Here is a 72,089-nt window from a genome sequence, read left to right on the forward strand (position 1 = left end):
GGCCCTTAGTTGATTTGGGGTCGTGACAAGATTGGACAGGTTCACCAAGCTCTTCAGTACCACTTTCAGCGGTGCATCTTCTGAGGATCCCCAGGATTATTTAGACAGTTGTCATGAGGTTCTCAGGAACATCGGGATAGTGGAGACCAATGGGGTCGACTTCGCTGCTTTTCGACTGTCTGGATCCGCCAAGACTTGGTGGAGAGATTTTTGCTTGGCTAGGCCAACTGGGTCGCCAGCTCTAACTTGGGATCAGTTTTCACAGCTATTCTTGGAGAAGTTTCTCCCTATCACTCAGAGAGAGATCTATCGGAGGCAGTTTGAGCGTCTCCAGTAGGGTTCTATGACTGTCATCCAGTACGAGACCAGGTTTATTGATTTGGCTCGACATGCTCTTCTTATACTTCCCACTGAGAGAGAGAGTGAGGAGGTTCATTGAGGGACTCATTCAGCCTATTCGACTTCAGATGGCCAAGGAGACGGGGGAGTGAGATTTCTTTCCAGGAGGCGGCCAATGTGGCCAGGAGAGTTGAGATGGTTCTTTCACAGGGGGGTAGTCAAGGGTCTGACAAGAGGCCTCGTCATTCAGGCAGATTCAGTGGTGCCTCATGTGGAGGCAGAGATTCTTTTGGTAGAGGTCATCCTCCTAGGCCTTTTCAGTCAGCACTTCAGGTTTCTCACGGTGCTTCAGGTGGCCGTGGTTCTCATATGCAGTATTCTGATCAGCAGTCCTATAGTACATCGCCAGCTCCTATCCGTGCACCTCCGCTTCAGAGTTTTCAGGGTCGCCAGCCCCAGCAGCCGAGGGCTTGTTTTACTTGTGGCGACACGAGGCATATTGCTAAATTTTTCCCCCGAGCATCGAGCAGTTCTCAGCATCAGGGTTCTCGTGCCATGGTTCAGGCACCGAGTGTTCCACAGCCCGCTCAGCCAGCTAGAGGTGGGGGTAGAGGTGCAAGAGGTGGAGGTAGAGGTACTAGAGGTAGAGGCCAGCCAGCAGGAGGTCGTCCCAGAGATGCGATTCAGAGTGGTGGGGCTCAGCCCCGATGTTATGCTCTTCCAGCCAGGCCTGAGGCTGAGGCTTCCGATGCAGTTATCACAAGTACTGTCCTGGTTTGTAGTAGGGATGCTTCGGTGCTATTTGATCCAGGGTCTACATACTCTTATGTGTCATCTTATTTTGCACCGTATCTGGTCATGCCTAGTGATTCTTTGAGTGCTCTTGTTTATCTGTCTACACCGGTGGGTGATTCTATTGTGGTAGATCGTGTTCATCGTCCTTGTATAGTTGTGATTGGGGGTCTTGAGACTCGTGTAGATTTGTTACTTTTGGATATGGTTGATTTTGATATCATATTGGGGATGGATTGGTTATCACCTTACCACACTATCTTGGACTGTCATGCCAAGACCATGACCTTAGCCTTGCTGGGTCTACCTCGTCTTGAGTGGAGAGGGACTCCTGGTCATTCTACCCGTAGTGTTATCTCATATATGAAGGCTCGGCGTATGGTCAAGAAGGGGTGTTTGGCTTATTTGGCATATGTTTGTGATTCTAGTGCCGAGGTTCCTTCTATTGATTCTGTGCATGTTGTTCGTGAGTTTCCTGAGGTATTCCCTTCAGACCTGCCGGGTATGCCACCCGATAGGGATATTGACTTCTGCATTGATTTGGCTCCGGGTACTCAGCTCATTTCTATTCCGTCGTATCGTATGGCCCCGCCTGAGTTGAAAGAGTTGAAGGAGCAGTTGCAAGACTTGCTTAATAAGGGCTTTATTAGGCCTAGTGTCTCGCCTTGGGGTGCTCCGGTATTGTTTGTTAAGAAGAAGGACGGATCAATGAGAATGTGTATAGATTACCGGCAATTGAACAAGGTCACTATCAAGAATAAGTACCCATTATCGCGGATTGATGATTTGTTTGACCACATTCAGGGTGCCCAATTGTTTTCTAAGATCGACTTGAGATCTGGCTACCATCAATTGAGGATTAGGGCATCCGATGTCCCTAAGACAGTTTTCCGCACTCGGTACGGGCATTATGAGTTCTTGGTGATGTCATTCAGACTGACAAATGCCCCAGCAGCTTTCATGGACTTGATGAACCGAGTGTTCAGACCTTACTTGGATTCGTTCGTGATAGTCTTCATTGATGATATTTTGATTTATTCCCGCAGCCGGGAGGAGCACGAGCAGCATCTGAGAGTGGTTCTTTAGACTCTGAGAGATAGTCAGTTGTATGCTAAGTTTTCGAAGTGTGAGTTCTGGTTGAGTTCAGTTGCATTGTTAGGTCACGTTGTTTCAGCAGAGGGTATTCAGGTGGATCCAAAGAAGATAGAGGTAGTCAAGAACTGGCCTCGACCCACATCAGCTACAGAGATTCGGAGTTTCTTGGGTTTGGCAGGCTATTACCGTCGGTTTGTGGAGGGGTTTTCATCTATTGCAGCCCCGATGACCAGGTTGACCCAGAAGGGTGCCCTGTTCAGGTGGTCAGACGAGTGTGAGGCGAGCTTTCAGAAGCTCAAGACAGCTTTGACTACGGCGCCGGTGTTGGTTTTGCCCACAGGTTCAGGGCCATATACAGTTTATTGTGATGCATCTCATATTGGACTTGGTGCGGTGTTGATGCAAGATGGCAAGGTCATTGCTTATGCTTCGCGTCAGTTAAAGATTCATGAGAAGATCTACCCAATTCATGATTTGGAGTTAGCAGCCATTGTTCACGCGATGAAGATTTGGAGACACTATTTATATGGCGTGTCATGTGAGGTGTTCACGGATCACAAGAGCTTGCAGTATTTGTTCAAGCAGAAGGAGCTAAAGTTGAGGCAGAGAAGGTGGTTGGAGCTATTGAAAGGCTACGATGTCACCATCTTATATCACCCGGGGAAGGCCAATATGGTGGCCGATGCTTTGAGTAGAAAGTCAGCCAGTATAGGTAGTCTTGCATATATTTCAGTAGGTGAGAGGCCGCTTGCCTTGGATGTTCAGGCTTTGGCCAATCAGTTCGTGAGGTTGGATGTCTCCGAGCCCAGCCGTGTGTTAGCTTGCACAGTCGCTCGTTCTTCATTATTGGAGCGCATTCGAGATCGGCAGTATGATGATTCCCATTTGTGTGTCCTAAAGGACACGGAGTAGCACGGTGGTGCCAAGCAAGTCACAGTGGGAGATGATGGAGTTTTGAGGATGCAGGGTCGTATTTGTTGTGCCTAATGTGGATGGACTTCGCGAGTTGATTCTAGAGGAGGCCCATAGTTCTCGATACTCTATTCATCCGGGCGCTGCTAAGATGTATCAGGATCTGCGGCAGCATTATTGGTGGAGGAGGATGAAGAAGGATATTGTTGCGTATGTAGCTCGGTGTTTGAATTGTCAGTAGGTGAAGTACGAGCATCAGAGACCTGGTGGTTTGTTCCAGAAGATTGAGATTCCTGAGTGGAAGTGGGAGCGTATCACTATGGATTTTGTTGTTGGACTCCCACGGACTCAGAGGAAGTTCGATGCAGTGTGGGTTATTGTTGATAGGCTGACTAAGTCAGCGCATTTCATTCCTGTGGCGATTTCTTATTCTTTTGAGAGGTTAGCTGTGAGATCTATATCCGGGAGATTGTTCGTCTTCATGGTGTGCCCGTGTCTATCATTTCTGATCGAGGGACGCAGTTTACCTCGCATTTCTGGAGGGCAGTTCAGCGTGAGTTGGGCACACGGGTCGAGTTGAGCACAGCATTTCATCCTCAGACGGACGGGCAGTGAGAGCGTACTATTCAGATTTTGGAGGATATGCTCCGAGCTTGTGTTATTGACTTTGAAGTCTCGTGGGATCAATTTTTTCCTTTAGCGGAGTTTTCCTACAACAACAGTTACCAGTCGAGCATTCAAAAGGCTCCTTATGAGGCTTTATATGGTAAGCGGTGTCGGTCACCAGTTGGGTGGTTTGAGCCGGGAGAGGCTCGGTTGTTGGGTACGAATCTAGTACAGGGTGCCTTGGACAAGGTTAGGATCATTCAGGATAGGCTTCGTACAGCTCAGTCCAGGCAAAAGAGTTATGCCGACCGTAAGGTTCGTGATTTAGCATTCATGATCGGTGAGCGGGTGTTGCTTCGAGTGTCGCCTATGAAGGGCGTGATGAGATTTGGGAAGAGGGGCAAGCTTAGCCCTAGGTTCATTGGCCTGTTTGAGATTCTTTATCGAGTGGGAGAGGTGGCTTACAGACTTGCGTATCCACCGAGCTTATCAGCCGTGCATCCAGTGTTTCATGTGTCCATGCTTCGGAAGTATCACGGCGATCCATCCCACGTGTTAGATTTCAGCACTGTCTAGTTGGACAAGGATCTGTCCTATGAGGAGGAGCCGGTAGCTATTTTAGACCGGCAGGTTTGTCAGTTGAGATCGAAGAGTTTCCTTTCTGTTCGTGTTCAGTGGAGAGGTCAGCCTGCTGAGGCATCGAGCTGGGAGTCCGAGTCCGATATGCGGAGCCGTTATCCCCATCTTTTCTCCGACTCAGGTACTTCTTTCTTATGTCCGTTCGAGGACGAACGGTTATTTTAGAGGTGGAGGATGTGATGACCTTTTTCATCACTTGTTTTAGAAATAAGTTTTGTGTTTCGAGGCCTTAAAACCTCTTTTTTGTCTTACCTCGATTTACGTGCGCAGTCCGGGCATGTATCCGGAAAGCCATTATGTGAAAATTTGTGGAAAATGATAAATTTTGCTTTTAAAATGAATTTAAGTTGACTTCGGTCAACATTTTGGGCAAATGGATCCGGACCCGTGATTTGACGGTCCCAGAGGGTCCGTAGGAAAATATGGGACTTGGGCGTATGCCCGGAATCGAATTCCGAGGTCCCAAGCCCGAGAAATGAATTTTTAAAGAAAATTGTTTTCTCGAATATATGTGAATTTTTGGAAATGAAATGTGTTTGGAATTTGATGGTATCGGGCCCGTATTTTGGTTCCGGAGCCCGGTACAGGTCTTATATGTGATTTAAGTCGAGCCTGTAAAATTTGGTAAGAAACGGAGGTCATATGACGTGATTCGGAACCTTAGTTGTAAAATTTGAAACTTTGAAAGTTCTTGAGATTTTCTTTGATTTTGATGCTAAATTCATAGTTGTTGATGTTATTTTAATGATTTGATTGCACGAACAAGTCCGTATGATGTTTTTAGGTTAGTGTGCATGTTTGGTTTGGAGCCCCGAGATCTCGGGTGAGTTTTGGATAGGCCACGGAGTGAAATTTGGACTTAGGAATTGCTGGTATGTTGCAGACCTGCAGGCTTCGCAATTGTAAAGCCTGGCTCGCAAATGCGAACAATGCACCGCAAATGCGAAATATGGCCTGGGCTGCCTTGGTCGCAAATGCGACTGCAAATGCGATATCATATTTGCGAAGGTTCCCTCGCAAATGCGAAGGTGACCAGAATTTGCACTGTGCCGCAAATGCAACAATATCTTCGCATTTGCGAAGTTAACAGGTTCTGAGGGGTTCGCAATTGCGAACCCTGGTCGCAATTGCGACATCTGCAACCTGCAAAAATCATAACTTAGACGCATTTCAACCATTTTTCAAACCCTTTCAAAACCAAAACACTCTTGGGCGATTTTTCAAAGACAAGTACTCCTCCAAATCGATTGTAAGTCATTTCTAACTTGTTTTTATTAATCTTTAACATCTTTTCTCATGATTTCAACTCAAAATCAAAGGTTTTCATGGGGAAAATTGGGTGTTTTGGGTAGAACCTATGTTTTTCAAATTTTGGGGATTTGGACCTCGATTTGAGGTCCGATTTCAAAATAAATATATATTTGGGTTCGTGGGTGAATGGGTAATCGGGTTTTGGTTCGAACCTCGGGTTTTGACCATGTGGGCCCGGGGTTGATTTTTGACTTTTTGGGAAAAACTTTAGAAAACCTATTTCCATGCATTAGAATTGATTCATTTAGCATTTATTGATATAGTAAAGTAACTTGTGCCTAGATACAAGGGAATTGATGGTGGAATCAAGAGGTAAAGCGATAGTTGAGGCTTGCATTGTGTTCGTGGCGTCGAGGTAAGTGTTTGGTCTAACCTTAGCTTGAGGGATTAGGAGTTGTATCTTAATTGCTATGTGTTAACTGTGGAGTACGACGTATAGGCATGGTGACGAGTATCTATACATCGGTGTCAAGCATGTACGTGAGTCTTGTATTGAAATTGTTATGACTCTGTTGTGGTCTATTCGTGTTTCATATGAAGATTATCATTGTTGTTCCCTTGCCGGGATTTTTGTTATATTGTTGTTCCCTTGCCGGGATGTTGTTGTTATATTGTTGTTCCCTTTCCGGGATGTTGTTGTTATATTATTGTTCCCTTGCCGGGATGTTGTTGTTATATTATTGTTCCCTTGCCGGGATGTTGTTGTTATATTGTTGTTCCCTTGCCGGGATGTTGTTGTTATATTATTGTTTCCTTGCTGAGATTCTTTTATGATTGGTGTTGAAATATGAAATGGGAGCAGGTTGCACGCCTGCAACGGTAATATATAAAATGGGAGCGGGTTGCATGCCTGCAACGGTAATATATGAAATGGGAGCGGGTTGCACGCCTGCAACAGTACTATATGAAATGGGAGCGGGTTGCACGTCTGCAACGGTATTATATGAAATGGGATCGGGTTGCACGCCTGCAACGGTATTACATGTGTACTTGTTCCTTATTTCCTTATCTTTTGCTGGTAATTGATTTATGGCGTTCCTTACATTTCTCTATTGGTATTCTGCTGTTATCTATTACTCCCCGCAGCATGTTTCCCCCGCCCAACTTTAACTGTAATTATCTGCTTTTATTTTTCGTTGTATATGATTTAACTGCACAGGTTTATTTGGTAGTCTGGTCCTAGCCTCGTTACTACTTCGCCGAGGTTAGGCTAGGCACTTACCAGCACATGGGATCGGTTGTGCTGATGCTACACTCTGCACTCTTTTGTGCAGATCTCGGTGCTATAGCTTTCGGACGGCAGTGAGATTGCAGCTTCTTGTTCATCAGGCGACCTGAGGTAATCCTGCAGGCGTCCACAGGCCTTGGCATCTCCTTCTATCTTTTTATCCTGTTTCTTTCATGTATTCCCAGAGACGGTGTTGTATTACTTTTTCAGACCTTTATTTGTAGTACTCCTAGACAGTCTGTGAAGTTGTGACACCAGTCTTGGGTGGATTTGTTATGGATTGGTATTGGTAGTATTATTTAAACATTTCATTTCAGTCTTCCGCTTATTAAATTCTGTTGTTTATTAAATGCTAGTTCTTATTATTAACGGATTAAAATGGAAACAAGGTAAATAATTCGATTGCTTGGCTTGCCCAGCTTTCACTAGTAGGCGCCATCACGACCCCCGAGTGTGGGAAATCCGAGTCATGACAAGTGTGTAATTGTCCAATATATATACTGAAAGGGAAAACGGATAAGATGAAATCAAGGACGAGTGTATGCGCGTTTATTGGATACCAAGGGAACGAAAGGAGGTTTATTTTGTTTTTCTAAAGAAAAGAAGGTAATTGTTAGCACAAATACCAGTTCTCTATAATAGGATTATTTAATAAACTATGTTCCTAGATGTAAACTAGTTTTACAGGAACTAAGCAAAGAAATAATGTGTGAATCATCTAAAATTCAGGTGCTCAAGAACATATAACTTTATATGTCGGAATTGGCGTTCCATTGCATTTAAGTAGTGGGAGAAACCTTAATAGATAAAATTTACTACCTTCAAGTAGTGAGGGTAGTGTTGAGCAGAGAACACTACAGGAAGAAGTCATTAATATTTCAATACCGCAAGGTAATGAAGATAATATTAGTAGTACTTCATCGTAGTGGGAGACTAGTAAGGAAAATTATAGTTTGGTATGTACTCTTGGGAGAGTTTCTTAACAAAGATCCCTGAAGAGCTTAATACCAAACTAGTTAGTTACGACAAAGCACAACTAGAAAAAGATTGCATTTTAAAATAACTTGGCAAGTTCCTTTTAGCAAACACTTATTGGCAGATACTTTTAATAGTCTTGCAAAAGGATAGCTGTAAAAGTTATAGATGCATGGTTATGAGTCTAAGTGGGAGATTGTTATGGCATATATTATTAACCATGCATTTAGATATAGTATATTCTAATAATTGTCATGGTTAAAAGTCTAAGTGGGAGATTGTTGGGATATATACTATTAATCATGGATTTTGGTTTGGATATGGTATTTATTATGGAACAATTATTTATTCAATTTTAATAATATTTTAAATAGATCATATATTCGTTTGTGTCCTTTACTTATATAGTAGATGATTTAGTGTATAGAGTTTAGCTTATACACGGAAGATTAAATCATCGGTTCTTATAAGCATAAAGATCATGTTCACAATCTAAGGATGGAATTGGACAAACCATCAGGAATGATTGTAGCACAAGATTAAATATAATTTATCTTGATTATGGGAATGGTTTAATTCCGACTTCTTGTGCTAGTACATTTTGTATGTATTGAACGGACCAAGTAGAGATAAGTATTTTATACTGGCTTAATAAAATAAATTCTCTAGCCATTAAATATACTTATACTCTTAATCTTGATATAATTATTATTAGTTGTGTATATTATTATTGTTTTAATTTATTAAAACGCGAGATTCTTTCGTGGGTCAATATGTCTGGACAATAATGATATACATTGGCAAAGTAATAGTTAGTTGATGTAATCCATGTCTCGGTCTAGAGATTGATGATACACCTTTATGAAAGCTTATAAGTTTTCATGTGTAAACCCTACAGGTGAATTTTCTATCCGTCACATGAAATAAGTTAGGCGAAAGTCTAAAGGAAATAATCAATGAATTAAATTGTCAGTAATTTAATTTACTTGATTAGTATCTAAATCTTAACATGGGGAGTTAAATAAGGTTTAATGGAAGAATTTCGAAATTGAACTGAGGAGTGCAGTTACGAATTTTTAGTGGAATAATTCGTAATTTATTATGGTAGTATTAATTCGTATATTTCGAATTAAGTCCATAATAGGAAGTCTCGTTAATTAAATACTGCAGTCCCTGCTGTGCCCGAAAAATTAGGAATTAAATGGAATCATATTTTTTGGTGGAAAAGGAAGACCCAACAGGTTTAGGAAAAGGGTTTTAAACCCTAAAACATGTGGCTATATAAAGGAGTCTTATTCCATAAGGAGACCATAGTTTTTACTACACGGTTTTCCTAGGAGAAACTCGCCCACACGAGTTTTGCTAATTTCGGGCATTGTTCGGGTCACACAGCAGAAGACCGTGGAACTGAAGGATGATCTCGTGGATGATTTTTGCTCTTGCTTGGAGGATCTTCTCGCGATCAAGGTCACGCTTCAAGAGATAAGCATCGATTTTATGTTCTATTAAAATCTGTGATTATGTGTTGTCTATACTACATGCAAGTGATCCTGGCTATTTGCTTCCGTTGTTTATACCCGTTTCCCATCAAGCCGTTGTGTAAGCTGCTTGTAAGTTGCTACTGCACGCTGATGTGTAAGCTGCTACTGCAAGCTGCTGTGTAAGTTGCTTGTAAACTGCTACTGTATCAGATATAGATAATCTTCTACCGGGGTAATATTTATCCATAACGGAGTACCGAAATGAGAAGCTTCTTCACGAGGCTTATTTTCAATAGAGTACTAAATAGATAAACATATTTGCGGCGGTGCCCCAAATGGATAAGCTTCTTAAGCTTATTTACAACGGAAAACTAAATGAATACTTTCATTTTCTCAATTATATAGTCCGTTAGCGAGCACTTTTTCTATCTATATGGTACGAACTTGAATTAGTAATTCCAATAGTTTTCGAATACTGGATAATTAAAATAATAATTTTTTTTAGTGACAGTTACTATTATCGAAAGTGCACAAAAAAGTCAAAAACGTACCCTTTTCGTACTATTTAATCTCCATAAAAGGAAAGGTAATTGTTAGTTTCAACAACAACAACAACGACCAAATGAAATTTCACTAGTAAAGACTGAGAGGGTAATGTATACGCTTACTTTATCCTTACCCCGAGGAATAGAAAGGTTGTTTTCGAAAAAATATCGACTCAAGAAGACGAAAAGAAGTTTCATCAAGTACTTAATAATCAAAATCATACCATGAACGAGGCATTATTGATTCAAGTAATAGATAGAAAATTAGAAATGATAAAATGTGAAAAAGGTATATTAATTAACTTGCCTATGACTATCCTACCACCCACAAGACTATTACGAACTTACTGTTGGCATATATGTAAGAATCAGTGACCGACAGTACAAGGTTTACCAGGCAAGGTAAAAACGAAGAGGCTGAAAAGCACTTGTCCCACTGTTTTTTAACCTTATTTAACCTGCTGAAATCAATGTTCTAGAACCGATTCAGAAAAGATAATGTAGTTATAACAAAATGAATTTAGATATATAATCACAACATAAAGAATTTTTGTACTATTTATGCTATGTCGCCTATATATAGTACGATTCCCGTTTATTATTACTTGTTCACTATACTAAATATATATTTTCACCTTTACTTGTCAATTTTATTAAATCAACAAAAGACCATATTTTTTTTGTATGTTTTACCCTTATCATTAACTACTCATTTCACAAATCATTTTCTCAAGAATCTTTGAAATTTAATAGGAGTAATTATTATGAGTAAAACTGTAAAATGCATATATTTTTTTTTTAAAGGGAGAGCAAAATTAAAAATAGACAATTAAAAGTGAATGAAGAAAGTAGTATATTTGCCTTATTTTTGAAGTTACTAAATTTTCAAAATAACCTTCCAGGTTCCAGCTGCTTCAACTTCAAATATTACTTTTTCCGATTCTCAACCAGCTTATATGTAATTACTTTTTAGGTGATAATCTGATTGTGTAACAATTCTTTCAATAATGTGAACGAACCAAATTCTAAAGAAATAAGTTTTTTTTTTTTGTGTGTGTATTTTCATTTAGTTGCCGACGGGCGACGGTATAGTAGTACTTGAAAAAGGTGAGCTACAACCACCAAAAGATGTGGTGCAGTGAAGGTGAAGGTCTCGGTTTTGAGCTCTGGGTACGGAAAAATTCTTGGTAGGAAATGCTTTCCCGTGAATGGGGCATTACGCGACGCGAATCCGGATATAATCGGGCTCCAATTTAGGTGCCAGACGCCGGATGGAAAGTCAGAGACACATTGACTAATTTCTAATAACAGTCTTTTAGAGTGGCTAACAACACCATACCCACTAACAAAATTATTCTGAGGATAATAACCTATTATAGTCTTGCTCCTCTCTATTTATAAAGTTCATGGTTGGTGAGTGAAAACCTCTCTATTTATAAACCTCTCTATTTACAAAACTAGTGGTCGATGAACACTTTTTCCTCAAATTCTACCTCCCTTTGTTTTCATCTTTATTGTTAAGATCGTGAAGGATTTAAACTTCCTAGAAAATGAATGCAGTCCATTTTTTTTAACATCTTCAAATTTTGAAATTTAATGATGATGCACAGAGACTTATCGATTTTTTCCTTGATAAAATGGTAACTCAGCCAAATAATCAAAGATGTTCAAATTTGTTTTAACATAGTACTATTAGAATCGACAATCTATTAAGCAACTTCAATATATAAGATTCCTCCAAGTATTACAAATCCTCCTTACTCTATCCCTCACGGGTTGATTGGAGATTCGATGTTTGTACTCATTGTTTCGTAATATATTCCTTTTTAAAAATGTTTGAATAGATTATATCGCTTGATGTAATTTAATAATATTTTATTGCTTGATTTGATTGTATAGTATTGCATACTAATACCCTAATTACTACAAGTATTAAATTTATCAACAATTACAAAATAATTTAAGACATCTCAATTTCTTATTTTATCACCAATTATGCCTCGTAAATATTTTAAGTTATTAAATTCACCAAAACCCTAACGAAATTATTCAAAGGCACATTGGTCAACCAAAACCAATAAAAAGGGTCTTAGCATAAAAAACGTAGGTGAGAATGCTAAAAGGGAGATAAATAGAAAAATGAAGCGGCAAACAAACATGATGTCTAATACGTATAAGGTGAAGTTAAACACAAAAATAGAACTATGAAATAACAACATAACCGGGGGAAAAAAGGACGTAACAATCGAATCACACCAAATGAGTCGTTACATAAAATAGGTCTTTTCGTTATTACATACCAACGAATTTAATAATACAAAAAAATTTTAGTAACAATTAAAGTTGTTACTAAAATAGCGTCCAAATATGTACAGACTAACGAGAAATCATAAAATGTTTTCACCAACTACTATACATGACATATTCACATGTTTGCTTACCAAACACTAGAAAATATGAGAGAAACTCACTCATTTTCCCATAGGAAACATTTTCTTGAAGATGTTTTTCTTCGTACCAAACACACCCTACATGGCTACATCCCTCCAGGAAATGGGATGGATTCACAGCAATGGTAATAGCCATTGGCACCATACACAAACCTTTGTGAAAGATGAGCTTCACGGATAAGACACTCTCCCCATTCTTCCGAGCCATACTGACCAAAAATTGCTCGTGCATCAAAGGAATCAGCATTTCCTGATCTATTTTTGCTACCAATTAGAGAACAGTAAGTCGGTGGCAACCTTGACAACAAAGAGAGTTATGCAACTGGTAGCATCATGATAGAGACTTTAAGCCGACTAATAAACAAGACTATGCAATGAAAGAATTAAAAATGGCACCTTCTGCTGTGTCGCGCATTCATTATAGTTGCATGTAACTGTATTAGAAAGGGCAGAAAAGGCTAATCAGGAACTTTAAAAACACAAAAATAGCAACAACAAAAAAAAAAGAATATTAATTTTTGTAATTTTTATCACGAGAATTTCATGGATAAGCTATACAAGCATTCTGGTATCAAGTCTAAAAGGGAAAAAGGCCACCAGAGACTATAGAATACATCTAGAAAAGTAATTGTATCAAGTACAAGTCTAAAAACAGTTTTAGGGGGGGCAAGCATTTCTCAAAAGTGACCAATAAAGTAAGAATATAATTGAATAAGATGAAGCATAATTTTCAAGTATTTAATACTTGATGCCAGAGCAGAAAAAGAAATGAACACCGCAAGAAAGCACCAGCAAGCAAAATGCAACTGAAGAAACAAGTTCCAGGCATATAAAGTTGGAATGCAGGAGGTGAGAAATGTGTTACGGTTTGAGAGTTCTGAATTCGAAGAAGTGTCAGAATTAAAATGGATGCATGAACTGCTTCCCTTTCCAAAATAGGGTCGAACCATTTCTGGTTGTATTAAGAGATCCTCTACCGGGTGCCTTATGATTTTAGGCCCTTGCTCTTTTAGGATAGCCGAGAAATCCCCGGGGGCCAAGTGGTGCAAAGTTCGAAACACGGTAGCTAATGAGTCTGCCCTCAATCCTTCTCCACTTAAATATCTGGCTTTTGTACCACTAGATCAAAGCCCTGGGGCGCTTTTAGACGCTTGCGATGAATAAATTGCTTTTATGAAAAAAGAAAGTGGAAGGGTCGGTGGGGAAGGAAAAGCAAGGAAGAAGCAGCACTAGATTGAATGGTCAATATATTTGAGCGCAGCATCAACAGAAATAGAGTCCTAATGGACAAACAATAAAGGCACTGCCAACAAAATTAACCAGAATAAAGAATTAACACCTTTAAAGCTATACCTTTAACTTCCGGTTTGCATCTTTTTCAAGAACAAGACCAGCTTCAGTAAATGCATCAATGATGACCTCTAGAAAGGCTAAGGAATGACAAATGCTAGTAAACTCCATTAGAAATGACACATGCAGAGAAATTAAAATTAGTGGGTACAGTAAGGGAAGAAGATGCCAGAAACTGTGGATACGACAAGCACGTAAAAGTCGGGCTTCACCACCAATTACTTCCACAGGAGCATATACAACATAAGCTTTTGCCGGAGAACCTCTCATGCACTCCTGCAGGGTAAGAACAAATCTGAGTTCCGGCCAAGAAAAATTGAGACCTTGTGAAATCTCATTAGAATCAACAGGCCAGAAACATGCAGCATCTAAAATCTATATGATATGTAGTCTCACTCTCATTCTCTCTGACACACACATGTAGAGACCAACAATTGAAGAAGCAAAAATAAAAAGAGAATGGTGTCGCATGAAAAGGAAAATGCATTCTCTAGATACAATATAAGTGGGTCAACATTGCTACCAGTGGCACAGTTGAAGGCTCTAATACACATTTACCAATTGTTTGTTTCGGAGTAAAAAAATTACAGAAGTCTATTTGCTAATTCACATTTCCACTCTCATGCGTTGTCATTTTTTGGGTAATACTTTTAACTTTTAAGCATATAAACTCAAGGCAGGCCTGATCTATGTTTCTTCATCAATTGGCACTGTTTCGCTACAAAATATTAACTGTAATATCACTACTAATTCTTGTATCCTGTTTGGAGATGTTTTCTTTCTTCTTTCAGTGTTTCCCCAAGCCATTAACTTATTAGCCCGTGAGAGAAAATCATCAAACCACAAGAAAATATTTGAAACAAGCAAACTGCTATAGTACAACAAATAGACATCAGAATCCATAAAATAAATCTGAGTGGACCGTATGCATATCTGAGGTAAACACATACTGCAAGCCCCGCAATTACTCCCCAAAAAGGAAAAAGCCAAAGAAAAAGTCACTAGCGAAGTACAAGTAAATTGATTAAGTTAACTCGAGTTATTTTACATTGCACAACAAAATATTGAAATTTTGTGGTGCATGGGAAAATTACATCACATTCAAAACATGTATAGTTATAAAAGGAAAAAAGCAACAAACACGTCAGGTGACAACTCAAATTTATTCGAACCTTATAGTTGGACATTTCAAGTATCTCTAATACGAGATCTATCATTTTGTTTTTGAAGTAAAAGATAAAGTGCAAGTTAAATTTAGACAATATTTAATACTGAAAAAACAAAATATAGATGATCTTCATGCATATGAACCTACACAATATAAAAACAGTAGTTTCTGTAACACAATACGAAAATTTCCAATTTGACAGTTGCAATAATCTTAGGCTCAAGATGCTAAAAATTGTGAATACTGAAAGGTGACTTGCTCTTAGATGTCTTCCCTCAATGTTCATTCAAGAAGTTTGAGCCGAGGAGTGATCCTTTCCTACTTTGCTCTCTTGGTGACTTAAACCAACAATCTTACGGTAGGTGGAGATTCCTTACCACTAGGCTATCCTTCCATTGTTTCCTTTCACTCCTCTCTTACTTTGTTCAATGAATCCTAGATCCAAATTATGTTTACTGCATCAAGATAGCCATTAATAGTGAAGTGCATTAATAGTGGTGCTACAGCAAGAAAACCATTAATCACCTTCTGCTCAATCTACAACATCTTTCCATGTTTCTTCGTTATTGGACTCTACTTACATGAGCTGGGATGAGTAGTGGCAGACGGTGTTTTGATCATTTTTCTTATGGGAAGGGCCAAAACTACCCCTATCATTTGGTAAATGGTCTAAAATTACCCTCCATCCACCTTTTGGTCCATAAACGATAGGGGTGGGGCCCCGTTTAATGCGTTGGCAACATATTACTAGGTCACGTGGCTATTTGTTGTAGTCATTACATGCGGGTATAATATACCCGCCCATTATTTGACCTACCCGAATAATAGGTTATCCATTTCTTGTGCGTTAACCTATACTTTTTTATGCAGATGATTAGCAACAGATGATTCACCCAAAGATCAATTGCAAGCAGATAAGCAAATACGAATTCCACAGATAAATTTCAAGGGAAAGGGTTATGATGCCAGTTAAATTGTCATAACTAAACCAGCTGTGTACAAAATAAAATTAGCTTCAATTAGGAGATGATATAACTTATGCAGATAAGAATTAACATGTAATGGTTATCAACTATAGCAGCCTGAAGTGCATAATTGTATAACTTGGATAAATACTTACCAAGCCCTTCAGTCTTATAGACACTGGTCGGCTCTCCAAAGCATCAAGTACTTTTGGTGAGACACTCTGGTTTATTTTGAAAAGTTCAAAAGAGAAAAAGATATTATAAAGGGACAAAATGGCCATTAAAGTAGAAATGTTTACCCGCAAAACGTGAGCAGCTGCTTCAAAACGGTCCTTATTCCAAAGCTTCAGCATGAGCACAGTCAAGTGGAATGTTTTTGGATTAATAAAGATGGACTTCTCAATTCCCAACTCTGTTGAGTGGAAAAACGTTGGTCAATTTTGTCAGAGATTAAGAACTAGAAGCACCGAGTCCCCATGCTAGGTTGAAACATAGGGATAGATATTATAATAAACATAAGGAAATGAAGAGATAAGAATTTTCAGCTTTTACAACAACATTAGTACATGAATCCTTTTTCTCTCATCATCTTTTAATCAAGGCAGAATACCTAATAACCCATAAACTTGACACGAATTATCAGTAGCACATCTAAACTATTCATAATCTTAGTTACTCCTGGACTTGGCTATTTGATAGTCCTTATCCCCTAAGATGCTGACATGGCAAAGAGCTTAGGTAAGTGCGAGTGACGAGAAATTGAAGAATCAGCTAGAGTTGGGGTATTTTCCACCCGTTACTTGACAGTCGTATACAATGGTTTATTTATTCCAATTGTTTAATTCTCCTAAGATGCTGACATGCAAAGAGCGTAGCAAGAGCATTTATGTCACTTCCTGGAGATGAGAGTGTCCAGGGGTTAAATGCTGTCAAATATCCAAGTGCAAGGGTAATTAAGACTATGTGCAACTAATAACCCGTGCCAAGTTTACGGGGATTTTAGCTATCCTGCCCTTAAGAAAATTAACACAGTATATAGAATCTTATACCTAATAGTTCTGAAGCCTTTGATTCTGAGATAGGGGACTTAGACACTTCAGTAATTCCAAGAACTGAGTTCTGAAAGTTGATGAGTTTGTTGACCAGTTCAGGATATATGGCTAATGGAAGCGATACAAAGTGAGAATAGTCCTGATTTTGGCTTTCAACTGCCTACAGGAAACAAAGAGGCACAAATAAGACTTGGAGGACTAACTCAACTTTAATCCTGAAAGAGTTCCTCGACAAAAAACAGAAGTCAAATAAAGTGGCCTTATTTAGACGTAATGCTATACTTTAAACAAATTACTGGCTAAAATATGGCTGTTTAGTCATGATTTTATCCTTAATAGAATCAATAGAAGCAAAATAGACAGAATAGCCTTAGTAAAAAGACTGTTGATTAATAACTTTGCAGAACTGAATGTTCAAGCAGAAATGAGATCAATCATAAGAGATATAAGAGTAATACAGGTAGCGCCGTCGCGTAGACATGAGATTATTCCTAACTGCAAAGCGGAGCCCTATAAATCAGTATATGCACTTTTAATAAACTAGTTTCTGAGCACGTGCATTGCACGTGTATCCCATATTAATTAATTAAATAGTACGAATGAGATATAAATATTATTAAACTATTGATACCATGTGTATCACGAATTTTGAAAAAGCATACAAGTTCAAATTGATGAATAGTAAGTCTTTTTTTTTTGTCATTCCGATTAATGGTGAGTCTATTAAATTTGTCGGGAATTAATGGTTAACGTCAGTTTAACTTTTAAAGTATGTTTGCCTATATGGAGCAGTTAAGTCCTACAAGTGTCCCAAATGATCTTGAATACTTTCTTCAATGTTTTTCCAAATTATTTTCATTTTTCAAAACCGTAAACTTAATTTCTTATACTATAAACCCATATTAGTATAATTAAATTCCTAAATCCAAATAGCAAAGCTCTATAATTGACTTCTCTAAGATTTTGTGGATCTTTTCTGCACTAATATAACCTTACCTATCATAGGCTGCCTAGAAATTTTTATGTGAAACTCAAGTAGTTCTTCTATCTTAAACTGATTTTTATCTCTTTTTTCTTTTCTCTCGGAAGGTAAAATATAGTTAGAGAATGATAGTAACTAAAGAGGAAAACATCTAGGAACTCCAGCTATTTTTATGCACAATTAAACCGGCATTTTTTATACACCAATCAGCCGTATCTTCTCTTTTGTAACAAAAATAATTTCATTTCTTTTACCCCCCCCCCCCCCCCACTGACGCTTGTTACTCGAGTCTCTCTACCACTCCAAAGCAAAAGCATTAAGGAAGAAGTTGTTCTACTTTTTCAAAGAAAATAACCAAATAAGAATGTGTCTAGCAAATAAAAAGGTCATATAGCGATACTCATTTCGCATATCATGTTATAATCTATAAAATTTGAAAATATGATAAAATTTTAAGTTATGGTCTTATTGTTTGAATTTATTTTCATATTAAAAGAAATATAATTTAGACAATTAATAAAATAATTCTGGTTCATTTTTTCATACAGCTAAAAAGATTTATACTTTCACTTTAGTTAATAGAGTCCCATGGGCCAGATTAAAAAAATATGATGATCCATGTGCATATACTCTTGCTAATCAGGACAATTATTGCAAAGCTCATATATGCAAAGTTTTCTTTAATGAAAGAAAAGAAGTACAAAAAATAAGAAAAATGAACCTTCAATTTTTCTGACAAAAATGAACCTTCAATTTTTCTGACACATACCTCACTACCCACAATCTACAAAGAGATCCTTAAGTAATCTTGTGCCTATTGACATATAAATACTCTGAGGAATTTCAAACTGTTTGAGAGAGATTAAATGCCTACTTATTATTTAAAATTCTAATCACTCAAAACTGAAATGTTATGAAGTTCAAATACATCGTTTCAATTTCCCTCGAGTAAACAAAGAGGTAAATAAAGTCATCCGTTTTGTCTTCTTTTATAATTGAATTAACTAACCAATAAAGGGTCATTACCATGAAAGATGGGGGGGAAAACAAAAATAAAGGCTGAAATAACTACAAGTAATAACTAAGAACATTTACACACCTATAAGCTGCAATAACGATGGGTAAATGAAATAAATTCTGCACATTCATACAGTTCAATGTAATAAGGTAATCATTTAGTAGACGGTTTATTTTCTTAAGGGATAAAATGGTCATGCAGCCTTTTAAGGTTAACATTTACGTTTTTGTGTGTTAACATTGGACGGGTTATCCAATCCATTAAAGGGTATAAAAGTCTATTAGAATTATAGGGTTATTTTAGTCTTTTACCTTTCACTTTTTGGCTTCACACTTATAATATAAAATATGAAATATGATATGTATTAGGCGTCTGGGCATATGCTTCTGCTGCCACAGATCCTACTTCCGGATGCAATTTTCTATATAAAAAAGTACTATGAACTATAAAATCCAGATGAAAAGATGCAAAGAATTCACTCCAAAACCTATCCCCTTTTATGAACGCCGCAGCTCTTGTCTATGAAAAGGGAACCCTAATTATTTATCGACTACTCTTTGTTTGGTAGGAGGGTCTAATTCCATTTACCGAAAAAGAAAATGGTCCTGAATGATCAACAAACATAATATATACTACCATTCTTTTCCCAGGCTGTCGATCCATTTGATGGATTGGACCTATAAAAGCAGAACAGTGAGGATCAGCATCACAAATCCAATGTAAAATAAAACATTTAGGAGCCATATTCAAGAGAATCCAAAAATAAAATAGAAGCACGGTCTGGACCAAAAAATAGTGTTTGCAATAGGCACTCCAAAACCTCAAACTATGCCGACACAGGATCAAGGTCATGGAGAACAACAGAGAAATGATCAAATGGACACTTATAAAGAGTTGAAAACTTTCAAACGCCACGTATAAAGGGACTTCAGATCAAGTTGATTTAAAATTCTTGTACTTATGCAGACATAAAATGAAAAAACAACCATGTAAGGGTACGAGTTAATACCAGAAGACTGAGAACGACTAGAGCCTGAAGGTGCACCCCAAGGACGAACATTTGATGCTCCTGATCTACTCGGTTCCACATCCCGTTGCAGCTGGTTTCTAGAGCCGCCACCAGCACCACGTTGCTGAGGATGCTGTGGCGGTGCCCGGACCCAAGCAGTACCACTGCCGCTACTAAAATCTTGTTGTCTCTGATGCGGTGGTGGTCGCGCCCAAGCAGTACCACCGCCACTACTACCATGTTGCTGTGGCTGCTGCTGCGGTGGTGGCCGGGGCCAAGCAGTACCACTGCCACCACGGCTGACCCAAGTAGTACCACCACGACCCGAATTCTGACCAACTGTATGGTGCTGACCCGTATCCTGCTGATTATAAGGAGCCCCACGACCCTGATATTGACCCGGACCAGATGCCCTTGGCTGGTTGAGCTGTGGAGGCTGAAATGGTGGCTGCTGATTGTATGATCCCATCTGGGGCCCACCACTTCCGCCTCCATGGCCTTGCTCCTGTTCGGAGTTACCACAGCCACGGCCTCGGCCACGACCACGGTTACCTCCACCGCCACCACGTCGGTAATTTCCACGGTCCATTTTCCAACTTCACTGACAGAAAATAAAACACTGTAACTTTTCAAAAAAAAAATTATATACTCCTTTTAGTTGTCATATTTTGCTTCAAGAGTGAAAGTAAACTTTGATCAACATTTAAACTTTTTGTCATAAGAAAAATTATAATTTTTAGTATTTTTCTTATAATTTTTAAGAATGTAAATTTCAATTTTATCTCTAATTTAACTTTAAAAATTAATTAAATTAACTCTCGAGAAGTAAATATTACAACAATTTAAAACAAGAGAGAGTAGAAATGAGGCAAAAGAAAAGCTCATATTTATCTGTATTTTATGAGCTTCCGAGATGAGTTCTATGCCATGGGAAAATAGCAAGTTAAGTAGATTTTTTGGGGCAAAAAACATGATCAGATTCAGTGCATTTTGATTTGTACACACTCTCTCAACCATCAAATTGGACTGGTGCCTCTTTTGATTTGTACTAGCTAATTTTTAGGGGCAAAAACCTCAAGAACAGCCAGATCGAATTGGGTCCTGACACCCACAACCACCAACTGCATGTACACAAACTCATACAGTAATCAAAATTATCTTCTTTAATTAATCTAAAAAATGGAGAAATCAAAGAGCTTGTAATCAAATGCACAGACCGTATATAAATAGTCATATCTTAAAACGTGAAGAATTTGAGAGTGTACTGCAATATATAATAGGATGATTATCCCAAGGAAACAAGCATCAGAAGTCCAATTCAGGGCTAACGATCACATGAATGGCGGCAAGTTTTTAATTCCATAGAGCCAACTTAACTTTTATTTTATAATATAATATGATTAATATCCCAAAATTCTGAACCTGAGAAGCTAGAATAAGCGTACTCGTATAAACTTTAAGAAACAGTTAACATCTGAATACTTACCTGCAATTATAAGGTCAAATATTGGAGAGAGATCATGAACAGGAAACCCTACGTTCTCGGACGAAAGACGAAAGTGAAAGTAAAGTGGCTATTCATTTGTATGAAAATGGTCTGGAACTGTACGAAGGGATGTATAATTTTTTTATTTATTGTCCCACTGGTATGAGATCAAAATCATCAAATACCACATGTAAGCAGTTGTCCCACTGTTTTTTAACCTTATTTCACCTGCTGAAATCAATGTTCAAGAACCGATTCAGAAGAGCAAAAAGTAATGAAGAAATGAATTTAACTTGTATATATTAACAACGTCATGAGTTAATCATTATTTTTAGAATCAATAACAAACCCAGTGTAATCCCACAAGTGGAGTCTGGGGAGAGTAGTGTGTACGCAGCCTTACCCTACTTTGTGAAGGTAGAAAGGTTGTTTCTAGTAGACATTCGGCTCAGGAAAAGCATAGTCACAGCATAGTTGAAAAGCTTATGGTAGACATAGAACAGCCCTCGTAAGGACTGCTGATAAGTAACTTCGCAGCACCGAATATTCAAGCAGAAATGGACTTAGAAAGCTTATGGTATTTTTGCAGATTGGCAATAAAAAATGTAAGGGTAATACAGGCAGCATAGACGTGAGATTATTCATAGCTGCAAAGCGGAGCCCCATAAATCAGTATATGCACTATTTATATATTAGGCATCTGAGCATATGCATCTGCTGCAACAGATCCTATTTCCTGGTGCAATTTTCTATATTTTCTATGTAACAAAGTATACAAATAACCAAGTTCAGATGAAAAGATGCAAAGAATTCATTCCAAAACCCATCTTCCTATGAATGTTGCAGCTCTCGTATTCCTATAAAGAAAAAGGAATCCTAATTCCCACATCTTGAACCTTTTGCCCTATTTATCGACTACTCTTGTTGAGTTAGATGGCTAATTCCATTTACCAAAAATTATAATGGGCCTGAATGATCAACTAACATAATGTTTACCAATTTTTTCCCAGTCTGTTGATCCATTTGATGGATTGCACCTATAAAAGCAGAATAGTGAAGAGTCAGCATAACAAATTCAATGTAAAAATAACCATTAAGGAGTAATATTCAAGAAAATAATAATTAAGGATCCATGTTCAAAAGAATCCATTTTCCTTCAATGATCAATACTAGAAGCATTAAAAGCCACAAGGGGGGGGGGGGGGGTGGGGGGGTTGTTCTTTTCTGATTTCACATATGTCTATGGTCTGATATTTGTCATACAACATTAGATCGTCGAGTTGATGGTCTGATATTTGTCATACAGCATGAGATAATGAATAGTGGAGTAATAGATGTCAATCCATCAGCTACGCTTCAATCCCAAATTAGCTGGGATAGGCAATACAAATCCTCTATATATTCCGCTCGAATTCAGGCCTATATATATTACTAAGGAAGCAGTGCAACAAAAGAAGCAAATAGAAAACTAAGAATCTGAACAACGTAATTAATCCTTTAAGGATGAAGCTAGCTAGTATCATTATTTGAACTGAAGGAAGCAAACAGAACAGACTTACCCTTGCTGGAGTAATGCACAGAGGCAAACTTCTGTTTTAGAAGATGAAGGCTGACTCCAATAAGTAGCCAAAAACATCTTGGCCGTTGAATGAAATAGACTATAATATGTTGATGGTCAACAGAACTTTTGGAAATTTTGACCAAAATGTGTAATTGGCTTGAAATTTCCAGTAGTAGGTAGTTTCTGTGAGGGTGCTAAAACTCATTCCCGAAATGCGACTTTACACTTGAGAAATGCACCTTATAAGACTTGGACTGAATTAAAATGCTTTTTCTGGAACAGCTTGAAGCTCCAGTGGTGTAAACCTGTAAAAAAGAGAGAGGAAAAAAAAATAAACACTTGGATTATAATATGTCTAGCACTAGTACTAAAAAATACTACTGCATTAGGTTTTGCTAGAGTATTCCTGTCCTAATGAAAACAGAAAATTAACAAAACATGCAAATATAGAGGCTTGAAATGAGGATAAGTAAGTTCAAGAGAACTTGAAATTGACAGAAGCCAGCGCCATACCTGATGATTTTTTCTCGCACAAAGACAATACAACAAAGACTGGGATGAGGTTGAGGTTTAATTTACAGAAAATCTCGGATTAAGAGAGACCAATGCGAAGCCGCCGGTAATGGCGAACTCCGTCGAAGGGGGGCGGTTAAGGTTTTTGATCGGGAAAGATAGAACCTGGTGGGTAAGAAGATGGGGAGATTTCTCCAAAAAATCTCTCAAACAAAATGCGACTTACACATCGCATAGAATTGTATATTTATTATAAATAAATTCTCTGATATGAAAAATAAAACAAATTATGTGATATAACAAGTGAAATACAAAAATTGTTTTTATATATAATTAGAATCCATGTAGTAAATGTTAGCTGGATCTTTTAAAAATTTAACACTGTCCATTACTGATTATACCTGTCTATCAGTGTTTAAATCACTATTAATAAATACATTTGTATATTTTCGACACACCCAAAAACTACACACTAATAAAAAATTAGCTAAAAAGTACACATTTTTGGAAAAATTCTGAAAACTTGGGTTCAAGTTTCTCTTTATCTTTTATCTTTTTTTTTTACTAGAGATTTTTTTTGTTTCTTTCTTTTTATATTTTTCATTTTTTTTCTATTATATATTATAAGAAATTGGTCGACCAGGGGTAAAATTGATATTTTACTCTATCATAAAAGTGCTTTAATATAAATTGCTCACTGCAGTATTTTTCATTCCACATTGGTCTAGAACCATCTCTCTTCTATTCACGGAGTACTTTTGAATTTTCAGTTCTTCAAAATATTTACCTCTCTTCATTTTCTCATCAATCTCCTATAATTTAAGGTATGATTCTCTCCCATTGTTCTCTCTCTCTACTGCTTTGATTTTTTCAGATCTCTGAATAGTTTCCTATTCGAGGCTTCAGGTTCGTCCAAGAAAAAGCCCTAACAGCGCCAATTCACCCTTCCCGAACTACACTCCATTTTTTATTTGATTTAGGCAACTTTTTAACTAATATATTGATATTCTTTATTATTTTGAGTTATGTGGACAATATATATATATATAGATATATATATACTGAGGCTTTGAATATTTTGGTTCCCCGCTGATTTCTATCATTTTTATTTTTGAAGATTTTTTGCAAATTCAATTTTTCGGATTCCCTGATGCATATTTGTTTATACAGATTTTGCTCAATCTCATCCTAAAGTTTGCCCCTTTTGTTCCTCTCAAATACCGAATTGAATGTTGTTGCTTTGTATAATATTTTCTTGCTTGTTCTACTATGGTGCCATTAATATGTCTCTAGAGATAAGAAAAAATAAAAATGTTAGTTTAGCCCGAAAAGGCCTTTTGTTGCTTTGATATGGTTTCCCTTTCTAATTTTTTGTGTCTTGGTTTATTCAATCTTTTAACTTTTCGTTTCTGCCTAAGAAGTAAAAATGAGAGAAAATGAATACCAAATGCAGATTATAAGTTCTCTTATTCAGGAAGAAACTCAAGTAGATCAAAATGCATTTCAAAACACCTATTAATAAAAATCATACTATTTTTGGAAATGATCCCATAGAGTAACATGTTGATCCTGCATCAAATTCAATAATCAAAGCGTTTCTCTAACTGTTGTTGGTGTTGTTGTTTCAGTGGTAGATAAATTCAGCCACTCCTACCTTTCTCACTTATTTCTTCTTTCATTAAACGGACTTGCACTCATACTTTCAGTTTGCTTTTTCATCAGACAAATTGATGATAATACGAAGGAAGAATAATTCTATGTTTCCACCGTCTATTAGTTTCTTCCGTTCCTTTTTTTATTACTATTTCTCTCTGGGAATCATAAAAATGATCAAATAATTGAAAAAAATCATGCTAACAAAAGGTTTAGGCAGCAAGAATTATATAGACTAATGCCAATTGTCAAAAAGTCCCTTTAATGCAACTATGAACAAATAAAGCTGAATTAAAAGACATCATCTGTGACAATGCAATTATTGCATAGTTGCAATAACACTCTGCATAGATGGTCATAATTGTTATGACCCAAACCGATGGGCCGCAACGGGCATCCGGTACCCAACTCAACCGAGTACCTACATAACGTATCTTTCGTATCATACTATCATAGGTAAATGAGCCAGAGAGGCTGTCATGAGATAAGTACAATAAAACATGGAGAAATACTCGACATTGGACGGTCCAACATGTAATCCAAACTTATACATATGAATAACCACTCGTATACTAAACATAGGCCGACAAGGCTATACAATCTTTTACGTACATGGTATCCGTCTACAAGCCTCTAAGAATACATAATTTTCATAAAGGTCGGGACAGAGTCCCGCCATATCAAACAATACACGTCCAAATCATACTAACCAAACAAGCAACTCCGAAGCAAATGGAGCGCACCAACATCTTCCGCTGAGTTGATAGCCTACTTAGAGAGCTCTCGACCTGTCTATCGGGACCTGCGGGCATGAAACGCAGCGTCCCCAGGCAAAAGGGACGTCAGTACGAATAATGTACCGAGTATGTAAGGCACATAAATAAGTACATAACAGAACATGGAAGAAATATAGAGTAAATGACTCAACCTGTATGTCTGGATAACTCTATATATCATGAAATGCTTATAGTGTCATGCATATGCGTATGAGTGTCATGTCGTGCATAGGTACATGTGCTCATAACATCATCAAGCCTCTGAGGGCATCCCATCATATCATCGGTCACTGTGGGCAAATCATCAACGTATATCAGCTGATCAGGTGGTGGTGCGTATATAACACCGTAACCTTTTCCCATATATATATATATATATATAAAACGTCATCTGGTCATGGGTCAATGTACATGTATAATTGAATGCAATGCATGAGAAGTACATAAATAAAATCTCTCGGAATGTCATAAGATCATTATGCCTTTGATTAATGTCATGAAGTAAAATTTATCAACTTACGTATTTCCTGAGACCCATGAACAGAAGATATAATAATATGTCACATGGGGAATCAAGAACATAGACATCCCTAGTACTTCTATGAATAGAGTTATTTATGAAAGTTGTGTGTTTGCTCGTTTGGTTTATATCATTTGGATCATGCCAAAAAGAAAGAAAGGATAGCCTTAACATACCTGGAGTAGGGAAAAATCCGTATAATATTCTTGCGAAAGATTGCATCGTACTCCTTTAGAATCACAAAATTTTACTTTGCTACGGTTTTAACAATTCTCGTTGGAATTGTTTTTTTTTTTTTTGGTAAATAAAGACATTTATTTATAACATAAACTTAGTAGTCATTACAACAAGAGATTTGTTTAGGCCACACAGTGCCTATCCCATCCCTATCAAAAACTGAAATAGCAAATACAGGCGGATAATGATACAACATTAAGTTAGCAAAAGAGTCCAGGCTGCATCCACTCTTGGCTAAGGTGTTCGCTACTCCATTAGCTTCTCTGAATGCATGCTTCAAAGGAGGCGTGCCCGCCTCAGATAATAGGACCTGCAGTCATCAATAATAGTTTGATAAAGACAATTTTCATTGTTTAGCATGTTGATTAGTTCCTGGCAGTCTGTTTCAATGACTTGGAGAGTCAGTCTCATTTGAATGGCTAGTTTTAGACCTTGCACTAGGAATATGGCTTCCATTTGAAATCTTGTAGGAATTGCTTGAAAAAAAATCACGTTACTAAGGTTGTGTTTTAGGATATGATTGTAGAGTTTTGGTAAGGAACTTTGTAGGCATTTGATGTAGTGTTTTGTTAGAAATGAAAATGTTATAAATGAGATGTCTTGTAATTGGCATGTTAGGTTGCCACCTAATTAAAAAGTCAATGAATCATGAACTATGACTAAGAGTCATTTTGATCAAGAGTGGCTTCCTGCCACGTTATTGGGTTTAGTCTTTACCCAAAAACTTTAATTAATCCACCACTAATTATTACTCCCTCTGATCCAAAATAAATGGTTTTTTGGTCTTTTTTTGTGGTCCAAAATAAGTAATTTTTCCAGATTTCAAGAATGAATTAATTAGTTTTTTCCTACATTGCCCTTGGAGTAAATAGTATTGGAGTATGTGTTAGGAGTATTTATGTGGAGAGATAATAAAGGTTAATTTGGTCAATTTTATTGTTAATTAATGTCAAAAGGTGGATTTCTTAATCTGTGTGAAAACAGCTGAAAAATCACTTATTTTGGATCGGAGGGAGTAATTAACTAGGTAATGTCTCATTACCCAATAATTAACCAATTACCCACATAATTAAGAATTATTTTCACTTACTTAAAATACTATTCATTTTTCACATAACTTATATACCTTACTATCATGGTCATGTGGTACCTTGTATGGCACTAGTCCATAAATATCAGGTATTAACGCTCGACCCGAATTTTATTCCAACATGCCAAACTTGGACGAAAATTCATTTTTTTTGACATGCTTCCCCTCTCACCTTCACGAATTTACTCATCACTTGTTTAAAATAGCATAATCCTTATAATCTCCAAATAATCTTTTCCTTGGACTGATGTCAATTACCTTACGACAAATTCAACGTACAATACTACAGGGTGCAACATCGTCGTAATATAATACTGCGGGACGTAATATCGACGTAATATTGCGGGGCGTTACAATAATTAGCCGAAATAGTATGAGTCATTGGAGTATCCTAATTCCTGGTTCAATTTGAACTGAAGGAACAAACAGTTAGGAAGTTCCCATGTATCAAACTTCAACATATTTATTATGCAATTCCTCTTTACTCTCAGATTTGCTTTCAACACTTTTTACATGTCAAAGGATAATTTGTATCTGTGCAGGAGAACATTCACGTCTAGTGGATTTAACCACTGGTTGCACGATGTCGAAGCTAGCAAAGGATAGTGTTAACATTCTATCTAATATCACCATCTTTTCATGTCAAAATTTTGTTATTTTGGCTTTTGCTTAAATGTCATAGTTGTTTTTAAAAAAAGGATATTCATGAAATTGCACGTAGATATCAATAGTAACTTGAAACATGTTTATATATTGCATGAATTTTGTGCTTATTAATCATCTTTATTTCTTATATTGTAGCTGCGCACTAAAATGCATATCCTGCATTTTGATATTACAAATTCAGGAAGAAAGTTTAACAATATAAAGTGTTAAAAAAGCTGCTTATGCATATGCTAATGGACTGATGCATAAATGTTAACCCAATTAGATGTACTCCTTTAAGGGATTGGGTAATCTAGAATTCTTTACTTTAATCATCTGTCAATCGTGCTATATATTAAATTACTATATGTTGTTGCACAATATACTCTCTGATTGATTTGGTGGCAAAAGCTCCCTTTATTGACTTTAAGTTTTGAGATTTTCTTAATTTTTTAAGATGAAATTAGTGGCTAGACCAAAGCAATATTTAATATTTAATTCACAATTGATAGAGCTGGAGGGACAACAATAACTAGCACGTAAAATAGTTGTGACTACTCCAATCAATTCTACTGGATAGTTAGTTCACTTCAACCCCAACCCTCTTGTGATTGTGATGATGATGTAACACATGATACTGCCGTAGTAAGTAGTAGTACCACTGTCTAGCAAGAAATAAACTATGAGATGTTACACATCAATATCATGTTTACAGTGATTTAGAAAACATTACATGAAAGATAGTGAAATTCGAGGCATTGTACTACGGGAATAGGCCACAAGAGGCTAACTTATGAGAAGTTTTGCTATGCATTTCTAATATAGAAGCTTATACCCTACACCATATATAAGACAATTGATCAGAATGGGTCATAAATTATATGCAATTTACTTCATTGAAGAGGATGTTAGGAAGACATGAAAACTGAAGACACATACTCTGCATATACCTGAAATATGTTCTTCTTTGGTATATGATAACGAGTAATAGGATATCTGGCATAAGTTTCTTATTCATTTGGGACTTGAATATTGGTGTTCTTCTCATATTAAAAATATATATTCCTATAAGTTCTTGAAGTCCAACTGAGCCTTACAAGGTAATCCTGTTTGACATGCCAAAATTTTTTTTTCTAATTTTTATTTGAGTGAATTTAGCAAGTAAAATGTTAGATGTTCAACTTGTAATTTGGTAATTGATTCTACTAATGAAAAAATCTTACGCACATTATAAAATGAGATATTTATAGTGTGATGTCGTAAAGATGAGTTGATTAGACAATTTGATATTAAAAGGACGGCAACTATATTTTGTAAAAATTACTGTACCCATCGAAAATCAGAATAATATTTTTCATATAATGAGATGACATTGGTACAAACAAAAAAGTAGATATATAAAATTTTATCTAGTAATTTTATCAGGTAGATAGTATTAGATAAATCTTTACACATTGCAACAATGTTTGTCATTTGATAAATAAAATTTGGTGAAACGTATTTAGAAATGTGGCATTTACGCTCTCTTCCTCGAACATTTGCAGCTAAATAGTGCCATCTTTCAAGAGCATTTAGTTAAATTTTCAAACTTATGAACGCAATATACATGATCATAAGTAAATAAATTAGTTAGAAGCTACATAGAGGGAAAATCTTGACTTTATAACTTATCTTTGTTTTTTTAGTGTCCACTCTTAATTTAAAAAATTAAAAAAAACGTCAACAATATTATATTGCTACACCTGTATTATAATAGGAAACTAATGAAGTTCCTCATAATTAATCATATCATGTAAAATAAAACAACGAAAAGTTCTATTGTAATGGTTGTGGACGTTTATACAAAATTGAATTCTAAAAATTAAAAAGTTTACTCTTGTTCCCTTTAATGTTATACTCTTTCATTTTTACTTTGTATCAAAAGAATGGCATCTTTTACATACAGATTTCTTTATTTACATACTTTAATTTCATTAAGTGTATGTCTGCTAAGATATGTTTGATTTATATGTTTGATAAGAAAATAAGACAATATCAAAGTATTCCATCCGTTTTATAATATTTTTGTTGAAACAAAGTGTCACGACCTGGATTTCCCACCATCAGAGTCGTGATGGCGCTTACTCGTGGTAGCTAGGCAAGCCAACTTAATTACCTTTCCATCACTAGCAATTATCTTTAACAGTTTATAACATCAATATAGAACATAAAGTCTAATGAGAACAATAGCGGAAGTCTGTCTTAAAATGGTGAATTTAAAACGCGGAATAGTCAAAAATAACCTCTACCCAAGATTTGGTGTCACATTACTCACGAACCACTAAGAATAAACTAAATACAAAGGTCTGAAAGAAATATAACAGCTGTCTGTCTCGAAACAAGGAGGCAACAGTCTGAAGGAAAACAATGAGAAGAGACGCCGGGCCTGCGGACGCCTGCAAGGCTACCTCAGTCTCGTGATGTGAAAGCCTGCTCCCGTACTACTGCTGCTGCTGCTCCTCAAAATCTGGACCTGTGCAAAAATGCACAGAAGTGTAGCATCAGCACAACCGACCCCATGTGCTGGTAAGTGTCTAGCCTAACCCTGGCGAAGTAGTGACGAGGCTAGACTGGATACCACATAAACCTGTGCAGTTATAGATATACAGCGGAAATCGAATACAAGGCAATTACCAACATGGGAGGGGAAACATGCTGTGTGGAGTTACAATAATAACAATAATCCAGAGTAACAACTAAAACAACTTAGGTTCACAGTGAACCAGGAATCAATACTCAAATGTAAACACATAGCCTCAATAATTGTTGTGGCGTGCAACCCGCTCCATAATTATCATTGTTGCGGCGTGCAACTCGCTCCACAATATCATTGTTGCGGCGTGCAACCCGGCCTATATCACTTATCATATATCATTGTTGCGGCGCGCAACCCGATCCTCACATATTATTGCTGCGGCGCGCAACCCGATCCTCAATATCATGGTACAGTCCGACTCCCCAAACAACAGTCACAATAAAGGGGCATAAAAATAAGCAAATATTTGACAAACATCCCGGCAAGGGAAAGAATTCAACAACGCTTTCTCTTTCTTACTTTCCTTATCTTTTAATTCACTTTACTATTTTGAGCCAACGCTCCAAAGAATCAAGTCTTTTCGTATACTTTCAATATTCGTATCAAATTCGAGCCAAAGCTCCCAGGAAACAAGTGATCATATTACCGTTCACGTGTTATTCACAACAAATAGAAATCCTCCAAATAAACACGGAGTTCACAGCCAAGTCATGATAATCACATTATAAGGACTCACGGTCATGCTAGACACCGATGTATAGATACTGGTCACCATGCCTACACATAATACTCGATCACATAGCAATTAGCAACAAGACTCAACTCCTATTCCCTCAAGCTAGGGTTAAACCAAACACTTACCTCGAAGGTTTACGGCCAATTCAATCCTTAAGCAATGCCTTTCCTTTCGAATTTGGCTCCAATTCAATCGTATCTATACACAATTGATTTAATATCATCAATAATACTCAACAATCCAACCCAAATACCTAAATATAATCTTTCCAATATTCTGCCCAAAATTTGCAAAACCGACCCCGGGCTCGCTTGGTCAAAACAGGAGGTTCGAACCAAAATAAATTCACCCATAACCCCACGAATCCAAGGATATAATTGGTTTTAAGATTCGACCCCAAATTGGGGTTGAATTACCCAAAATTCTCAAAACCCTAACTCTACCCAAAACCCATGATTCCTACCTTGATTTCATGATTTAGGCTTAGAAACTTGCTAATTAATGAAGGAAAAGTAAAGGAAATAAGTGGGAAATTACTTACTCAAGGGGTCTTGAAGCTTGGGGGCTTTAATGGCTTCCTAAGGCTTGGGAGAGAAGAGGGCTCGTGATAAAAAGTGAAAAATCCCGAGCGTACTGTTTCTGTTCTTTAAAAAAAAAATCACTGGACGACATTACACTACGCGTTCGCAACAGTAGGGCCGCGTTCGCGATGAATAGAAGTTGGCAAGCATCGCGTTCGCGGACAAGGGATGAGAACGCGAAGAGAAAATATTAGGTGCCTGGAGAATTGGCCTACGCGAACGCGTTGGCCTGTACGCGAACGCGATGGGAAATGGGCTGGGAACTACGCGAATGCGGTCCGGCCCTCGCGAACGCGAAGAAGAAAAGAGGGTTGGGCCCTTGGAGGTTCATATCTCTATGCGAACGCGGACTAGTGACGCAAACGCGATGAAGGAACAAAATGAAGCATCGCGAACGCGTGAGGGGGAGTGCGAACGCGAAGAAGGATTTCACTGGGCAAAAATTGCAGAAAATCTGCTACCATTCCAAGTGTAAAAACACCCCGAACTACCTCCGAAACACTCCTGAGCCCTCGGGGCTCCTACCCAATCACACACACTAACTCAAAAACATCTTACGAACTTACTCGAGCGATCAAATCGCCATAATAACATCAAAATCATTGAATCAAGCCTCAAGATCATCATTTTCATTTCAAAATTCATAAACTTCCAACTTTAGACATTTAGGTCCGAAACACGTCAAACGACGTCCGATTTAGACCAAACTTTACAGGAAGCGCTTAAACCATATATAAGACTTGTACCGGGCGTCGTAACCAAAATACGAGCCCGATACCATAGTATTTTAATAAATTTTCATTTTCATTTTCCTTAATAATTTCAGAAAAACAATTTAACAGAAAAATTCTTTTACTCAGGTTCTAGACCTCGGATTTCGACTCCGGGCACATGCCCGAGTCCCATATTTTTCTACGGACCTTCCGGGACCGTCCAATCTCGGGTCCGGGTCCGTTTACCAAAAATGTTGACCAAAGTCAACTATAATCATATTAATATCAAAATTCTTCAAAATTTTCACAGAATGCACATATTTCAACATAAAAGCTTTCCGGCTACGCGCCCGGACTGCGCACGCAAATCGAGGCGATAGAAAATGAGGTTTTCAAGGCCTCAGAAGCACGGAACAGATGAGGAAACAGGTGATGACCCCTTTGGGTCGTCACATCCTCCACCTCTAAAACAACCGTTCGTCCTCGAACGGACAAAAGAAAAAAGTACCTGAGTCGGGGAACAAATGTGGGTAACGGCTCCGCATATCAGACTCGGACTCCCAGGTCGAGGCCTTAGGGGGCTGACCTCTCCACTGAACACGAACAGAGGGAAATCTCCTAGATCTCAACTGACGGACCTACCGGTCTAGAATAGCTACCGGCTCCTCCTCATAAGATAAATCTTTGTCCAACTGGACAGTGCTGAAGTCTAATACATGGGTAGGATCGTCGTGATACCTCCAAAGCATAGACACATGAAAAACTGGATGCACGGCTGATAAGCCAGGTGGCAATGCAAGCCTATAAGCCACCTCTCCTACTCGATCAAGAATCTCAAACGAACCAATGTACCTAGGGCTAAGCTTGCCCTTCTTTCCGAATCTCATCACGCCCTTCATAGGCGACACCCGGAGCAATACTCGCTCTCCGATCATGAAAGCTACATCTCGGACCTTACGGTCTGCATAAGTCTTCTGCCTAGACTGAGCTGAACGAAGCCTCTCCTGAATTATCTTGACCTTATCTAAGGCCTCCTGAACTAAGTCTGTACCCAATAACCGAGCCTCTCCCGGCTCGAACCATCCGACTGGAGACCGACATCGCCTACCATACAACGCCTCATATGGAGCCATCTGAATGCTGGACTGGTAACTGTTGTTGTAGGCGAACTCTGCTAAAGGCAGAAACTGGTCCCACGAGCCTCCAAAATCAATGACATAAGCCCAGAGCATATCCTCCAAAATCTGAATAGTCCGCTCGGACTGTCCGTCCGTCTGAGGATGGAACGCTGTGCTCAACTGAACCTGGGTACCTAACTCTTGCTGAACCGCTCTCCAGAAGCGCGAGGTAAACTGCGTACCCCGATCCGAAATGATAGATACCGGCACACCATGAAGGCGAACAATCTCCCGGATATAAATCTCAGCTAACCTCTCGGATGAATAGGAGACTGCTACTGGAATGAAATGCGCTGACTTGGTCAGCCTATCAACAATGACCCAAATAGCATCAAACTTCTTCCGAGTCAACGGAAGTCCAGTAATGAAATCCATGGTAATCCTCTCCCACTTCCACTCGGGAAGCTCAATCCCCTGAGACAAACCACCAGGCCTCTGATGCTCATACTTGACCTGCTGACAGTTTAAACACCGAGCCACATACGCAACAATATCCTTCTTCATCCTATGCCACCAATAATGCTTCCGCAAGTCCTGATACATCTTCGCGGCGCCCGGGTGAATAGAATACTGATAACTGTGGGCCTCCGCTAAGATCAACTCTCGAATCCCATCAACATTGGGCACACAAACTCGAACCTGCAATCTCAAAACACCATCATCATCTAAAGTCACCTTCGTGGCACCTCCACGCTGCACCGTGTCTCTCAGGACACACAAATGGGGATCATCAAACTGCCGATCACGGATACGCTCCAATAGAGAAGAACGAGCGACCGTGCAAGCCAACACTCTGCTAGGCTCAGAAATATCTAATCTCACCAATCGATTGGCCAACGCCTGAATATCTAAAGCAAGCGGTCTCTGGCTGACCGGGATATAAGCAAGACTACCCATGCTGGCAGACTTCCTACTCAATGCATCGGCCACCACATTGGCCTTACCCGGGTGATATAAGATAGTAACATCATAATCTTTCAACAACTCTAGCCATCTTCTCTGCCTCACATTCAACTCCTTCTACTTGAACAGATACTGCAGGCTCTTGTGATCCGTGTACACCTCACATGTCACACCATATAGATAATGCCTCCAAATCTTTAAAGCATGAACAACCGCTGCCAACTCTAGATCATGAACCGGATAATTTTTCTCGTGGATCTTTAACTGTCTCGAAGCATAATCAATAACCTTGCCATCCTGCATCAATACTGCTCCATGTCCAATACGGGAAGAATCACAATAGACTGTGTAAGGCCCTGAACCCGTGGGCAAAACCAACACCGATGCCGTGGTCAGAGCTGTCTTGAGCTTCTGGAAGCTCGCCTCCCACTCATCTGACCATCTGAACTGGGCACCTTTCTGGGTCAATCTGTCATCGGGGCTGCAATAGAAGAAAATCCCTCCACGAACCGACGGTAATAACCTGCTAACCCCAAGAAACTCCGAATCTCGGTCGCTGAAGCTGGTCGAGGCTAATTTTTGACTGCCTCAATCTTCTTCGGGTCCGCCTGAATACCCTCTGCTGATACAATATGGCCCAGAAATGCAACCGAACTCAACCAGAACTCGCACTTCGAAAACTTAGCATATAATTGACTATCTTTTAGAGTCTGAAGAACCACTCTGAGGTGCTGCTCGTGCTCTTCTTGGCTGCGAGAGTACACCAATATGTCATCAATGAAGACTATCACGAATAAGTCTAGATATGGCCTGAACACTCGGTTTATCAACTCCATAAACGCTGCTGGGGCATTGGTCAAACCAAATGACATGACTAAAAACTCATAGTGTCCATACCGAGTGCGGAACGCCGTCTTAGGGACATCAGACGCCCTAATCTTCAGCTGATGATAGCCATATCTCAAGTCTATCTTTGAAAACACCTTTGCTCCCTGAAGCTGGTCAAACAAATCATCAATTCTCGGCAGTGGATACTTGTTCTTTATCGTCACCTTGTTCAACTGTCGGTAATCAATACACATCCGCATCGAACCATCCTTCTTCTTCACAAATAACACCGGGGCACCCCAAGGAGAAACACTAGGCCTGATAAAACCCTTCTATAGTAATTCCTGCAACTGGTCCTTTAACTCCTTCAACTCTGGCGGGGCCATGCGATACGACGGAATAGAAATGGGCCGCGTGCCCGGAGCCAGATCAATACAGAAATCAATATCTCTGTCGGGCGGCATGCCCGGCAGGTCTGAAGGGAAAACCTCAGGGAACTCTCGAACAATAGGGACGGAGTCAATGGAAGGAACCTCTGCGCTGGAGTCGCGAACATACGCCAGATAAGCTAAACACCCCTTCTCGACCATGCGTCGAGCCTTGACATATGTAATAACACTGCGAGTGGCATGACCCGAAGTCCCTTCCCACTCTAGTCGGGGCAATTATGGCAAAGCCAAGGTCACGGTCTTGGCGTGACAATCTAAGATGGCATGATACGGGGACAACCAATCCATCCCCAATATAACGTCGAAATCCACCATGTCTAAAAGCAGTAAATAAACACTGGTCTCTAGACCCTCAAACACAACCACACAGGAACGATGCACCCGGTCGACTACTATAGAGTCACCCACCGGTGTAGATACATAAACAGGAATGTCCAAAGCATAACTAGACATAGCCAGGTAGGGTGCAAAATAAGACGATACATATGAATATGTAGACCCAGGGTCAAATAGCACTGACGCATCTCTATCACAAACCATAATAGTACCTGTAATAACGGCATCTGACGACTCGGACTCTGGTCTGGCTGGTAAAGCATAAAACCGGGGATCAGCCCCACCTCCCTGAACCATGTCTCTGGGACGATCGGCTAGCGGCTGACCCCTACCTCTGGCGGTCCGGCCTCCACCTCTACGGTCTCGACCTCCACCTTTATGATCCCTACCCTCGCCCCTGGCTGGTTGGGCAGGCTGGGGGTCACCTGGTGCCTGAATCATAGGGCGAGGACCCTGCTGCTGTGACTGTGTACCCCTCAATCTCGGGCAGGCTCTCCTGATGTGACCATACTCGCCACACTCATAACATCCCTCTGTACGATGAGACTGGCCCTGACGACCCGAGTGACCTCCACGAAAACTCTGAAGGGGCTGTGCACTGATGGGCTGCTGATCAAAATACTGCCCACGAGAACCACGATCGCCTGGAGCACCCTGCGAAACCTGGAGAGCTGACTGGAAAGGCCTGGAGGGCTGACCCCTATCATAAGAATCCCTGCCTCCAGATGAGGCACCGCTGAAACGACCTGAGTGACGGGGTCTCTTGTCTGCTCTATGGCTACCCCCTATGCCAGAACCATCTCAACTCGGCGGGCCACATTGGCCGCCTCCTGAAAGCTGATCTCACTACCAGTCTCCCTAGCCATCTGGAGATGAATTGGCTGAATAAAACCATCAATAAATCTCCTCACCCTCTCCCTCTCAGTGGGGAGTATAACAATAGCATGGCGAGCTAGATCGATAAACCGGGTCTAACACTGAGTGACTGCCATAGAGCCCTACTGGAGATGCTCGAACTGCCTGCGAAGAGCCTCTCGCTGAGTAACTGGGAGAAACTTCTCCAAAAATAACTCTGCAAACTGATCCCATGTCAATGCTGGTGACCCCGCTGGTCTGGCTAAACAGAAATCCCTCCTCCAGGTCTTGGCGAATCCTGCTAGACGAAAAGTGGCGAAGTCGACCCCATTCGTCTCCACAATACGCATAGTCCGAAGAACCTCATGGCAGCTATACAAGAAATCCTGGGGGTCCTCTGAAGAAGCACCGCTAAATGTGGTGGTGAAGAGCTTGGTGAATCTATCCAATCTCCACAAAGCATCTGCGGACATAGCCGCTCCATCGCCGGTCTGAGTCACGATACCCGGCTGAGCTGTCCAGCTGGCTGAACCACTGGAACTTGAGCCTGGGGAGCTACCTGCTCCGGAGTAGGTGTAGCAGGAGTCTGAACTCCTCCTCCAGCCTGGGAAGCGGCTGGTGCTGTAGGAAGCAATCCTGCTCGGGTGACATTCTCCATGAGGCCAACCAACCGGACCAAGGCGTCCTGAAAAACTGGGGTAGCAATAAACCCCTCTGGGACCTGAGCTGGGCCCACCAGAACTGTCTGAGCTGGGGCCGGAACCTCCTCGTCAAGGCCAACCTGAGGGTCCGCCACTGGTGTTGCTGCTGGTGGCTGGGCCCTGCCCCTACCTCGGCCCTAGCACGGCCACGTCCTCTACCCCTAGCGGGAGCTGCCTGGGGCTCGGACTGCTGATCGGAGGATGAGGAAGCGCGTGTTCTCGCCATCTGCGAAAGAACAGAGTGGAAATTCAATCAGCATTTAAGAAACCAAATCGCACGACAAGAAAGAACAAATGAGAGATTTTTCCTAACTCAATAGACTCTGGGGAACAAGTACAGACGTCTCCGTACCTACCCCTCAGACTCTACTAAGTTTGTCCGTGAGTTGTGAGACCTATGTAACCTAGTGCTCTGATACCAACTTGTCACGACCCGGATTTCCCACCATCAGAGTCGTGATGGCGCCTACTCGTGGTAGCTAGGCAAGCCAACTTAATTACCTTTCCATCACTAGCAATTATCTTTAACAGTTTATAACATCAATATAGAACATAAAGTCTAATAAGAACAATAGCGGAAGTCTGTCTTAAAATGATGAATTTAAAACGCGGAATAGTCAAAAACAACCTCTACCCAAGATTTGGTGTCACATTACTCACGAACCACTAAGAATAAACTAAATACAAAGGTCTGAAAGAAATATAACAGCTGTCTATCTCGAAACAAGGAGGCAACAGTCTAAAAGAAAACAATGAGAAGAGACGCCGGGCCTGCGGACGCCTGCAAGGCTACCTCAGTCTCGTGAATATGAATCGCCTGCTTCCGAACTACTGCTGCTGCTGTTCCTCAAAACCTGGACCTGTGCAAAAATGCACAGAAGTGTAGCATCAGCACAACCGACCCCATGTGCTGGTAAGTGTCTAGCCTAACCCCGGCGAAGTAGTGACGAGGCTAGACTGGACACCACATAAACCTGTGCAGTTATAGATATACAGCGGAAATCGAATACAAAGCAATTACCAACATGGGAGGGGAAACATGCTATGGGGAGTTACAATAATAACAATAATCCAGAGTAACAACTAAAGCAACTTAGGTTCACAGTGAACAAGGAATCAATACTCAAATGTAAACACATAGCCTCAATAATTGTTGCGGCGTGCAACCCGCTCCATAATTACCATTGTTGCGGCGTGCAACCCGCTCCACAATATCATTGTTGCGGCGTGCAACCCGACCCATATCACTTATCATATATCATTGTTGCGGCGCGCAACCCGATCCTCATATATTATTGTTGCGGCGCGCAACCCGATCCTCAATATCATTTAACAGTCTGACTTCCCAAACAACAGTCACAATTAAGGGGCATAAAATAAGCAAATATTTGACAACCATCCCGGCAAGGGAAAGAATCCAACAAGTTCAACCAAACGTCCCGACAAGGGAATAATCAACAACGCTTTCTCTTTCTTACTTTCCTTATCTTATAATTCACTTTACTATTTTGAGCCAACGCTCCAAAGAATCAAGTCATTTCGTATACTTTCAATATTCGTATCACAATTCGAGCCAATGCTCCAGGAATCAAATGATCCTATTACCGTTCACATGTTATTCACAACATATAGAAATCCTCCAATAAACACGGAGTTCACAACCAAATCATGATAATCACATTATAAGGACTCACGGTCATGCTAGACACCAATGTATAGATACTCGTCACCATGCCTATACATCGTACTCGATCACATAGCAATTAGCAACAAGACTCAACTCCTATTCCCTCAAGCTAGGGTTAAACCAAACACTTACCTCAAAGCCTTGAAATCCACTTAATCCTCAACTATCGCTTTACCTCGTGATTCCACCTCCAATACAGTGATATCTAGGCATAATTAATTCAACAATATCAATAAAGACTCAATGGCAATTTCTCATAGCCTAGATATAAATTTTCTAGCATTATTCCAAAAATACCAAAATTAGACACCGGGCCCACATGGTCCAAACTCGAGGCTCGGACCAAAACCCGATCACCCATAACACCACGGGTGCAAATATATAATTTGTTTTAAGATTCGACCCCAAATTGAGGTTGAATGACCCAAAATTCTCAAAAACCTAACTCTACCCAAAATCCTTAATTTCTACTTTGATTTCATGATTTAGGGCTAGGAATTTAGTAATTAGATGAAGAAATAATGAGGGAAAGATGTTAAGATTACTTACCCAAAGAGTTATGGAGGAAGGAGAGCTTGAATTTCGTCTATGGAGGGTTTAAGAGGAGAGCCCGTGTGAAAAGAATGAAGAAATCCCGTCACTGGTTCTGTTTTGAGCTTTTAAATTAACTGGACGGAATTGCCCTATGCGATCGCGGGAAACGGAATGCGATCGCATAGGGTAAAGTGGGCTGGTCACTGCGATCGCGGTATGATGGGTGCGATCGCATAGAGGGTCAAAGTGGGGCTGGGCCTTTTATGAATTGCGATCGCAGAAGGAGGGTGTGCGATCGCATAGAATGGGTTTGCAGAGGTATGCGATCGCATGGCCTATGACGCGATCGCATAGAACAAAACTGGGCGACTCCAAAATAACTCTACGCGATCGCAGACACACCTATGCGATCGCATAGAAGAAAATGACTGGGCACTGACTGCAGAGATTCTGCAACACTTCCTAGGCCAAAAACACCCCGAACAACCTCCGAATCACTCCCGAGCCCTCGGGGCTCCTAACCAAATACACACACTAACTCAATAACATCCTACGAACTTAACCGAGCGATCAAATAGCCAAAATAACGTCAAAATCATTGAATCAAGCCTCAAACTCATCATTTCTATTTCAAACTTCATAAACTTCCAACTTTAGATAATTAGGTCCGAAACACGTTAAACGACGTCCGATTTCGACCAAACTTCACGGAAAGCGCTTAAACAATATATAAGACTTGTGCCGGGCGTCGGAACCAAAATACGAGCCCGATACCACAGTCTTTTAATAAATTTTCATTTCCATTTTCCTTAATAATTTCAGAAAAATAATTTCACAGAAAAATTCATTTCTCGGGCTCTAGACCTCGGAATTCGACTCCGGGCACATGCCCGAGTCCCATATTTTTCTACGGACCTTCCGGGACCATCCAATCTCGAGTCCGGGTCCGTTTACCAAAAATGTTGACCGAAGTCAACCTTAAACATATTAATATCAAAATTCTTCAAATTTTTCACAGAATTCACATATTTCAACATAAAAGCTTTTCGGCTACGCGCCCGGATTGCGCGCGCAAATCGAGGCAAGTAAAAATGAGGTTTTCAAGGCCTCGGAAGCACCGAATGAATGAGGAAACAGGTGATGACCCTTTGGGTCGTCACATGTGGAGGTCACTAAAAAAGCACTATTGGCCTGGGATAGATTATGCTGGCCAAAAGCAGCAGGGGGTTTGAATATACTGGACATAGGCACATGGAATAAAGCGGGCATCTGCAAACTGTTGTGGAACTTAAGCAAGAAGAAAGATAAATTGTGGAAAAAATGGGTCCATCTATACTATATGAGATACACTACTTGGGGTGCTCAACCAAAGCAAGCTCGTGGGTGGTCCAAAAATACTAAAAGCAAAGAAACACTTTGAGGAAGCTGGGTACTCAGAAGAAGAGGTGCTGCAAATGGACAAATTCTCAATCAACGCTATGTACTTGAAGCTTAGAGGGGACTTCATAAAGGTAACATGGAGGAGGATGACATGCAATAACGCTGGGCTCCCTAAATGGACATTCACACTATTCCTGGCTGCTCACAGAAGATTATTAACAAGAGAAAGATTAGGAAGATGGGGTTGCCTGGAGGATACATCCTGCTCACTATGCAACAGAGAAGAAGAAACTATTGACCATTTATTCTTTAAATGCTCATTTTCAACACAAGTATGGGCAGCAATGCTAGACTGGTAGGGAATACAGAGGCAAGTGATGACTTGGGGACACGAATTAGACTAGGCGGAAAAACATTACAAAGGAAGGAGTCTTAAAGCAGAAGTATACAGAATGGCACTAGCTGGTAGTATATTCTAATATGGCAAGAGAGGAATGCACGAATATTTCAAGCAAGACAGAGGAATGCTGAAACAATTACTCGACAACTAGTTCAAGAAATCCACTGTCGAGGGAGCATGAAGCAAAGATTGAAGGGGAGGCTATTAGAATTAAACTACTACCCTACTGTTCATATGGATATGTAAATAGGTATAGTAGTTAGAAGGAACAAGAATGAGAAGTTAAGCTGAATCTAGACTAATGTCCAGATCAGGCGAAGGAGAAATATTGTGTAAATATTACTTGGTAAATAAAATTTTTTAGTTACCAAAAAAAAAAATAATCTCTCCCCATGTTAGCCTAAGATTAAGGAACTACTTTAGCGTAGATTTTAAGGGATTCCTAACACCTTCCCTTAAGAATAACTAGAACCCTTACCCAGATTCTCACTTGTTTAGTAGATTATTAAAATACTGATCATTACTAACTTATACGTACCCTAGTATACCTTTAAATATTAGGTAGCGATTATTCTTTTATTAACCTTAGAGTAACCACAAGATGCACTTTGTTTTTACCAATGCAATATAGGATGCAACCGTATATAATAAAAGGCATAACACAGCCTAAAGACTACCCCGAATATGGATAACACCCAATGCACGCACACATGCTCATCCCACGCATGCAAGTCACCCTCGCCACGTAGCCATAACAAAACATTCAAGCAACTAATCCTTCAAACCAAGGTTAGGCAAGATACTTACCTCAAACAAGTAAAATCAATACTCCAAAATGCCTTCCCTTGCAAATCAGCCTCCGAACGGATCTTACCAAAACAACTCTATCATACCAAATCATGCTATAGAAATCAATTCAAAACAAAAAAGATTCAATGGTTAACAAATTCCAAAAGGTCAACAAAAGCTAACTCGGACCCACATCATCAACATTCGAGTCAAGCGGTATATGAGGGACTACCCATAATCCCACAAGTTCAAATAAATGATTAGGTTCCAAAATCAAGTCCAAATCATAGCTCAAAGCCCCAATTCACACTCTCCAAAATTGTAGTAAAAAACTCCCAAATTCGCCTTGAATTTTAATAATTTATGTGTAATAATCCATGAGAACATGTCATCAAATCAAGTAGGAATTACTTACCCACAAAGTTGTGGTGAAAATCCCTCCAAAAATCGTCTTCAGCTGAGCTCCAAAACTCAAAATATTTAAAAATAAGGTAATCCTTCGAAATAATAAGACTGCTAGTGGTTCCGCTTATTCGTACAAAATCAGTGCTTCTACACACTAGTTTCTGAAAGAATTAAATAGCATCTGCGAGATCTCCTCCACTCAGCCAACCTTGGACTTGCAAAAACTCAACCACTTCTACGACATCACATGTACACAAACACGTCTGCTTCTGTGCTTCTGCTTATGCACATGGATGTCTGTAGGAGCAGAGTCTGAGCTCCATCTTCCCTTTATGTTTGTGCCCTTCCCCTCATCCGCCGGTGCGACGTTGCACCTGTGCACCAAACCTCACATGTGCGACACACCGGCACCAGAACTGCCACTCAACTCCAAAATAGTCTGAAACCCATCTGAAATACATCAGAGCCCCTAGGGACCCTGTCCAATCACACCAATAAGTACATTAAAACTACCGAGATCTACACAATGCATAAAAAACACACGATATTATCACATCATTGAATCGAAGATCAAAATATAAGTTGAACTTTTCTTAAGTTCTCGAATGTACGAACATGCAACCAATGTCGGATTAAAGCCTAACCAATGTGGATTATATTCAAACTCTGCACACAAGTTTCCAATGCAAAACCAAACCTATTCCAAGTGTCGAAAAAACAATTCAAATCCGATATCATCAAACCCAACTCCTGATCAAACCTATAAATTTTCCAAACCTTCAAATTACCAGCTTTCGGCAAATAGAGATAAAACATCCTTGGAACCTCCAAATCCAAATCCGATAAATAAAAAATTACTATATGAACCTATTGGTACCATAAAATCGCTAATCTAATGTTGTTGACCCAAAAGACAAACATTGGTCAACACTTACAACTTATGCTTCAAAAATGAAATTAAGTGTTCCAATCAATCTCAAGCCTTCCTGAAACCAACCCAAACATCCTTGCAAGACATCAAATAACAACACACATACGAAAACCATCAAATAGAGAAAAGGGGTTAAAATACACGAAATAATCGGCCGGGTCATTACATTTGCATAACTATTTTCAACTTTATATCAAATATTGATTGTATTGTTTTTATAAAGCTTTATCCCAAGAACTTTAGATAGAGAGAATCTATGAAATTTATTGAGTACTATGATGTCACGCCCGAAACTCGAGGAACGTGACCGGCGCTCAACCGAGTGAACCCGGTCGAGCAAGCCTGTTAGATTCTATTCTACCCAATTTCATCCCTGAATAAAGAGGAGATGTACTCCATTAATCAAACACTGACAAGATTTCATTAACAACTCCCATATCATTCCCACTAGTAGCTTCGTTTATAATTTCAAAAATATTACGAGTTTATAGAATTTATGAAAAACATGATTTCCAAATACCAACATTTCTGATTCAGTTCCCCACATCAAATACCACCTACAACCTGTCTACGGAGCCTCTAAGTATAACTAAAGAGTAATATAGAAATGCCGGCAACAAGGTCCCAGCTATACCTTAAAACACATTACATTAGAACAAAAGATACATTACCCCGAAATGAAGTGGGGCTCACCAAGTCAGCTGAAAAAAGTGTACCACTATCACTAATAAATACCGCCTGCTATAGAACCACCTGCATCCATTAAGGATGCAGGGCCCCTGGCAAAAGGGACGTCACTACCGTCGAATAGCACTAGTATGTAAAGCTAAAAGTCCTCTTTCAAAATGGAATGTCTATTTAAGAAAAGGAAAACCATAGAAACAACAAGTCACAATCAGCAATATCTAAATGTTCAGTTAAACATAATAATTTTTAAAATACGCACTTCATATATAATTTTTGGGTGGGAGATCATTAGCACCAATATACCACAGTCTTTGTTAGCACGGAGTCTGATCACGCCCGATCGGCTAGGCCATCTCCCCACGAACAATGTGGTTTGACATGTGATGCGAAATAAAGTTATTACCAAGAGTAGTACCACTATGTGTGCAACTTGGCATCTGATCTCCACCCGACAGCTAGGCCGCCTTCCCACATATGCCGTGTGGGTTGACTTTTCCAATTCACAGTTATTACTAGTTTCATCCCAATTAAGGGGAATAATCATAATTTCACCAATATTTCAAGTTCATCCCAAATAAGGGAAATAATCACAATCCACCCCTGCACCGGCACGTGTAGTTTTAGGTGCGGGCCTTATGAGCCACCCTTCCTCGGTTTTGCTAATGATGCTCACAAAAACATTTTTGATTTGATTTGCTCACAAAGGTAACATAAATATAATTGTACTCACCTCAACATATTTCACATTGTATAAATTCTCATTAGTAATTCCAGTCACTCATAACAACAATATTTCCTTGGCTCATTTGGCCATTCAAAAGATTCTTTATTCCTGGCACGGTGGCCGTATTTCATATTCCACACTTTCACCTCTTAATTTCAATGATACCATCAAATATCAACATATAGAATATTTCAGCAATCATATACCTCAAATTCATTAGTAATGGAAACTTTAAACACAAAAGGTTTCTTCCCAAAGAATGGGGCATACCGACCAACAATAGAAACACACATCAAAATCATAAACAATCAATACACCATTTATTCTTGCAATACTCTTTCCCAGAAATGACAATATACAATTTCAACACTTGAGTATGTGAGACCTCGAGCCACACTGGATATATTTATAAAGTAAAACATTAGTTAAACTAACCACTTATGGGTGTGAATTGAGTACAAAAGCTTGTAGGCAATTCTATTTTCGAAATTATTTTTAAATAGTTGAGTCGAGGCCCATTTCATAATGTTTATCACACCCTCTCATTTTATTGGCACCACTTGCCACAATTATGACTTATATTCTTGGCACGTTGGACACACTTTTTATCCCCAATTCACTTATTTCATTTTCAAGCATCTTTATAGATTATCAACAACAAGACATTTTCAATCAAGACATTAGGTACACATATGAGCAATTTAGAGCGTTATACATATCGAGTTTTTGTCACCTAATTTGTATACTAGTTTTCATTTGAAACACGACTCAACGCCATAATATTTTAATATGCAACCCATACTTTGAAACTTACGGGAACATTATGGAATTCGATTCTAAGAGAGAATGTTTGGCCAACATACCTGAAATTCGCCCTTAATAGTTATACGATGTTCCACTACACTAAACAACTTCAATCTACAACGACGCAACACATTTGCACCAATATTAGTAATACATCTATGCATATATTTCAACAACCTCTTTCAATAGAATTTCTTCACCTAACAACCACCTTTCACCCCAATGATTCACTTCAGAGTCGCATCTAGGCCATCCACAACTTCCATTAACACATGCATGCCCAACAATTTACTCCCAAACCATCAATCTCATCAATTAAACCATTTAACAATCTCTACAATACCAACACAACTTAGGTAAGGCACTTGTAGCTTACAATCACTATCACATAACTCCTAACACATATTTCATACATAAATAATCACCATGAATTAGTTAGAGATGGTAGACAAACCTCTTGTAGTGAGACTCTTAAAACTCCCAACTTGTAGTGTTCTTGACCAATTTGGGGATTTGAATGGAAATATATGGATCTTCAAGATTAATCCTACTTAATAAAAGTGTTTAGGAGTAGTAATCACCTCAAAATTTCTCCAAAAACATTACCTTGGATCATGGAAGGGAAGTGTTGGATGGATTCCCCTTATATGCAAGCCCTAGCTCAAAGAAATGACTTAGCCACTCTCCCTACCCAGCCTTGGGGGGTATTTTTAGGGCTCCTACGTACGCGGTCGTGCACTTGGGCAAGTGGCCGTGCATCTGGCCATGCACACAAGGCAGAAACTCCCTAATATTCGCGGCCAAGCATCTGCGTGCGCATATGGCATAGGTCCAGTAAAATGGACATAACTTTCTGTATACATATCCAAATGACAAACGGTTTGATGAATTGGAAACTAGACTCAGAGGGCTTTAATTGAATAGGTAGATCACCTCCTAAATCTTACAGTTTGGTAGCAGCATGGGTTTGAAGTTGGATCTTGTGCGAATTTATCTAAAACTTTAGCCCATTGCATAGTTCCCAACATGACTTAGTTCTAGGGTTCTCTTTAGGCCCTCAACAATATCCAATACAACTTCTACACTTAATATCATGATCATCTAAGTTGTTACAGTCCCTAACCCCTCGTGGAAGGCGAAATGACAGTTAAGCGACTTGTGAGCGTGCTTATGGCCTCAAACTAATAGGAAATGTGAGGGGCCTCACATCCTCCCCTGCTTAGCATCTTTCGTCGTAGAATGAGGGTTAGTGTCGGCCATAGACACCTTATGTGACCTAAATCTTTATCCACTCAACAAAAGCTCCTAAATTTGGCTAACTCCCCAAATTTACCGAAATTTCGGCATAGTTCCCCCCTGTAATTGGGCCTATCCACCTGTCAGAGAATCACCAAAACCACCCTGACAATACATCCACAACTCGACAAAGCATCACAATATATATCAGCAGCACTAATCTCAACGTCACAAGCATTATATTATCAAAAGTGATACCTGGACATGAGCTACACATATTTAAATCATAATACATATAAAGTACCTTTCGAGCTGCAACTATTTGGCTATACAAACAAGTGGGAATATTTTCTTTCCACAACACACTCGGCCTTTAAGGCGATCTCCTCGACTCACTAACTCAGCCATAGCACTTTGACGGAGGCAGTCCCACCTTCCGGACTTATCTAACAAGGATGACAATTAGGTAACTTTCATAAGACAACTACCCTCTTTGACATAGACACATGAAGCACCGGGTGCATAAAGGCAACGATGGGAAAACATCATACTCGTAGTTTGGCCTATTTCTTTCAAGATTCCACAAGGCCGAATGTGCACTACACCTAATTAACAATTCACATAATATCTTCATGGAGAAAATCTTGAGAATAAGTTGTTCACTTCCTTCAACTCTAAATCTCTATGCCGGACACCCAAACTAAACCCTTGGTGACCTTCAACCATTACTCTATGATGTGCTAGAATGAAAATGACCATAGAGTTCCTACCCAATATGTTCGATCATGGAATGATGCTTCTTCTTTGATAGGCTGCACCTACTACTATCGATGGATTTAATACAAGGAGGAACAATGGGGTTCGATATTGAGTTGGAATTGTTCAGGAATTCATCAATGGGCTGAGCAGGGCATTAAAAGAGGTTATATCCTAAGGGATGTGAAGGTTACTAATAATAGTGCTTACATGATTAATTATTATGATGACATCATTGATTTAACAAATGAGGCATAGGGTTACTAGTATATTGGCAATAGAAATACTTAAGGAGGAATAGTAGTATGTGACACCAGTTTCCTACTTAAGTGTAGGGAAAAATCGGTGTAACTCAAATTGAGAAGATTCTGGCACCTTGAATGTGATATGGCCTTCAAAATACAAAAAATTGCGTTACACTCTTAACATTAACTAACACAAGGAATCTATGCCACAAGCCCATGAGGGTGAAAAAGAAGCCGAACACTTGTGAGATTATTATCATTCAGACAGTTTAACCCTTCCCGATAGTTGATCTTATATGAGAGGACTAGAGATGTGACAAACTTGTCTTTCAAATCAATATGCTCATGATATGTGCCAAAATCTGAAAGCATCTAATTCAACCTTTAACGAGTGAAACCACATAGCTAGGATATCATAATATTGGGATGAAATCATGTACCGGCTAGAGAGAATGAACACTTTCCCTAATAACTTTCAAGTTGCAATAATAGGCCACTTCATGGGCAAATACAATACTAGGAACAAAGTGATCCACTTACTGCGGAATGATCTAAGTGGACATGGAAGTCATACTGAGATGGGCAAACAAAAATATATTTCGGTGATGAATTTCTGAAAATCTCAAATTTCCAGAAACTTTATGCTGACAGGTGACCCCTTTCAATTGACAGGTACACACATGATAGTTGCTGAGATATGCTCTCATGTTACTAGAGAATGAAAATTATTCACGATAATAATCACAAAGGAGTAAGGTGACTGTTCAAACCATAAAAGTCGCATATACCAGAGAGAGAAAGAGTGGCTCAAGAAGGATCTCAACACTAGGCTGCTTTAAATTGAATTTGATACCACCTAGGTAAACATTTTGACGGTGCATACATAAGAACAAGTGAGCACATGTTATCCATTTGAATCAAAAGGTTCTGTGAGAAATTCATCATGTGTAGTCCCTTGTTGGGAATTTTTGGGAAGCAAGTGGGAAGTATTAACCTAGGGTTGTGACTCAATTCGAAGAAATCATTATAGAACTCAATTCCCAAGAGGTTGTAAGTAACATAATCGTGATAGAGAGTCTTTGCGAATGATACATATCGTTCAAAGAGTAGATACAAAGAACGACTCATAAAGCTATTCTGGTTCTGTCTCAAATTCCATAGCAACATAATGAGTGATAGTTGACAAAGTGGAACCGGATCAATAAAAGCATACACATCATGAGATTGGACAATCAATATACTTGTAACCACCTTTGGATTAGCCACCAAATTTCGACGCCTCCTCACAGCATAAAACATGCTAGGCCCTCCCGGGCTCCGGATACCACCCCTAGCTACTCCACGTCCTGCGTGCGCTATAATGCCTCGGGCTGGGGGAGGCGCTATGGATGTAGTAGCTGCAGAACTGGCTGGCTGCGTCGCACCCTTGACCATGAACTGGCGAGACGAATGACAATCTCTCTGAATGTGACCCCTCATACCACACTTGTAGCATACATAGGTACTATAGTGACATACTCCCGGATGATATCTCCACACTTTACACATCGGGGATGATGTCCGCTAAACTAAATTGCCTCACTAACCTGATATTTACCCTTTTTGCATACATCATAAGCATCCCCCTTATCCTTCCTCCAAGCTTCCAATGTGGAAGTAACAATTCTAGTACCGGTTGGATGTGTGGGCCATTGGAATTGCCCAGATCTACCACCCCCAACATGCTCCAGAGCATACTCACAACACGACGCCAAATGTTCCTTCCCATATACCGGGAAGACCGTGATTGGTGTACCCAACCTAGGGAATTTTTTCTTCTTGTGACCCCTCTTTCCACAACCGTAACATATTTCAAGAGTCATCCAACATCTCCCCAAGTGACGCTTCTTGCAAACCAAACAATCCGGCTCATTTGTACCAACAACCCTTTTTCCATTCTCAAATAGTCTCACCACACGATCCGGAGGTGTGGTGACATTGTTAGGAACAATGACATTTCTCCTAGCAACAAGTTCTTCCAACCCCTCAACGTCTTGACTCATTCTCCCAACAAACTCCTGTGCAATCTCCCCCAGATTCATTAGCGGGGTCATTCCCTCCTCGCTGCTTCGAACTCGTGGATTACTCATTTGAAAAATGAGACATAACAAGGAAAATATCTCCCTATCTTGGGCGCTATCGCACAATCTGGAATATCAAAGTAGTGTGAAATTTCCTAAATATGCAAGTAGTCTCCTCATTATAGACGTGGTCGACAACACACTGATAAGAAGGACTCTACTAGACATAGCTCCACGACATCCTAGGACATTTTAAAATCTTAGGCTCTGATACCAAACCTGTCACGCCCCAAACTCGGGGAGCGTAACCGGCGCTCAACCGAGTGAACCCGGCCGAGAAAGCCTGTTAGATTCCATTCTACCCAATTTCATCACTGAATAAAGAGGAGATGTACTCCATTAATCAAACACTAACAAGATTTCATTAATAATTTCCAGATCATTCCCATTAGCAGCTTCATTCATAATTTCCAAAATATTACGAGTTTATAGAATTAATGAAAACATGATTTCCAAATACCAACATTTCTGATTCAGTTCCCCACATCAAATACCACCCACAACCTGTCAGCCTCTACGTACAACTGAAGAGTAATATAGAAATACCGGCAACAAGGCCCCAACTATTCCTCAAACCACAGAACATGAGAACAAAAGATACATAACCTTGAAATGAAGTGGGGCTCACCAAGTCAGCTAAAAAGAGTGTATCGCTATCAATGATCAATACCGCCTACTGTAGAACCACCTGCATCCATTAAAGATGCAACGCCCCCGGTAAAAAGGAAGTTAGTACCGTCGAATAGCACTAGCATGTAAAGCTAAAAGTCGTCTTTCAAAATGGAATGTCCATATAAGAAAAGGAAAACTATAGAAATAGCAAGTCATAATAGCATTATCCAAATGTCCAACTAAACATAATAATTTTCAAAATATGCACTTCATATACAATTTTTGGTTGGGAGATCATTAGTACCGATATACCACAGCCTTTGTTAGCATGGGGTCCGATCACGCTCGATAGGCTAGGCCGTCTCCCGACGAACAATGTGGTTTGACATGTGATGCGAAAGAAAGTTGTTACCAAGAGTAGTACCACCATGTGTGCTCATGGCGTCCTATCTCCACCCGATCAGCTAGGTCGCCTTCCCACATAAGCCGTGTTGGTTAACTTTTCCAGTTAACAGTTATTACAAGTTCTATTCCAATTAAGGGGAATAATCACAATTTCACTAATATTTCAATTTCATCCCAAATAAGGGGAATAATCACAATCCACCCCTACACTGGCACGTGTAGTTTCAAAGGTTACATAAATACAATTGTGCTCACCTCAACATATTTTACATTGTATAAATTCTCATTAGTACTTCTAGTCACTCACAACAACAATATTTCCTTGGCTCATTTGTCCATTGACAAGATTCTTTATTCCTGGCACGGTGGCCGTATTTCATATTCCACACTTTCACCTCTTTCAATTTCAAAGATCACCATCAAATATCAACATATAGAATATTTCAACAATCATATACCTAAAATTCATTAGTAATGGAAACTTTAAACACAAAAGGTTTCTTCCCAAAGAATGGGTCATACCGACCAACAATAGAAAAACACATCAAAATCATAAACAATCTATACACCATTTATTCCTGCAATACTCTTTCCCAAAAATGATAATATACAATTTCAACACCTGAGTATGTGAGAACTCGATCCACACTCGGTATATTTATAAAGCAAAGCATTGGTTAAAGTAGCCACTTTTGGGTGTGTATAGAGTATAAAAGCTTTTAGGCAATTCTATTTTCTAAATCATTTTTAAATAGTTGAGTCGAGTCTCTTATCATAATCTTTATCACACCCTCTCATTTCATTGGCACCACTAGCCACAATTATAACTTAAATTCTTGGCACGTTGGCCACACTCTGTATCCCCAATTCACTTATTTGATTTTTAAGCATCTTTATAGATTATACACAACAAGACATTTTCAATCAAGACATTAGGTACACATATGAGCAATTTAGAGCCTTATACATATCAAGTTTTTCTCACCCGATTGGTATACTCGTTTTCATTTGAAACACGACTCAAAGCCATAATATTTTAATACGCAACCCATACTTTGTAACTTACGGGAACATTATAGAATTCGATTCTAAGAGAGAAAGTTTAGCCAATATACCTGAAATTTACCCTTTAATAGTACTACGATGGTCCACCATACTAAACAACTTCAATCTACAACGATGCAACACATTTGTACAAATGTTAGTAAGATTTTTATACTTTAACTCATTTAGACTTATTATCAAACATCGAATGTGCATATCTTTCTACAACCTCCTTCACTGGAATTTTTTCACCTAACAACCACCTTCCACACCAATGATTCACTTCACGGTCGCATCTAGGCCATCCACAACTTCCATTAGCACATGCATGTCCAACAATTTATTCCCAAACCATCAATCTCATCAATTAAACCATTTTACAATCTCTACAACACCAACACAACCTAGGTAAGGCAATTGTGGCTTCCAATCACCATCCCATCTAACACATATTTCAAACATAAATAATCACCATGAATTAGTCAGAGATGGTAGACATACCTCTTGTAGTGAGACTCTTGAAAATCCTAACTTGTAGTGTTATTGACAAATAATCTATGGTATGCAAGATTAGTCCTAGTTAATATAAGTGTTTAGGAGTAGTATTCAACTCACAATTTCTCCAAAAATATTACCTTGGATCATGGAAGGGAAGTGTTGGATGGATTCCCCTTGATATGGAAGACCTAGCTCAAAGAAATGACTTAGCCACTCTCCCTACCCAGCCTTGGGGGTATTAATTGGGCTCCTACATGTGCGGCCGTGCACCTGGGAAAGTGGCCATGCATCTGGCCGCGCACACAAGGCATAAATTCCCCAATATGCGTGGCCGCGCATCTGAGCGTGCATATAGCATATGTCCGGTAAAATGGCCATAACTTTCTGTATACATATCCAAATGACAAATGGTCTGATGTGTTGGAAACTAGACTCAAAGGGATTTAAGTTTATAGGTATATAACTCCTAAGTCTTTATAGTTTAGTAGAAGCATGTGTTTGAAATCGTATCTTGTGCGAATTTATCTGAAACTTTAGACCATTGCGTAGTTCCCAACATGGGTTAGTTCTCGGGCTCTCCTTAGGCCCTCAACAATATCCAATACAACTCCTACAGTTAATATCATGATCATATAAGTTTTTACAGTCCCTAACCTCTCGTGGAAGGCAAAACGACACTAAAGCGAATTGTGAGTGTGCTTATGGCCTCGGACTAATAGAAAATTCGATGGGCCTCACATATGACTGTGTATTCAGCCCTCGACGGCCCTACATCTAGGACCCCTGGGTACCTTACAAGTTTTAGGATAGAGGTTTTCACAGATATGTGGATGAGGCCAGGAAGACTCTTTTCCTGTAACGATGCGACCAGTCGTTTTGAGCTTCTGCACTTTGCTCGCCAGTTCTCGGGCATGGCTAGCCCCGTGTGATGTATCGTGACTTATGTAAATAGCTGGTTTAGGTTTTTAGGGTAATCGAAACGAATTTGGAAGAATAGTTCTCAGTTTAAGCTTAAAAATTTGGAAGATTTGACCAATTTTTGACTTGTTAGTATATTATCCCGGATTGGGATTTTTATGATTTGGTTAGCTCCGTTAGGTGATTTGGGACTTAGGAGTGTGATCGGAATGTATTTTGGAGGTCCGTGGAAGGTTTAGGCTTGAATTGGCGAAATTGAAATTTTGGCATTTTCTGGTTGATAGTGAGATTTTGATATAGGGGTCGGAATGGAATTCTGGATGTTGCACTAGGTTTGTTGTGCAAACTGTGACGTGTGTGCAAAATTTCAGGTCATTCGGACGAGGTTTGGTAGACTTTTTGATCAAAAGCGGAATTCGGAAGTTTTTGGAACCTTAGGCTTGAATCCGATGTGATTTGGCTGATTCGATGTTGTTTGAGGTGTTTTGAAGATTGGTATAAGTGTGGATAGTGGTATATGACTGGTTTGTGATTTTGGTTGAGGTCCCGAGGGCCTCGGGGTGATTTCGGATGGTTGACGGAACGTTTTGAGTTGGAATATGCAGCTGAAGTGCTAAGTTCCTGTCATAACCGCACCTGCGGCTTGGGGACCGCAGGTGTAGGCCCGCAGAAGCGCAATTTGGGTTGCAGATGTGGAAATGGGCAAGAGACGCTAGAATCGCAGATGCGAAAGATTGAGCGCACCTGCGATTTTACAGGTGCGGGAGTATGATCGCAGGTGCGGTCTGGGGCGCTTAAGTGATTTGCGCAGAAGCGCACCTAGGACCGCAGGTGCAGGTCCGTAGGTGCGAGATTTTAATCGCAGGTGTGGTTTTGCTGGGTCAGAATATATAAATTTCACCTTCGCGATTTTAAGTAGATTTTCACCATATTTCATTCGGGAAGAAGCTTTGGAGAGCTAATTAAAGGGACAATTCAAGAGGGCTTCTTAGAGGTAAGGTCCTTGGTCCCTAAACTCATTTTTATGATGATTTTTAAGGTTGTAAGCTTGAATTATATGGGAAAAATCAGTAGCAAATTGGAAGTTAGGGCTTGGAAATTGGAGACCTATATCTAGGGATTTGAGGAGTCGTTTGTGGTCGGATTTTGATATATTTGATATGTATGAACTCGTGAGAGTGTAAGGATTCTAGTTTTGTGATATGTGTTGGATTCCGAGACATGGGCCCGGGGGGTCGGGTTTGGTCAATTTCGGGATTCTTGATGTAAATAGGTTATTTTCGAGTGGGCTTTGTTCCCTTAGCATATTTTGATGGTATAGTACTATTTTTTGCTAGATTTGGAGCATCCGGAGGCCGATTCAAGAGGCAAAGGCATCGCGGGCTAGAGTTGGACCGGATTGAGGTAAGTAATGATTGTAAATATTGTCCTGAGGGTAAACCCCGAATTTTACTTGTTGTGCTACTTTGAGGTGACGCACACGCTAGATGACGAGTGTGGGGCCGTGCACCATTGGGATTGTGACTTGGTCCATCCCGTACGACTATTAAGTCGCGTATTTTACTTGAAAACTATTTGATGTTGTTATATTTTGGAAAATATTATTGTGTTTGGGGCTAAATGCTGTGTCTGGGCCTTGTGTTGATTGTTTGGACCCCTAGGGGCTTTTACTACTGTTTTTCCTCACTGTTTTGATTTAAATGTTTACGCTCAGTCATGCTATGTTCTTACTGTTTTCATAACTCGGTTTTATTCACCCCTTTTGATTTCATAAATGATCTATTTTTGAGCCGAGTACTTGTTTTATTGTCAGCCCGAGGGGCTTGAGTGAGATCTGACTGAGTGAGGCCGAGGGCCTGTGTTGTGAGGATATCATGGGATTGGGCTGCGCGCCGCAGCATGTGGTACTGATTTGTGATTGATGAGAGGCCGAGGGCTTGATTTATTATGCCACGAGGTGGCTTGTGATTGATATGAGGCTGAAAGCCTGTTTGATTATGCCACGAGATGGCTTGTTATTGCGCTTGGGCTGTAAGGGGCCCCTCCCGGAGTCTGTACACCCCAGTGAGCGCGGGTACCCAGTGTGAGTGATGTGTTGTAGCCCGATGGGTTGTTGTTGTTTCATATTGAAGACCGAGGAGTTGTTCTTGATCTATGTTGCCCGAGGGGCGGTTCTTGATTCGTGTTATGCCCGAGGGGCTGATTACGACTGATTGTGAGGTAGTCCGAGGGGCTGGTTCTGTTGATATTGTGCCCGAGGGGCGGTTTATGGTACATGTTTGGCCCGAGGGGCTGTTTACGTTTCTATCTTTTTTTTACTCACTGTTTTATCACTCGTTTGAGACTATTAAAAGTTGTTTTAAAAGGGTTTTACTGAAACTGAGCATGATTTACGAAGTAAACGATTTTCTGTACTGTTTTGGAAATGTGTTGTATTTGCTGTAGCGTTATGATGTGGCTTACGTGTTTTCTTACTGCTCAGCTTTCATTTACTTTTATTACTTACTGAGTTGGCATACTCATATTACTCCCAGCACCTTAGGTGCAGATTCAGGTATTTTTGAACCCGATAGTGGGTGTTGATTGCTTAGTGGTAGAGTCATTGGAGTTAGCAAGGTAGCTTCCCAACGTTCACAGCACTGCTTTTCTCCCTCTTGTCTTCCTTAGACTGTATTTAGTACATTTTTAGACTCTTAGTTGTATTCAGACCTTAGTAGATGCTCGTGACTTGTGACACCCCGATGTCGGGCTTGTGTATTTATTGCGCACTGTTCATTTAGACTTACATTATGAGATTATTGATTAATTAATGGCTTAAAAATGACTTTTATTGAATACTGGTTGAATTCAGGAATTGTGTCGGCTAGCCTAGTTTCACGATAGGCTCCATCACGACCGGGTCAGTTTTAGGGTCGTGACAAGTTGGTATCAGAGCCTAGGTTACATAGGTCTCACGAGTCATGAGCAGGTTTAGTAAAGTCTCGCGGATCGATACGGACACGTCTGTACTTATCCTCGGGAGGATGCAGAACCTTTAGGAAATCCCATATTTTTGAATTCTTATCGTGCGTCATTGATTCAGTTCTACGCCAGGTGCGTCTGCTCGTCCCGTGCTCCATCAGTTCAGGACTCTTCTATGCCAGGTGAGTCTGCTAGTCGTTCTGGTGCTAGGGGTCCCCTTCAGTCCCCGTCTCTGGCACCAGGGAGTTGTTATGAGTGTGGAGAGTTGGGACATATGTGGAGACAGTGTCCTCGTCTCCTTAGGGGTTCATTTCTGTAGAGGGGTTAGCCATCGACTTCGGCACCAGTTACTTCACCGTCCACCCAGCCATCTAGGGGTGGAGGACAACCATCTAGGGGTCTCTCAAGAGGGGGAGGTCGATCCGGTGGTGGTCAGGCTCGTTTCTATGCACTTCCAGCTAGACCTGATGTTGTTGCTTGAGATGCGGTGATTACATATTGTCTCAGTCTGCCGCAGAGATGCCTCTATGTTATTTGATCCTGGCTCTACTTTCTCTTATGTGTCATCTTACTTTGCCCATTATTTGGATAAGCCCTGCGAGTCTCTCATTTCTTCTATTCATGTCTCTACTCCGGTGGGCGATACTGTTGTGGTAGACCGTGTATACCAGTCGTGTGTTGTGTCTATTGGGGGTCTGGAGACCCAAGTGGATCTTCTGTTGTAATGTATGGTAGACTTCGCTGTGATATTGGGCATGGATTGGTTATCTCCATGCCGGGCTATTTTGGACTATCATTCCAAGAAAGTGACGTTAGCTATACCGGGTGTGCCACGGATGGAGTGGCGAGGTTTGTCTGATTATGTTCCCAGTAGGGTAATCTCATTCTTGAAGGCCCAGCATATGGTTGGGAAAGGTTGTCTTTCATACTTAGCATTTGTGAAGGATGTTAGTGCAGAGACTCCCACCATTGATTCTGTTCCAGTTGTGAGGGATTTTCCAGATGTTTTTCCTGCAGATCTGCCGGGCATGCCACCGGATAGGGACATCGATTTTGGTAATGATCTGGTGCCGGGCACTTAGCCCATTTCTATTCCACCATATCGTATGGCACCAGCGGAGTTGAAGGAGTTGAAGGAGCAGCTTCAGGAACTCCTTGATAAGGGGCTTATTCAGCCTAGTGTTTCGCCGTGGGGTGCTCCTATTCTGTTCGTGAAGAAGAAGGATGGCACCATGAGGATGTGCATTGATTATACCTCGTATTGATGATTTGTTCGACCAGTTTCAGGGAGTGAGGGTTCTCCAAGATTGATCTTCGCTCATGGTATCACCAACTAAAGATCAGGGACTCGGATATTCGCAAGACAGCTTTCAGGACCCGATATGGTCACTATGAGTTCCTTGTGATGTCTTTTGGGCTGACCAATGCCCCAACATCGTTCATGCATTTGATGAACAGCGTGTTCCGGCCTTATCTCGACTCGTTTGTTAATGTTTTCATTAACGATATTCTGGTATACTCGCTTAGTCAGGAGGAGCACGCGGAGCATTTGAGAGTGGTGTTGCAGAGATTGAGGGAGGAGGAGCTTTATGCAAAGTTCTCCAATGTGAGTTTTGGCTCAGTTCAGTGGCATTCTTGGGGCACGTGGTGTCCAGCGAGGGTATTCAGGTTGATCCGAAGAAGATAGAGGCGGTTCAGAGTTGGCCCAGACCATCCTCAACCATAAAGATTCGTAGCTTTGGCGGGTTATTACCGTCGGTTTGTTCAGGGATTTTCATCTATCGCATCACCCTTTTCCAAGTTGACTCAGAAGGGTGCTCCATTTTAGTAGTCGGATGAGTGTGAGGAGAGCTTCCAGAGGCTCAAGACTGCCTTGACCACAGCTCCAGTATTAGTATTGCCATCAGCTTCAGGTTCATATACAGTGTATTGTGATGCTTCGAGAGTGGGTATTGGATGTGTATTGATGCAGGAGGGTAGAGGTATTGCTTATGCTTCTCGGCAGCTGAAGCCCCATGAGAAGAGTTACCCTGTCCATGAATTGGAGTTGACTGCCATTGTTCACGCGTTGAAGATTTGGAGGCATTATTTGTATGGTGTGTCGTGTGAGGTATTTACTGATCACCGTAGCCTCCAGCACTTGTTCAAACAGAAGGATCTCAATTTGAGGCAGCGGAGATGGTTAGAGCTGTTGATTGATTATGACATCACTATTTTGTACCATCCGAGGAAGGCCAATGTAGTGGCTGATGCCTTGATCGGAAGGCGGTGAGTATGGGTAGTTTGGCATATATTCCTATTGGGGAGAGACCTCTTGCAGTTGATGTTCAAGCCTTGGCCAATCGGTTCGTGAGGTTGGATATTTCGGAGCCCAGTCGGGTATTGGCTTGTGTGATTTCCCGATCTTCCTTATTTGATCGCATCAGAGAGCACCAATATGATGACCCTCATTAGCTTGTCCTCAAGGACAAGGTTCAGCACGACGATGCCAGAGATGTGACCATTGGTGATGACGGGGTATTGAGGATGCAGGGCCAGATATGCGTGCCCAATGTGGATGGTCTTCGAGAGAAATTCTAGAGAAGGCTCATAGCTCGCCGTATTCTATTCATCCGGGAGCCGCGAAGATGTATCAGGATCTGAGACAGCATTATTGGTGGAGAAGAATGAAGGAGGACATTGTAGGATTTGTAGCTCGGTGTCTCAATTGTCAGCAGGTGAAATATGAGCATCAGAGTCCGGGTGGCTTGCTTTAGCGGATGGATATTCCTGAGTGGAAGTGGGAGCGGATCACCATGGACTTCGTAGTTAGGCTCCCACTGACTCTAAAGAAGTTCGATGCTATTTGGGTGATTGTGGATCGGCTGACCAAGTCCGTGCACTTCATTCCTGTGTGTACTACCTATTCTTGAGAGCGGTTGGCAGAGACATATATCGGGGAGATTGTTCGTTTGCATGGCGTCCCAGTTTCCATCATTTCAGATAGAGGAACTCAGTTTACTTCACAGTTTTGGAGGTCGGTACAACAAGAGTTGGGTACTCAGGTTGAGTTGAGCACAACTTTTCACCCTCAAACGGACGGGCAGTCCGAGCGCACTATTCAGATATTGGAGGACATGTTGCGTGCTTGTGTCATTGATTTTGGAGGGTGATGGGATCAGTTTCTACCGCTCGCGGAGTTTGCTTATAATAACAATTACAAGTCGAGTATTCAGATGGCTCCATATGAGGCTTTGTATGGGAGGCGGTGTAGATCTCCGGTCGGTTGGTTTAAGCCAGGCGAGGCTAGGCTATTGGGTACAGACTTAGTGTAGGATGCTTTAGAAAAGGTGAAGGTGATTCAAGAGAGGCTTCGTACAGCGCAGTCGAGACAAAAGAGTTATGCTGACAGGAAGGTTCGGGAGGTGTCCCACATGGTTGGTGATAAGGTTCTATTGAAGGTTTCCCCCATGAAGGGTGTTATGAGGTTTGGGAAGAAAGGTAAATTGAGTCCTCGGTTCATTGGGCCTTTTGAGGTACTTCGGAAGATTGGGGAGGTGGCTTATGAGCTTGCCTTGCCACCCACATTGCCACCCAGCTTCCGATGATTCGGATAGTTTTGGGAGGTGATTTGGGACTTCGGAGTGTGAACAGAAGGAGTTTTGGAGGTCCGGAGTAGCTTTAGGCTTGAATTGGCAAAGACGAATTTTTGGCATTTTCCGGTTGATACCTTAGATTTTGATATAGGGGTCGGAATGGAATTCTGGGAGTTGCAGTAGGTCCGTTGTGTCATTTGGGATGTGTGAAAAATTTCAGGTCATTCGGACGTGGTTTGATGGACTTTTTGATCAAAAGCGTAATTCGGATGATTTTTGGAACCTTAGGCTTGAATCCAATGTGATTTGGTTGATTCGATGTTGTTTGAGGTGTTTTGAAGATTTGTATAAGTTTGGATAGTGGTATATAACTTGTTCGTGCTTTTGGTTGAGGTCCATGGGAACTCGAGGTGATTTCGGATGGTTGACGGGAGGTTTTGGAGTTGAAGTTTGGCAGCTGAAGTTTTATGGCTGCTGTCATAACCGCATCTGCGGTTGGGAGGCCACAGGTGCGACTCCCGCAGATGCGGAAGCAAGCCGCAGAAGTGGCCAAGAGGTGAGTCTGGCGGAGCTGCAGAAGCGGGCATCTAGACGCACATGCGATGGCGCAGGTGCGAGAATGCAACCACAGGTGCGGTCCCAGGCCGTTAAGTGAAAACCGCAAGAGCGGTGGGTTAGACCGCAGAAGCGGTTCCGCAGAAGCAGAAATGGACCGCAGATGCGGAATCCCTGGGTCAGAAGGTATATATTTCATCCTTTGCGATTTTCAGACTTTCTTCACATTTTTAAAACTGTTTTTGGAGCTTTTGGGGAGATTTTGAAGAGGGAATCAGAGGGAACTTCATTGAGGTAAGATTTTTGAACCTAAAACCCGTTCCTATGGTGTTATTTCATTGATTAGGCTTGAAATTAATGGAAATTTGTGGGTAAATATTGAAGAAACTAGGGCTTGGAATTGGAGACCTAGAATTTGGGATTTGAGGGGTCAATTGTGGTTGGATTTTGGTGAATTTGATATGCATGAACTCGTGGGAAGATAAGGATTCCATTGATGTTAATTTTGTCGGATTTCGAGACGTGGGCCCGGGGGTCGGGTTTGGTTATTTTTGGGATTCGTGTCGTAATTTGATTATTTTCGCATGGGCTTCGTTCCCTTAGCCTATTTTGACATCATGATTCTGATTTTGGTTAGATTCGACGTGAGTTGAGGCCGAGATGAGAGGCAAAGGCATCGCTTGGCTAGAGTTTGGACCGGATAGAGGTAAGTAATGATTGTAAATGTTGTCCTGAGGGTATGAAAGCCCGGATTTCACATTGTTGTGCTATTTTGAGGTGACACACATGCTAGATGACAAGCGTGGGGTCATGCACCATTGGGAATTGTGACTTAGTCCGTCCCGTATGACTGTTTGACTGCGTAATTGATTGAAAACTGTTTGCTATCATCATGTTTTGGGCTGAATGCCATATTTGGGCCTTGTGCCGATTGTTTGGACCCTTAGGGGCTTTTACTACTGTTTTCCTCACTCTTTTCGGTTTAATATTACACTCAGTCATGCTATGTTCTTATTGTTTTCATAACTCGATTTTATTCACTCCTCCTGATTTCATAAACGATATTTTAAGCTGAGTACTTGTTTTACTGTCAGCCCAAGGGGCTTGAGTGAGTTCTGACTGAGTGAGGCCGAGGGCCTATGTTGTTAGGATCTTATGGGATCGGGCTGTGCGCCGCAGCGTGTTACACTTATTTATGATATATGAGAGGCTGAGGGCCTGATTTATTGTGCCACGAGGTGGCTTGTGATTGATATGAGGCCGAGAGCCTATTGATTATGCCACGAGATGGCTTGTTATTGCGCTTGGGTCGTAAGGGCCCCCTCCCGGAGTCTGTACACCCCCAGTGAGCGCGGGTACCTAGTTTGTGATGTGATATAGCCCGAGGGGCTGATGTTGTTCCATAATAATTGCCCAAGGGGCTGATAAGAGTGATTGTGAGATCGCCTAAGGGGCTGGTTCTGTTAGTATTTTGCCCGAGGGGCTGATTTATGTTTCTATTTTTTATACTTGTTTCCATTCACTCGTTTGAACTGCTGAAAGATGTTTTGAAGAGGTTTTACTGAACTAAGAAGTTTTCATGAGCTTTTAGTGTTTTACTGTATTGTGTTGGTTTTACACTGCCTCGTTGTAGCATTTTGCTGTGTATTTACGTGTTTTCTTATCGCTCAGCTGCCTTTGCTGTTATTACTTACTGAGTTGGCATACTCTCATTACTCCCTGCACCCCTGTGTGAAGATTCAGGAGTCTCAAGTCACAGTAGCGAGGGCTGATTTGCTTCTGGCAGGCTTGTTTGGAGTTGACTAGGTAGCTGCTCGGCGTTCCCAGCCCAGTGCTTCTCCTTCCTACCTTTATTTCGCTTGTTCTAGCTTTGTATTAGACTATGTGTCTTTTCATACTCTCAGACGGATTTTAGATGCTCATGACTGGTGACACCCCGATGTCGGGCTGTGTTTGTTTCCGCATTTGTTCTATTTCACTCTGTTTTGGGATTTATCACTTATTAATGACTTGGTTATGAATTATTATAACTGTTAATTGGTTTTTGGGGGTTTGTTTCAGCTAGCCTTGTTTCACGAGAGGCGCCATCACGACCAGTTCCGGTTTGGGGTCATGACAAAAATATATGGTTAAGGTGCGTTGGAGCATATTAAGGAGTTTTGTGAATGGAAAGAATTTGTGTGTAACAAGTTGGATACATCAAATTGAAAAAATATTATTATATAAGCATGGATTCATACTTATATGAAGGCTTGGAAGTCAATTCGGGTCTATATCATAACAACGTATCAATTGAGGGTGAGTGTAGAAGCAAGAAATGGAAAAAAAAAAATAACTGGGAGCGTGCTAGGGGCAGTGCAACATGCGGATTGTGGCACGCCAGCCCTCTCAGCAATTTTAAAAACCAGTGAAGTATAGGAATTTGGGGGTTCATTTCTCCACTTCACTTGGACGGAATTTGGAGCTTTTATCCACTCTCTCAAGACCACAAACTCCTCTCTTCTTCAAGGTAAGAAACCCCCATTATCTTGGAGTGAAATCCCATCATTTTACACTAGTGTTGATGAAATCTACACATGAAGTCCTTAGATTTTCAAGACATTTCTTCAAGAACTCAAAAGAAGGGTTTTGCATGATATCTTCCAAAAGGTAATCCTACACCCTTAGGCTTACACGGATGGATTTATTATGGGAATATGAGTATGAATTAAGTATTGTGACTCATGGGATGGTGATTGGAATCCATAATTTCCCACACAACCATTGTAGAGATTGAAAGGTGATTATTTGATGGAACTTTGTTGGTTGGGGTGTGGATGGACGACCTAGCCGATCGGGTCATGATCGAACTCCGTGCTAGATTCACTATGGTATATTTGCATAGAGATTGTGATTGTTCTTGAGATTATGAGGTTGGTTATGAGGTGTATATTGTGAACAATGGTATTGTGAACAGTGGTATTGTGAATAGTGGTATTGTGAAGTATGGTGAATCGGTACTAAAGTCTTCAATCCAAAAACATATATTAATTTCGTATTTTTAAAATTGTTTTGTTTTAACTAGACATTTGGATATGGTTGATTATGACTTGCTGTTTCTATTGTTTTCCCTTTTTTATTGGCATTCTATTTTGAAAGAGGACAATTAGCTTTACATACTAGACTATTCCGTATGTACTAACGTCCCTTTTGCTGGGGGCACTGCATCTTCAATGGATGCAGGTGGTTCATCAGGGGGCAGCTTTGGTCCTCATTAGCAGTCACTCTCTATTCATCAGGTTTTGGTGAGTCCTACTCTATTCCGGGCTTTATGTCATCTGACGTTGTATTTTGTACTATGAGGTATAGTCGGGTCCTTGTCGCCAGCACTTTCATTCTTCACTTCTATTGTACTTAGAGGCTCCGTAGACAGGTCATGGGTGGTATTCGATGTTGGGAATATAACTAGAAATGTTCGTATTTGGCAAATATGTTTTTCATTATATCTATAAGCTTGAATATTTTGAAAATTTTGAATGAAGTTGCTGATGGATACAAAATAGAAGCTGTTAATGACATTTTTTTCAATGTTTGATTAATGGAGTTCATCTCCTCTATATTCATGGATGAGGTTGGGTAGAAGGAAATTTAACAGGCTTGCTCGGCCGGGTTCACTTGGTTGAGCGCCGGTCGCGCTCCCCGAGTTTGGGGCGTGACTTCCGCGCACTTTGTTCCAGTTGGGACTACTTATTCTTCAGAGCGATTGGTTGAGATTTACATCCGCGAGATTGTTCGCCTTCATGATGTGCCAGTGTACATCATTTAAGATCGAGGCACGCACTTTACATCGTAGTTTTGGAGGGCCGTGCAGCGAGAGTTGGGAACCCAAGTTGAGTTGAGTACAACATTTCACCCTCAAACTGTCACGCCCCAACCTCGGGAGGCACGAACGGCGCTCAATCGAGTGAACCTAACTGAGCAAGCCTTGACATACACTTTCTACCCAACTTAATACGATTAAGGAAACCATGCTTCCGTTTATTTAGACAATAGGAAAGATAGTACATTCAACATTGTTGGTTAATTTTATAACACAACCTTAAACCGTAGTTAAGTTTCCAAGATTCCATGCGATTACACTTTAGAGAAGCAAGAGTTATAATGACAACATAGTTCATAGACCCATCTAACACCCGTACATAATCCACACATTCGTCTACGGAGCCTCTAAGGATACAAAAGACAAGTGTGATAATGCCGGCAACAAGGCTCCGGCTATACCTCAAAAGTGGAAGTCCATAACAAAAGATGTCCAATATAACCCCTTGAAAGAGAAAGTGGCTCACCAAGACTTTGAGAAGAAGGTACTCGCTACGTGCGATCGGCACTATCCGCAATGGAGCCACCTACATTCATTTAAAAAGATGTAGCGCCCCCGGCAAAAGGGACGTTAGTACCATGGAATAGTACTAGTATGTATAACTAAACACCATCTAGTTAGAAAGAACTTTCGTACAAAAATAAGGAAATCACAAGTATAACTCGAAAGCTTTAAACGTTCACAACATTATCAAGGTAAAAGAATCATACAATTTTCACATCATGTTTCCATAGCCTTTAGTTTGGGACATTTCATAATGTTCAACATTGTTCACAATACCTCCGCTATCATGAGCGGAGTCCGACCACGATCCGATCGGCTAGGTTGCCTCATTCGAGACATATACTTCAATCACCATTTTAATATCAGCACATTACCATCATGTGTGCGGCATGGTGTCCGATCACGGCCCGATCGGCTAGGCCGCCTTACCTAGGCGTTGTTCCTTTCTCATTAATCATCTCATTTGAATCTTCATTTCATATCTATCATATCAACTCATTGGCATTTAGGGCCACAATTATCACATCATTTTCACTTTCAATGATAGGCTTGTAATTTAGAATAATATGTGCACACAAGAGCAATTAAAATTGTAAGCATAGATGAGACTTCACATAGATGGCCCAATATATGCAGCTTCAATCTCAAATTAAGGTCTAAGCATTTCAATACCTGATTCATATTCCTTGCACCTTTTCAAGTTATCAAGAATAGCACATTAATCATATTGAGATACATCTTTCACGCCTATAAGGTTGCAACCCCAAATTCATGTGAAACAACAATCAATACAACAATTCAACTTTAATCTTACCGTATTTACACAAACACCGACGGAGCTCAATTTCTAAAAGACGGGATTTTAGCCATACATACCTCAAATTCGCCCTTTAATGATACTACAATGATCTAATACACTTAAGCAACTTCAATCTACAATACAACATTCAATGGGACCAATATTAGTAACAAATTCCATAACTTAAGCCATTTAGGCGTATTGTCAAACACCTTGTAGGTATAGATCTTTACATCTCATAACCATAGTATTAGTTCATCCAATTATCACCATTAACCAACAATTTTATTCCACCATCATTCTTAACCAATTTATAACTTCCAACAACATATGTATGACCATCCATTCACACCCAACCAACAAATCCTATCAAATAATCACCTGTCAATCTCTACAATAATTATGTATTTATATAGGAAACTTCTGGCTTCCAATTACCACACCAAGAGTTCCAATACTTAATTCATACTCATATTCCCATAATATATTCATATATGTATGTCTAAGGGTGTAAGATTTACCTTTTGGAAGAAATCTTGCAAACCCTCCTTTGAGTTCTTGAAGGAATTTCTTGAAGATCTATGTGTTTTAAGAGTAGATTTCATCAATACTAGTGTAGGAATGATGGAATTTCACACCAAGTTAAAGGAGGTTGCTTACCTTGAAGATGGGGGAGTTGAAGGTCTTGAAAGGGTGAAAGAAGACCCCAAAGTTCGGCCAAGATAAATGGGTAAAAATGAACCCCGAAATGAATATATAATGTTTTGGGCGCCACAGGTGGCGCTGGGCGCTGCTTGTGGCGCTGATTCCAGTATCTCAAAAATTCCCGGCGCAACGGCTAGCGCCTGGCGCTACCTAGGATGCTGGCGACGGAAGGGACACGAAAACGGGCATAACTTTCTGTATATACCTCCAAATGACGAACGGGTTGACGCGTTGGAAACTAGACTCAAAGAACTTTAATTTGATAGGTTGTGAATCACACAACTCCTTATATACATGTAGATATGCTCGTCCAAAGTGAGGTCTTGTGCGTACTCATTTGGAATTTTTAGTCTATCATGTAATTTCCAGCTTGGGTTAGACTTAGGCCTCTCCTCAGACCCCAAATCACTTATAATATGACTTATACACTTATTACCATATCCAATTGATATCCATTATATCATTAATCCTTGTTTTCACACAAAATAAAATAATTAGCCTACCTTGGCACCCCGAAATATTAAATTAATTAGCAAAAATTTTTCGGGGCTTTACATTCTCCCCCGCTTAGGATCATTCGTCCTCGAATGGTAAGTGGAGTCAATCCGCAAATACTTAGCATAACTTATCTCTTTTGTCACACATCTTTAACTCCCAAATTTTGACTAACTCCCAAATTTTTCAGAAATTTCGGCAGAGTTTCCCTTGTAACCGGGCCTATCCACCTGTCAGAGAATCCCAGAAACACACCTCAACAACATATATGTGATCAAATGACGCAACAGAACATAAAACAACACCAACCGTAGCCCCATAATGAACATATAATTAGAAAGGAATTTCTTTACATTAGCTGAACAAGCGATACAAAATTTATGTGAAACAACTTCATTGAACTATTTCATTGATATTCAAACAAATGGGGGTACTTCTTTTTCATTTCTTCCTCAGCTTCCCAAGTGGCTTCCTCAATTTGCTGGTTTTGCCATAACACTTTCACGGAGGTAATTTCTTTATTCCTCAACTTTCGGACTTGCCTATCAAGGATGGCAATTGGAATATCTCCGTACGATAATTCTTCATTAACCTCAATAGCCTCAACCGGCACAATAGCGGACGGGTTTCCCACTACCTTCTTTAACATAGACACATGGAATACTGGGTGTACCAATGACATCTAGGATGGTAACTCGAGCTTGTATGCCACCTGACCGATCCTTTGAATGATTCTATATGGCCCCACATACCTCGGACTCAATTTCCCTTTCTTTCCAAACCGCAAACACCTTTCACGGGGGAAACTTTTAGGAATACCCAATCATCTTCTTTGAACTCTAAATCTCTGCGACGAACATCTGAATAAGACTTTTGGCGACTCTGAGCAGTTTTCAACCGCTCCTTAATGACCTTAACCTTCTCCATAGCCTGATGCACAAGGTCTGGCCCTATCAATTCAGCTTCTCCATCCTCGAACCACCCAATTGGAGATTTACATCTCCTACCATATAATNCACATTGGAATTTCTATGCTTTGTAACAATCCTCCAGGCCTTTGATGTTCGACCTTCACTTGCTGACAGTTCGGACATTTTGCCACAAAGTCCGCCACATCCCTTTTCATGTTATTCCACCAATAAACTTCTTTGAGATCATGATACATTATTGTAGAACCTGGGTGTACGGAATACCTGGAAGTGTGAGCTTCTGCCAAAATCCTTTCCCAAAGACTATCAATATCTGGAACACATAGGCGCCCTTGGCACCGTAGGCTATCATCATCAATGCCAAAAGAAAAAGCTGTGGTCTTGTGTTTATGAATTCCCGCCTTCAGCTGTACCAACAATGGATCGTTGTATTTCTTCTCTTTCACTTCTGCCACAATGACGATTCAACTCTATTCTATACAATTACTCCTCCTTCATTAGAGTCCGCAAGACGAACTCCCAAACTAGCCAATTGGTGAACCTCCCTGGCCAACGACCTTTGATATGCCTCCAAGTGAGCCAAACATCCCATAGATTTTCGGCTAAGAGCATCCGCCAAAACATTGGCCTTTCCCGGGTGATAGAGAATATCGATACCATAGTCCTTGAGTAACTCGAGCCATCCTCTCTGTCTCAGATTCAACTCCTTTTGTTTAAAAATATATTGAAGGCTCTTGTGGTTTATAAATACATCCATGTGGACCTCATACACATAATGTCGCCAAATCTTTATACAAAAACTACCGCCGCAAGTTCTAAGTCATGTGCCGAATAGTTCCTTTCATGATTCTTGGGTTGCCTTGAACCATAAGCGATCACCTGGCCATGTTGCATCAATAGTGGACCATCTATGTCATATTTCTCTTACATATGGCCTCATAGTAATTTAGTTCTTCAATAATTTCCTTGGTATGGTTACAATCTTCTGTGAATACTTGCAACTTGCTCTTCTAAATTTTCAACAAAAGACATTACTGGATGAGTTTTCTTATAGGACCTTTTATTTCAAAGAAATCATATCTTCTAGCCTTCGCACACACCTTCATATCATCAACATGCACGACATTGCATCAAATTTAATGTAACATTGTGCTCAGACCTTTCCTAGCCAACCTTTTTCCTCCTTACGTGACTTATAGAATTTAAGAAACCACTCCACTTCCCTTGTGAACATTCTCATGATCTCTCTTTACTGTTAAGCACTTCCCAAAACACATATCAACACCCTTCATACATATTCAATTCAGAAAGAGCCACTGGCCCGAACAATATGTTGGTACCATCTTTTCTTTCTAACTGGAACATTCATTCCCATTCTATTTTGCTCACAGTGCATAAACGATAGCCTTATTTTGCCACACACTTATCTACCTCCCATGAACTTGTAATATCATTGTGCCTGGTTTAATGAGTTTATCATACCACAACTTCACCACCAGTAGTCTCACTTTCCATTATATGTAGACATGAACTATCTCTAGATCCTTTAGTTGATATTCAGCGTCACCCAAGTCGGTTGCATTACGGTTAGTCTTGTATAACTTTTATTAACACTTATGCTCTAAGCGAGTCCACCATTCTGATACAAGATATTTTATGATAACAATGATCATCTCAATTTATAGGTTTTCTCCCCATTTCTTCTCGCCTCGTACTTCCTAGCTAGTTAATAGCCATACACTCTTCCTTATGTTATGTGGTCTTTTCCTTTAGTTATTTCATCTCGCTCACCTCTTAACTCTCGTTAGGATAACCGTCGGAAAGTGTGTTCATCCTCGTATCACTTAACACTTCTTTGCTTGTAAGATTCTTTAGAGGCTCTCCATCAAGCCTAAATACCCTCTTGGGTTATTATGGCATCACATTCATTTCTCCCACTCGTCCCGCCTTTCTTAACGCCTTGGTACTTTGGTTAAATCGCAAGTCTATGATTAACCCATTCTAAAAACTCGCAACCTTCCACATTTGACCTATAGTACTTCCTTAGGTTCCATTGTTCCTGACCCTCTAACAAGTACAAAATCCCTTTACAAATATACTCTTAGTTTCTAGGATCGTTGACCCTATCATTCACATTGCCCTGTATGAAAATTTTACCTTCCTTAACCTTCCATTTTTTTTTGGGCACTAGTGGTCTATCATTAGCATATCCTTTAAGATAATCATGTTATCCATTATCACTTTTCTAGACTATGCATGTCTTCAACAAAATACTCAAACATCATAGTTACGTGGTCTTACTCTTGTTTCATTGTATTTAAGTGGCCTCACTATGGCCCTTCCTCCCCCACTTGGGGTGAATGTTCTGAATTTCGACACAAGTCTTGAATTTAGCAACTTCAGGAACATATGCCTCATGTCTCTATCCCTCATATATATGTTCGATTATTAGGGAGATTTATGTCACCATGGTATTAACCTCATAAGTTCTCTTCCTTATTCAGCCACACGGGCTTGGGATTCCAAATCCTGATGTCAATATCCTTTAGGAGTGTAATATCACTTCGTACACTTCTGGATTTTTATAAAGTTCGTTGTACATAGGTCTTCTCATCGTGAGTTCAATTGACTCTCCTTTCATAACTTCCTGTCTCCCGTAAGGTACCTACATGTTTTTCATTACTCTCCTAGCCATGCCTTACATATATCACATGCTTATACAACAAATTTTCTTTTACACCTTAGGATCATTTACATACTTCTCACACTACCCACATGTGCTATTCAAGCTTACATATCACTTATCAATTCAATGTTTCTTTGGAGGTGGTAATCATTTTTAACACTTTTCTCGAATAAAGTATGCTTCTAGTAGAATGTACGTATCTCATATATTCGTATCATTCGTTCAACATGATACATGTGCCATCTCCTTAATATTCAGGACTTTACCCCTTGGTCATGCCATATGACAACATTACTTGAAATAAACGAAAGAGCGTTTAAACTTATCTCGAATCTCAACGCACGAGTTAGAAGACAATCTTATAGTCAAGCTTTATCGCACGATCTATAGTGTTGAAGAAGGGCAATATTCCTAAATACCCATGTAGCCTCCAACTTATAGATGTGGCCGACAACACACCGATAAGAAGGACTCTACTAGACACGGCTCCGAGACATCCTAGGACACTTTAAAACCTTAGGCTCTGATACCAAGTTTGTCACGCCCCAACCTCGGGAGGCGCGACCGGCGCTCAATCGAGTGAACCCAACTGA

The 72,089-nt window shown here is 40.1% G+C and overlaps 1 protein-coding gene and 1 long non-coding RNA gene across 2 annotated transcripts; one reads left to right on the plus strand and one right to left on the minus strand.

The window, feature by feature from the left end:
* LOC109206390 lies at positions 12,148–22,980 on the minus strand. The gene is made up of 11 exons (XM_019369218.1): positions 22,963–22,980; positions 22,400–22,440; positions 19,918–20,513; positions 19,497–19,585; positions 16,906–17,068; positions 16,156–16,268; positions 16,012–16,077; positions 13,909–13,999; positions 13,727–13,794; positions 12,770–12,807; positions 12,148–12,670 (listed from the first exon to the last, which is right to left on the minus strand). Exons 3-11 carry the CDS (start codon positions 20,504–20,506, stop codon positions 12,460–12,462), a joined length of 1,428 nt encoding a protein of 475 aa, XP_019224763.1. The 5' UTR covers positions 20,507–20,513; positions 22,400–22,440; positions 22,963–22,980; the 3' UTR covers positions 12,148–12,459.
* On the plus strand, positions 24,210–28,526 carry LOC109206401. The gene is made up of 2 exons (XR_002064857.1): positions 24,210–24,301; positions 28,296–28,526. It is a non-coding gene; the product is annotated as an uncharacterized LOC109206401 (long non-coding RNA).

This window comes from Nicotiana attenuata, chromosome 2, assembly GCF_001879085.1.
Source record: "Nicotiana attenuata strain UT chromosome 2, NIATTr2, whole genome shotgun sequence".
Classification (NCBI taxonomy): Eukaryota; Viridiplantae; Streptophyta; class Magnoliopsida; order Solanales; family Solanaceae; genus Nicotiana; species Nicotiana attenuata.

Excerpts from the sequence above, each read along its gene's own strand:
- LOC109206390 (XM_019369218.1), bottom strand. The coding sequence starts at position 20,506 with ATGGACCGTGGAAATTACCGACGTGGTGGCGGTGGAGGTAACCGTGGT. Across the intron at positions 17,069-19,496 it reads CAGGACCATTTTCTTTTTCG|GCAGTTGAAAGCCAAAATCA; the intron begins GTAAATGGAATT and ends TGTTTCCTGTAG. Across the intron at positions 12,671-12,769 it reads AATGCGCGACACAGCAGAAG|GTTGCCACCGACTTACTGTT; the intron begins GTGCCATTTTTA and ends TTTGTTGTCAAG.